The 72,089-nt window shown below is 33.1% G+C and overlaps 1 protein-coding gene across 2 annotated transcripts; it reads left to right on the top strand.

Moving 5' to 3' along the window:
* Positions 1 to 22,754: 22,754 nt before the first annotated feature.
* Positions 22,755 to 68,988, top strand: ZC2HC1A (zinc finger C2HC-type containing 1A). Of its 2 annotated transcripts, XM_045560994.1 has the most exons (10): positions 22,755 to 22,866; positions 30,741 to 30,817; positions 32,944 to 33,060; positions 37,905 to 38,046; positions 40,135 to 40,283; positions 49,917 to 50,016; positions 50,611 to 50,710; positions 56,880 to 56,996; positions 60,483 to 60,593; positions 68,616 to 68,988. In XM_045560994.1, exons 1-10 carry the CDS (start codon positions 22,851 to 22,853, stop codon positions 68,779 to 68,781), a joined length of 1,095 nt encoding a protein of 364 aa, XP_045416950.1. In that variant the 5' UTR covers positions 22,755 to 22,850; the 3' UTR covers positions 68,782 to 68,988. The 2 variants fall into 2 exon arrangements, with proteins under 2 accessions (XP_045416950.1, XP_045416949.1); XM_045560993.1 differs by lacking the exon at positions 56,880 to 56,996.
* The last annotated feature ends 3,101 nt before the right edge of the window (positions 68,989 to 72,089 follow it).

Genomic DNA, 72,089 nt, shown 5'->3' with positions numbered 1-72,089 from the left:
CTACAGTTTTTACTTAATTTCCAAATTATTTTAGCCATGTCTTATACCTTGATCAGAATCAAGAAAAATTTAAGAAATGTGAAATTTAAATATACATGTATAATATGGCATTGAAAATTATTTATTTGTCAAAGACACCATGCATTTACTTCTACAGTGGTTTACTTATATCCTAGAATATAATGCTAATTTAAATGTAATCAGCTAGTCCCCCAAACTGTAACTATTTTAATGAAAGAAAATTTGCAGGTAAGTTCTTCTTCTTGTGTGGTTTCCATACTACAGCAGTTTCTCCTCCTAGTTAATTCCTAATAAAAAACCACTAGGGGGTAGCCAAGCATCATTTCTTTTTCTTCTCTTGTTCTGGTTACTAATATTATTTAGATTATATTAACATTGTACATATGCTTTAATGTAAATTAATCCATTGCTATTCTTGAAGATTTTCCATTACTAGAATTATTAGAACTGTTTGAATTCAATACAAATTAATCACAAGAAATTGAAATATTTCTAAATCTCCCATTTTGCTTAGTCTTAAAGCATTTGATTAAGCATTTGCAATCCTCTTAAAATTTAAATGAGGGTCAAATGTGAACTGTGAATTGTTTACTTCACCAGAATTATATTAGTGAGAGTTCTACAAAGAAACAGAACCAAAGGATATATATTTTGGAAGAGATTTATTATAAATAATTGGCTCATGCCAGTTCTTACATTAATGGAGGAGATTATGGAGGCCATGTGTATGATGCATTATGCAGCATGCCTGGCACAGAATTCCTACCCATAAATGTAGAATTACTACAGGATGAGCTCTGGATGTTGATGAGTGGGTTAGACAAAACACATCATCTTTATGGTACTTCTACCATTGTTTCACTGACAGATTCATTACTGCTTTGTACTGTTCCCTCTTCTCTTAGCTTTCAAATTCTCACTCACACTCACACGTTCTTTATATTACCCCATTTCAAGGATTTTGGATGTTTAATTTAATTTAACAAATATTTATGGAATTATAAATAATAATTGCAATGATTATAAACCCAAGTTTAGGGTGTGGCACTATGCTGGATTCCATGAGAAATTGAAATAAAATATAAAATATGGTTTCTATCCTCAAAGGTGAGAGGAGAGTGAGCTAGAGTAGTTGAGGGGAGGAAAAGGAGGGAAAGAAGGGGAGGAGGACAGAGGAGAGGAGGAGAGAGGAGGAGAAAGGAGAGGAGAAGGACAGAGGTAAAGAGGGGAGGAGAGGGAGCTAAGTTTCCCCACTCAGGCAGTTCAAGGAGGTCGTAAGATTATAGGCATGTGCAATACACAATAGCACTACCTATCATAGCACTCTCTATATTATACTTTAGTCACCTGCTTAATGCCTGTATTCACTAATGATCTTGAGGCCAAGAGACCTAACTATTCTTTACTCCTGAATCTTTGGTCTCTAGCATTGTTCCTGGCAATAGAAAGGATACAAAAGTATTTGTTAGAGTAATAAGTGAGAACCATGTTCTCTCCTTCAGGTGACGTTATTTGATAAATTTTATTTTTAGCACAATTCAAATTTACAAAACAATTGGGTAGATAGTACAAAGAGTTTCCATATGCCCCACATCAAATTTCCCCTATTATTAACATTGTGCATTAGTATGGAACATTTGTTACAATTAATGAATCAATATTGATATACTATTATTAACTGAAGTCTATGCTTTTTCCAGATTTTTTTAGTTTTTACCTAATCTCTTTTGTGTGTTCTAGAATATCATCTAGGAAACTACGTACCGCTTAGTCATCATGTCTCCTTAGGTGCTCTTCTCTGTGATAGTTTCTCAGACTTTCCTTGCTTTTGATAACCTTGAAAGTTTTGAGGAGTACAGGTCAGGTATTTTATAGAATTTCCCTCAGTTGGGATCTGTCTGATGTTTTTCTTATGATTAGTCTTGGGTTATGGGTTATGGGTTTGGGTGAGAAAGACCACGGAGGTAAAGTGCCATTTTCATCACATCAAGGTACATACTGTTGACAAGACTCATCACTGTTGATGTTGACCTTAACATTAACCTTGGCTGAGGAGTGCTTAGCAAGTTTCTCCACTATAAAGTTGCTCCTTTTTAAGGTGATATTTTATATTTCTATTTTATATATATGGTCAGATCCACTTTGTGTTGATGTTTCATTTCACCTCTCAAGAAAAATATTAGTTTTCTCACTTGTGTGTATTTTGAAGCACCCTAATATAGACATCTTCATAGTTGTAAGATGATTAAAATCAATAAAGGGCTAGTGACGCTGGTCTTTACCATTATTTTTTTTAGACTATATTTACCCACCCTAGCTTTTGGTGATCTGATAATTCCTCCCAGGTCATTCACTGAAATTTAGTATCAGGTGGGAGAATTGACGGTAGTGGAGAAAAGAGAAAGTAGGAGAAGAACATGAGAAGCAAAAGAATGCAGCCTAAAGGAGAGACCCTGCAGCTGAAAGGCAACCATTGATTGATAAAATGTAATTTTCAGGGCATTAGAGCTGAATCATGACACCCCCAAAATATGACCATGTCCTAATCCTTGGAACCTGTGAACATTACCTTATCTGGAAAAAGAATCTATGCAGATGGAATTAATGTAAGAGTCTTGATATGAGAAGATCATCCTGGATTATCTATCTGGGCCCTAAATCCAATGACAAATGTCATTATAAGAGACCCACAGAGGATAAGGCCATGTTAAGACAGAGGCAGAGATTGGAGCAATGGGAGAAATAGAATCTCCCATAGGGGCCCCAGAGAGAGTGTGACCCTGAAGAATTTCTGACTTCTGTCCTCCAGGATGGTGAGAAAATGAATTTCTGCTGTTTTAAGACAACTAGTTCATGGTAATTTTTTTATGACAATCCAAGTAAATTAAAACAGTAGGACTTCTTTTCAAATCATCAGTAACCAAGAAAGAATAAATAAGTGATTATTGAAAGAAAACTGAAAGATTCATGTACGAAATGAGTGTACTGAGTAATGTAGTTATACATAGGATAGAGATGGTCTTATTGAAGTGTCAGTGACATTTTAGCTTTCAAAAGTGCTCCTAGATTTTCTTTGGTTTTATTTTTATGTTCATTGTTGGTGCTACAGAACAGATGAAACTGACTTAAGTTTCACAGTTTAAGGAATTGGTTTCTTCACCATTTTTTTTCACAATTGCAGCACATTTCTGACAAATATGCTTTTCCTAGCCCTGTCCTCCCACATACCTAGGGGTGGCAGTACATTTGCTTCCAGATGAACCCCAGATGCTACGCTTTTCACTCCGTGTACTGAAAATTCATACCATTCAGTGCCCCACTATTTTATTTCACAAAAAAGCAGAAATTGGAGTTTATAAGACTCTAACAGTAGTAAATTATTATGTGTGAGACATTTTGTTAGGTATGTTCATGTACTGTGGGATTTATTCCTCACAACAACCTTTTGAAGTGCTATTGCTATCCCCTTCTTGCAGACGGAAAAACTGAAGCCAATGAACTTGTTAAAAGCCATGCAGCTGACAGAGTATAGGATTATAATTTTAACAGGGATCTGTCATTGTTCAGAGACACGGCATTTAATCAAAATAGGCCTTTTAAGCAGGTAATCCACCCTATCTTCACAGTTTGGCACAGAGTCAATGCATAACTAATAGTATTCGAGATTAGCTTTATGCTACCTGACGTAGCAATAAATCAGGTGATTAATAGGTAGGCCTTCAAGAATATGTCTTTCATTGGGGAAAAAACTACCCAAAGCTATTCCTTCTGAAAATAGCCACAGAAAGCTACTAGAATCACAAAATGTTGATATTTTCAGATAGAATGGGTCCTGGAGTTAATGTAAAGTCTGCGTTTTATGAAAGAAGAAACTGCAAGCAGATTTGCTCTAGCATTACATGGCTAGTGATAGAATTTGGACTAGAAGTACTGGAATTCAAAAAGAGCAAGGTCATTAATGTTGAACCTCTTGGAACGCATATTTAAGAAGCCAAGTCCAAGCTACTATGGAAGAAACCTTTCATTTATAAAAAAACATTTTACCAAAAATTTTTAAAAGAATATTTGAATTACAGTGGAAAAGCATATGCACCAAGGATTCCAAATGTGACCATTAGAGAGATAAATTTTATCAAATAGAAGTTATTTACATGTTTTTACCTTATCTTTAGTTCTATTACAACCATTTAAAAATGCACTCCTACTTCCAACATTTTGTCCAATGGTCAACCAACGAGGTCTATTACACTGTCTGAAGGAGCAATAAGTTCATCTTTGGCCTATTCTCTGCCTGCTTCCAGTTATTGCCTATTATAATTAATAAAGAATATAAACCAAATTAAGAGATCACAAATTGCTATTTTGTTTTTGCCATCATAGTTTTTAAAAGTGTACGTGCAGTAAAGCAGATTTTTTTTTTCGGTATTTAGTTCTTTGGGTTTTAAAACATGTATAAAATCATATTATCATCATAACAATCAGGATCCAGAACATTTCTATCACCACAAGATACTTCCTTGTGCTATCTCTTCATAGTCACTCTCTCCCCTCCTACTCTTACTTCATAGCAACCATTGGTCTGTTCTCTATCCCTGCAGGCCTGCCTTTTCTGTCATATAAATGAAATAATACAAAATGTAGGCTTTGCAGAATGGCTTCTTTCACTCAGCGTAATGCCTTTGAGATTTGTTCATGTTGTTGACTATATCAATAATTCTGTTATATTGCTGAGTAGTATTCCATTGTATGGCTATGCCAAGGTTTATATATTCAACTGCTGAAAAATGTTAGCATTGTTTCCCGGTTTGGCAATTATGATAAAACTGCTATAAACATTCATGTACAGCTGTGGTCCCCAAGCCCTGGATTGCAGACTGGTACTGGTCCGTGTCCTGTTAGGAACCAGGCCCAAGTGAGTGAAGCTTCATCTGTATTTACAGCTGCTCCCCATCACTTGCCATCCCTGCCTTCCACTGGCTGGTCAATAGAACAATTGTCTTTCATGAAACCAGTCCCTGGTGCCAAAAAGGTTGGGGACTGCTGATGCACAGGATTTTGTGTAAACATAAGTTTTCATTTATCTAGGATAAATAGGAGTATAATTGCTAGATTAATTAATTCGCTCTATATTCAACAGCTAAAGAGACCTCCAAACTATCTTGGAGTGGCTGTCACATTTTGCATTCACAGTAGCAACATACTAAGCTTCCAGTTGCTCTCCAGCCCTTCGTATTGTCACCTTGTTTGTTTTCATTTTAGCCATTCTAAGATGCGTATAACGGTGTGTAGTGGTATCTTGTTGTGGTTTTATTTTGCATTTGCCCCATGAGCTATTCAGAACTCTGTTTGATTTACAACTATGGCCAGATGTGGGGGTGGAATTTCCATATACCTTTTTTTATTGATTTCTAGTTTAATCCCATTATGTGTAGATAACTCATTGATGTTTTTTAATTCTTTTAAATTTGTTAATGTTATCATTTATTTTGGCGATTGTTCCATGTGCCTTTGAAGTAATTTGCATTTCTGCTGTTGTTTAATGGAGTGTTCATAAACGTCAATTAGTTCTAGCTGATCAATGGTGTTGTTTAATTTTTTAACATTTTTGATGATTGTTTTGTCTGCTCATTCTATTATTGCTTAGAGAAAACAGTTGAATTCTGCAACTCTAATTTTGAGTTTCTCTATATTTCCTTTCAATTCCATCAGCATTTGAATCATGAATTTTGAAGCTCTATTGTTAGTTACATAATCTAATTGTTATATCTTCTTGGTGAATTGATGCTTTTAATTATTATGTAAGGTCACTCTTAATCTCTTTTAGTTTTCCTTGCTGTGAAGTCTACTTTGTCTATTGTTGATATAGCACTCAAGCTTTCTTGTGATTAGTCTTTGCATGGTTTATGTTTCTCTACCCTTTTACTTTTAAACTACCAATCATTATATTTAAAGTGGGTTTCTTGTGCATAGCATATAGTTGGTTCTTTTTTTAATTGATTTTACAGTCTGTCTTTTAAGTGGTGTATGGAAACTGTTTATATTTAAGGTAATTATTGATATGTTTGAAATTATGTCTAACATTTTATTATTTGTTTTATGTTGGTCTCTTCTGTTTTTTGTTTCTCTGTTTCCCATTTCTTACTTTCCTTTGGATTATTTGACTATATTTTTAGTAATTCATTTTAATTTATTATTGAGTTTTACCTATAACTATTTGAATAGTTACCTTAGTTGTTGTTCTAGGGATGCCAATGTACATACTTAGCTTTTGACATTATACTTAAAATTAGTATTTTACCACTGCAAGTGGAATGTAATAATAATACCACTATAGAATTACCCTCCCCCTTATGTTGTGATCATCCTCTACTACACCTACAAACTGAAGACTCTGTCATAATTGTTATTTATTTGCTTATTTATTCACTTTAAACAAATTATTTTTTTTAGAGATGAGGGTCTTGCTATATTACCTCAGCTGTCCTTGAACTAGACTTAAGCAATCCTGACACCTCAAGCCTCCCAAGTAGCTGGGACTATAGGTGCGCTTCACCATGCCCAGCTTAATTTTTGTTCTTAACTATCATATGATATTAACATAGCATATTTTTTAAAAATTAAGAGATGAAAGTTGCTCTATTATATATACCCAGATATTTATTATATCTGTTATTTTTCTTGCATTCCTGATCTTCCAACTTTTCCTCTGGCATCATTTTCCTTTCACTTAAAAAACTTCTTTTAATATTTTAAAGTATGTCTGTTGGCAACAAATTCTCTTAGTTTTCCTTTATGTATGAATGTTTTTTATTTTCGTTTTATTCCTGAATAAGAATATTTTCACTGAATGTGGAATTTTAGGTTGACAATTTACTTCTTTCAACACTTTAAAATTGTTTTCCTACCGCCTTATGTCTTCTATTGTTTCCGATGGAAACCCAGTCATTCAAATAATTTTCCCCCCTTATGTATTTCATCTTTTTCTCTGGCTGCTTTCAAGATTCATACTTGGCCTGGTTTTTTAGCAGTTTAATTATGATTTATTTTGGTTTTCTGTTCTAAAATGTCCATTTGATTCTTTTCTATAGCTTCTGTTTCTCTACTGAGAATTTCTATTTGACAGTACTTTTCCTTGTTTTTTCAAGCATAGTTAATAACAGCTGCTTTAAAGTCTTTGATATTTTCAACATATGGGGCATCTTAGCTTAATGCCTTCTAAGTGAATTTTCTCTTCAATTTCTTGAGATTTTCCCATGTGTTTTATGTTACATAACTTTGGCTTTAGTCTTCCCACTACCACGCACTCCCTGTGACTGGGTCAGCCTCCAGGGTCACGTGGCAAGAAGATAGGAAAAAACAAAAGCAATGGAGATTTCCCCCATACTCTTCCAAACACAGATCCTCTGGTCAGAGAGAAAGATTCCCCTGCTTCAGAGATACAGGTGCTTTCCTGGCCTGTGCTACTGCTCCACCATCGTGGGATATATCTTAAGAACTGGAGCTTGAGGAATCTCCATACTGTTTTCCATAGAGATTGTACTAATTTACAGTCCCACCAACATTGTATAAGCATTCCTTTCTCTCTGCATCCATGCCAGCATCTATTGTTTTTTAAATTTTTAATAATGCCCATTCTGATAGGGGTAAGGTGATATCTCATTGTAGTTTTCATTTGCATTTCCCTGATGATTATGAGGTTGAGCATTTTTTAATGTTTATTCTATCATTTCTCTATCTTCTTTTGAAAAATGTCTGTTTATATCTTTTGCCCATTTTTTGATGGAGTTGTTTGTTTTTTTCTTGCCAATTTGTTTGAGTTCCTTGTATACTCTGATTATTAGCCCTTTGTTGTATGTATAGTTTACAAATATATCCGTTCTGTAGGTTGTCTATTCACTCTATTGATTATTTCCTTTGCTGTGCAGAAGCTTTTTATTAATAATTTAATAAAGTCCCATTTATTTATTTTCATTGTTATTACAAATCTACTATACATACAGGTTATATGGGAGCGGCATTTAGGGAATCAAAGAAGAGAGTTTGACTCCCAAATTGGTATCACCGTGGAGCATGGGAAAGGGACCAAGGACCAGTGTAAAGCTGATAATTCAGCAGGGCTGTGTCTTTGGAGTCAGATATGATGAAGAGAATATAAGTCTGTAAACTGGCAAAAATATCTAACTTCCCACAGAAGAGACCGTTCAATTTAAAGAAACTCTCAAAGGACAGATTGACCTCAGGTGGTCAATTCTGTTCTGAAATTGTATAAAAGCTATGATGATACTGCAATTTTCAGCCAGACTTCACAGAATTACTGGGCAATTTTCTCATCATTTAGTTGGAGTGCAGAAGTAATTATGTAAGTTCTTTGGTGTTGTCTCTGAGGAAGAACTATAAAGTGGTTATTATGAAATTGCTTCACTCTGTGTAAAGAAAACAAAGTGAAAATTCTAACAGAAACATAGAAAGTTCCTTTCCATTTTTGTATTTCTAATGTCCATTTATAAAGCATAAATCATTTAAACCTTATTTTTAATCTGAAAAAAATTTAACTTTAAATTTATTGGCTATGCTGAAATTACTAAGATATCTTTGAAAATAAAGATAGTAATAAGAGCATTTGAACCCCATAATATTTAAACTGCAGGTGTGTATTCTATATGCCCAAATCTAGATCCAATTTTGTTTACTTTTTACTACATGGACATAAAAAGTGTAAACCCTATAGTACTTATTTCAGCTCTAGATGAAAAAATATTTCCGAAGCCAGAATCCACATGCCTCAGTTAGGAATTTAATGAAAAATCTTGAAAGAATGAGGGACTATTGTCATTATTTTTGAGCAAAACAGAGCTCACCATTATGTTACGCTAGATAGATAAGAAAAAGTTTATTGCACATCTACATACTCAAACTAGAAAATTTAGGTTATGCCTATTTTAATCTATATCTTTCTATCCTAAAATTTATCTGTTTATTTGCTGAGAAGTCAAAATAATTACGACACTTTATAGTTCTAAGGCGTTTTTACTTGTAACTTTGAGGCAATAACTACTATAGGGACCTACTTTTGTTTCTAAAACCTGTATTTGTTCACTTAAAATGGAATCCTATGTTGTAAAAAGTTATTAAGTTTACCTACCAATGTTGTGATAATTAATTCAGTATCATTATCATTCTTCTGTAATTTCCCATATACAAGTGGTTTGATTTGTTAGAAAACATGAAAACTTAATTTTTCATATCATGCTATGGGAATATCTGTAAAAACATGACTTTCATAATTCATTTCTAAAGAGCAACATAAATCTAAGGTTTTCTTCACGAAATACACCTCATATATTATTGAAATAATAATATTTATTGTTATTCTTCATTTTAAAGATTTCATCATATTAATTAGCACATATATATTTTTGTGTCAGATTAACTTCTTTGCCAATTGTTTAATTTCTCCTAGTAGAATTGCTATTTTTTGATTATATATAGCATAAAATATGGAGTCATCTTGCTTTTCTAATTTGCCTTCAATCCAATCCTCATGTTTCTCCATAAATTGCTTTTTATAAATTAGTTTTAGGAGAAAATTTCCTGAAGAATCAGAAAACTTCCTAATATCTGATCAAGAGATCTTGTGACTCAGTGTATGTCTTCTCAATTGGTACAACTTTAACTGCCAGAAATCATGGAGTTATGATTAACCCTCAATTATTATAAGCTTTTATTCTAAGTTAGGTAAAATTAGAAAATAAGCATTTAGTCAACAAATATCTATTGAGCATGTATTATATGTGGTTGATTAAATCTTGTTTTTATTATGTAATTTTATTTCTATATCTGAAGTTTTTAATGCTAAAATATATTTTAGTGGTGTTATTAGAAGTTTCCTCAAATACTTCTGGAAGTAGGTAATTCATAAAGACATTAAAAATAATACATCTGACCCACTGACAAGTCCTGTGAATTCTTTCTCTTAAAGACTTATTATACCCTTTTGATTTCTGGTTATCTTAGGGAAGGTCACACTCTGTCTCTGTCTTACTCTTGCACACACATACTTTTTGGGTGACATTGAATAGTAAGAGAAGTCATTGTAAATTATAATGACCTATACATTTTATGTCACTTTTAAATTTTCCAATAGTATGTCAAAAATAAATTCTGCTATGGACCAATCTGTGCTCTCACACCAAATTCATATGTCAAAGCCCTAACCCCCAATGTGACTATATTTGGAGACAGGGCTTTTAGGAGGTAATTTGTAGTTAAATGATGTCATAAGGGTGGGATCCTAATCCATAGGATTGGTGGCCATATAGGAAGAGAAAGAGAGAGCCATCTCTCTTTCACTCTTTAGCATATGAAAACACAGCAAGAAGGTGTCCTTCAGCAAGCCAGTAAGAGATCTCTCACCAGAAACTGGCTGTACTAACATGCTGATCTCAGACTTTCAGCCTCCAGAACTGTGATAAAATAAATTACTGTTGTTTAAGTCACCCAGTCTATGGTATTTAGTTACAGCAGTCCAAGCTAATGCAAAGCTTATGCTATGGAGTACAATCAAATCTTATTGCAGTTCTACAATGGTGGTATTGGTAAATCCAATAATAAAGAGGCACTTTCTTTTATATTTTGCTGTTTTTCATGGAAAATCTACTAAAGTTACCTCACTGATGGCTAGAATTATCGTCAAGGGAAGGTTTATATACTTGTCCTGGAGAATGATAATATTATAGCAAATATTACAAACCACATTGTTGGCTCTACCAACTTTGTTACCAGTGATCAGCTAGATCATCCTCATTTTACACTTGAGTCATTTCCATGTCCTTTTAAATAGTCACTCTGCTCACTGTCTCTATCAGATATAGTAATCCTAAATTATACACTTAAAAATATTTCACTCTGTTAAAAAATCATCAAGGCTGAAGGCCTTTCATTTTCTATGATATAAATTTTAATTTGAAGACCTAACTTTCATGATTGCCTGTAGCTTGGGTGTAATTTAAATTTCCCTCACATAATAAGTGCTCAGTAAAAGCTTATATAATTAATTTTCCATTTTCAACATGTTTTCATTATCCTCTGAACTTTCCATTATCCTGCCTGCTTGTTTGCCTTTGTTCATTCTATGATCAATCCTCTGCCCAAAGTGCCTGTCATAATCCTACACATCCTTCAAGAACAAAATACAAAATCCATCTCCCACAAGAAACTATCCTAATTCCAAACCATGTGAACACTTTTTTCCCTGTAACTCTTTTGTCTCTTTTCTTTTGACCTGAACTTTTCATTCTAACATTGTTGTGTATTGGGTGCATGAGCCTCTATTTCTAGCATTTTTATTATCTTATTACCCCAGCTACATTGTAAATCTCTGCAGGACTTCCACCCTCAGTGACCGGTTTTACTCATTAATCCTTCCCTGGTAACTGAGCCCAAAATAATCTCTCTCACTCGAATGTTTAGTATTTATTTTCTGTAGTATTCATTTGGCCCTTAATTGTATCCAATATGCTCTTTGTTATGTCTTATATTATTATTATTATTATATTCTTCACATGTTCTTGCTCAACTAACCATGTTTTAAGTTTCTTGAGGTAACAGGCTTTTATTCTTACAATGCCTAGGACTGAACTATGTAAAAAATTGTGTTAATATATAATAAGACACAAAATGCAGCCTGAAGGCAAAAGTCCAAGAGGTGGAAGACCTGAGTTCTAGTCCTTTGTTTAGCCAACCAACCACTCAAGTTGCACAGTCTTTTAATAAATCTTTCTGAGTCTTTCTAGAGTACAGCTGTTGTGGGAGAAGTTTGTTAAGATCTTTTAAAGATTTTTTTTAACATGAGCCATGAATTTGCCTATTTCTGCAGTGTCCAAATTGATATACTAAGAGATAAAATATCTACCTTTGAAAATAGGATGGGAACAAAGGAGACTTTCAACTAGAAGCAGCCGAGGAAGTATTTGAATAAGTGCATGGAGCAGATAAAGATTGCAAATTCTTTCAGAGAATATTCTTGATTGTACTTTGAGCTTTCTAGGAACTGGTTACATACCTATCTGTGTAAGTTCAGTGCATTATTCAGGGTTCCCCAGAAAAACAGAACCAACAGGATGTGTGTGGTGTATGTGTGTATGTGTGTAAATATATATAGAGAGATAGATTTATTTTAAGGAACTGGCTCACATGATTGCGGAGGCTTTTCAAGTCCAACACGTGCAGGCCTTAGACATTAGGCTGGAGACCCAGGAAAGAGTTGCAGTTTGAGTCCAAAGGACATCTGCTGACAGAATTCCTTCTTGCTAAGGGGAGGTCAGTCTTTATTCTATTAAGGTCTTCAATTGACTGGTTGAAGCTTACCCACATAATGGAGGGTAGTCTGCTTTACTCAAATCTACCAATTGCAATGTTAATATCATCTAAAAACATCTCTACAGAAACATCCTGAATAACTTTTGAACAAACATCTGGACATACGGCCATGCCACATTGACACATAAAAGTAACCATCATTCACAGATTCTGCCAGTGAGAGAAATAAAATGTATTAGGTTGGTGCAAAAGTGCAAAACTAATTATGGTTTTAGCATTGTTGAAATTTTCCGTTTGATATTGGAATACATTCTTAAATAAATGCTGTTATGTTATGTATCATTTTAATGTACATTTCTTGCTTTATTTTTTTTGCTAATGACTTATTACTTGCTGTTCATTTTATGTTTATTTTAAAATATGGAAATGATGTTAGACAAAAAGCAAATTTGAGCAATTTTCTTGTTCGAGTACAAAATGGGTGGTAAAGCAGCAGAGACAACTCACAACATCAACAACGCATTTGGCCCAGGAACTGCTAATGAATGTACAGTGCAGTGGTGGTTCAAGAAGTTTTGCAAAGCAGACAAGAACCTTGAAGATTAGGAGTGCAGTGGCTGGCCATTGGAAGTTGACAACGACCAATTGAGAGCAGTCACTGAAGCTGATCCTGTTACAACTACATGAGAAGTTGCTGAAGAATAGAGGTCTACCATTCTACAGTCATTCTGCATTTGAAGCAAATTGGAAAGGTGAAAAAGCTCGATAAGCGGGTGCCTCATGAGCTGACTGAAAATCAAAAAAATAGTCTTTTTGTAGGGTAGTGTTCTCTTGTACACAACAGTAACGAACCATTTCTTGATCGGATTGTGACGTGCGATGAAAAGTGGATGTTATACGACAACTGGCAACAACTAGCTCAGTAGTTGGACGCAGAAGCAACCCCAAAGCACTTCCCAAAGCCAAACTTGCACCAAAAAAAGGTCATGGTCACTGTTTGGTGGTCTGCTGCTGGTCAGATCCACTACAGCTTTCTGAATCCTGGCGAAACCATTACAACTGAGAAGTGTGCTCAGCAAATTGATAAGATGAACCGAAAACTGCAACATCTGCAGCCTGTATTGGTCAACAGAAAGGGACCAGTTCTTCTCCACGACAACGCCTGACCACATGTCATACAATCAATGCTTCAAAAGTTAAACGAATAGGGCTACAAAGTTTTGCCTTATCCTCCATATTTACCTGACCTCTCACCAACTGACTACCACTTCTTCAAGCATCTCCAGAACTTTTTGCAGGGAAAATGCTTTCACAACCAGCAGGATGCAGAAAATGCTTTCCAAGAGTTTGTCAAATGCCAAAACATGAATTTTTATGCTACAGGAATAAACAAACTTATTTCTTGTTGGCAAAAATGTGTTGATTTTAATGGTTCCTATTTTGATTAATAAAGATGTGTTTGAGCCTAGATATAATGATTTAAAACCACTATTACTTTTGCACCAACCAAATGGCTTGTTTTTACTTCATCCCAGGAAGAGTTTATCAGCGCTTTCTCTCATGATCTGAAACTCAAGAAAGCATGAATCCAGTGTCTTCTCCTTCATCATTCTCAATAGACTTAGTGTTGTCATCTAGAAAAAGCAGTTATGCTATGGTATATGGGATCTCAAGTCAGAGAATCTATTTTCATAATCCAGCTCTGCCACTTGCTAACTATAACTTTGAAACAGTTACTTTGTCTCATTGAACCTCAGCTTTTTTAACATAAAAATGGGAAGAATAATACCTACCTCACAGGTAGGATATAAGGATTACATCAGACTATATAGGAAATGGTATGCATAATAACATATTAACCATAACCTATTTATTATAGGTTAAATAAAACCTTTCTGCTTATCTATGAGAACTGTTTTGAAGACCACACCATTCATTCATATTTATTCATTTAGCAAATATTTATTGAATATCATTGTCTGCAGTATTAAACTAAGCTTTTAGAAACCATCCTGTCCTATGAAAATGTAGAAAAATATTATCAGAAGTATTGAATAAATAGTTGACATTCTGTATAGTTATTATCAACTCTGTGAAAACTCTAGGGGCAAAAGGAAGTCTGTTTACATGCCCCCATCGATATTTTATTAATACATTCTTGGTGGCAAGAATGTAATGCAGAATAGCAGTGAAAGGGTAAAATTTTTCATCTCAGACCAGAAGTGCAGCTGGGCATGGGATGGAATAACATTTAATAATAGCACTAAGTCATTAAATTAGCACTACTATGTATCTATAAAGGGGTCTTAGGTCAGTTTCCTTAGAAGCAGGGCCTGGGGGGAGATTCTTGTGGAAGTTATTTATTGAAAGGTGGCTCCCTTTGAGCAAGGAAAGCAAGTTAGGATGGTAGGGCAGGAGAAGACATGTGAGCAAGGATGTGGTTCTATTTAAAGACTGGCTTTAGTTCACCTTGAGCCTAAGGAGCCAGCCTGTCAGTCAGTCGTAGGCTGTGGGCTTCCCTCGGGAGGGTAAAGGCCACAACCTCTCAGGTATAGTAGTGCCCTGCATGAGGAGGGAAATTCTTTGAAGCAGGAAGTATTTATGGATCATCAGCCAATGTTCTCAAAAGTGGGAGTGGATGTAACTTCCATAAAGGGAGTTTTGGAAAGGCAATTACCACCTCCATTGTGAAGGGGCATTGGTGTTTATGATAATAATTGAGGCACTGCAAAAGTTTAAGGGTTGTCTTACTTCTAAAGATAGTTCAAGGAATTTTTCAAAGAAAGACTGACGGTTATCCACTATAATCTTTTATCATATTCATATTCTTTGCCAATTAGTGTTTCTTAAATTTTATGTAAATTGTTTTTATGGATTAATTTACATATAATTTTAAAAACAGGAATATTTATAGATAATATTATCTAGAATTTCTCTTTTTTAGAAAAAGATAAACCTTTTATGTTTCAAAACAGAGCCAAAGGAGATTCTTATTTCTGTTTTGTTGATTATCCATTAGCTGCTAAGAAACGTAAATGTACATAGGCTTAAGAAACTCTACGTATCTTAGAAACAGCAAGCAAACAATTGTTAGAGTCATGTGATAAACTTAGACAGACAATATATTAACACCAAATGCATACTTTTGGCATCTATTCTATGTAAGAAGTAAAAAGTAAATAGAATGGTATATTTTCAATGTAAAAAATGCAAACAAGTGAATTATCTAGAAAGATAATTTAAAAGATACATTTGCAAATGTGGACATTTGTCTAAGTAGTTAACGGCAGGTAATGCTAATTGCATGTGTATCCACAATAAAACTACAGCTTTAGCTTTTTACTTTTACTTATTTGTTCCTAGGCAAAACCAAGTAAACAATTATAATGGTAATTAGCATATGTTTATAGAGTGAATTCGCATATATTTCTTTCCATTAAAAGGCAGGTGCAGAAACTAGAGTATCTAATATTTGTTTTAAGAAAAAAGCCATAAAGCTTTTAAAACCATGGAGAAGTGCCAAGATATTCATTTAGGTGATTTGTAATAGGAGAATTTTCCTTCTTTGCTTTTAGTATAAATATTCTCCCATCATCAGCAGTGTTATATAATATTTATTTGTAATACTTTACTGCATTTTAAAGTAAGTTTTAAAGGTGTTAGGACTCTGTTATGATTAATAATAAAGGGAAAATGATTCTTGATATTTTTCTTTTTTTTTTTCTGTTTCTCTTTTTCTAGGAAGGTAAAAAGGAACATCTGAAAACACTTGGCTATCCTGGAGAAAATAGGCAAAACTGGATAAAGCTAAAGTTCACAACTTCTCTAAACATTTCTGGGCATTGATACCTATCTAAGCTTTTGCAGTTACCTAGCAACATAAAAGAAACTAGGAAAAAAAAGTTTTTGTTGTCCTCTTCCCTCTGTACCTAAATGATCTCTGTTTTCTTACAATTAGGTTTGGCTACAAATGCAGAACAATCTTTTCTTACCTCTTTCCCCTCTTAAAAAAAATTGCTTAAAACAAAAGTATTTCTGTCTCCCGTATGAGTTTATATATTGATGATCCTGATGCCAGTGATCCTGGCTTCCTCTGTCTTTTAGCTCTCCTATGAATGGACTCTATTCCCAAAGTTACCTTATAGTTCAAGATAGCTATTCCAGCTCCAGCTATCATTTCCAAATGCTGTCCAAACAGAGAGACAAAAAAGAAGGGCACACCCTCTTTTTTTTTTAAGACACTTAAAAATTACCCCCATGGAAGTCACCTAGACTACCTCACTGCAAGAGAAGTTGAGGAGTAGTGTTTATTTAGTCATTATTCTACAGGCATGTGCTCAGCTAAAATATCAGTGATACTATTGTGAGAAAAATAGGATAAAAAATAGAGAGGAAGGATATCACAGAACAGTCAGCAGTCTCTGCACATGCTCCAAATCTGCTGTTTCCCCTATTATTTAGGCCTCCAGTGGACTCATCCTGTGTCCGGGTCATGCAAATCAAAGGCCTTCTTCCACACCAACCTAACCAATTGCACCTCTTCCTCCAGTTCTGATGCCATTTGGTAGACCTACTTCTGCTGCAGTTGTCAGTTGCACCAAAAATCTAGTTAGAAGACAAATGTGTTTCTAACCAAGGTATGAACACCTAAATATGTAAAATCAACCAAGGGAGAATTTTGTCTCTAAAACTAGAAACACATTTTATCTTTTGTCTACCCATTCACCATCCCAGTTGGTTAGCTAAAAGGAATACAATTAATAAAATAGCATTACCACAAATTCTCTAGGCACTACATTCCTCATCAACATTAACCTTCTTCCATCCACCACTCCTATTTCATATCTACCCATCGCTGGTAGATTCAGCAATGCAAAGAACAGTAAAACTTGCCACTGGAATGTATCTTAAATGACTTCAAATACTGAATTAATTGTTCTGATTGATTAAACAGAAAACAGAAGAAAAAAACCTAAAATGTGTACTATCTTTTCAGATGTTAAACGATACTTGCATTCCTAGAATAGACTTTACTTAATAATGATTTGATTGGCTAACATTTTATTTAGAACTTTTGTATATATTGTTAGAAGTAAGACAATTTTATAATTTTTTATATATTGCTCTTATATTGCTTGGAGTCAAAGTTATACTAGTCTTAGAAAATTAATTATGAGCTTTTTCTCTTTTTTAATTTTATGGAACAACCTGGATACAACTGAGATTATCTTTGTCTTGAAATTTTGCCAAAACTCACCTGTAAATTATCCCCCATCTGGGGGATAATTAAAATGATAATTAAAATGAAAAGATGCCTTTACCATTTCCATTTCATTAACAGTTTTCATTCTACTCAAGTTTCTTTTTCTTTGAATTTTTTATTTTATCCAGAAAGATATCCAATTTCTCTGAGTTTTTACAGTTATGAGAATGAAGTGTTCGTAATATTATCTTATTTATAAATCTGTTATGTCTGAATTTACTTCCTCAGTTTCGAGACGGTTTTGGGAAAACTGAATAAGGTTATATTCCTAATATATATCATATAAAAAGGCAATCTCCTGATGGATTAAAAACCTAATTAGAAAAGCTAACATTTATAACACTAACAGAAAAACATACAAGCAAATAGAGGTGAAGTGAACTTTATTATAAACTTGAATGCATAATTTATAATGAAAATATACTGATGGATATGACAGAATTAAAGTTAAGGCCTTCTGTTCAATGAAAGAAGACATAGACAAAATTATCAAGTATTTGACAAACAGAGAAAATATTTTTTAATAATTTGAAATTAGCAAGGGGCTAATATATAGATTATACAAGGTACTTACAAAAGCATAAGAAAAAGAAAAAGGTTAGAATCCCAATATAAAAATGAATAAAACTAGGCAATTTATTGAAAGTCAAATCTGAATTAGCAAGTATATGAAGAGATGACCAACTCTTGACTCTCGATGAATTGGCAAAAATTAGAGGTAAGCCAATTATTAATAAGACATAGGAGGATGGGTAGTCTGTGCACTGCTGATGGGAGTGTACACTGGTAAAGCCATTTAAGAGAGCAAGCTGGGTGTACTTAGCAGAAATCAATATGATCCAGTAACCTATTCCAGGGATGCATCCCAGAGAAACTTGAGCTTGGGTTCATAAGGGGACAGGCACAAAGATGTTCATTGTACCAGCAGGTTAGTGGCAACTGGGTCTGCACATCACTACAGGAGTGGGTAAGCAAAATGTGGATGCATACTAAAATATTAACACTATCATTCAGAAGCAATAAAGTTGTATTACACATAGCAGCATGAATGATTGAATGAACATTAAAAAGTTAACATAAGATTAAAAAATTAAATTTAAAAATTAAAATTAATTAAAAAGTACAAACAGAATACTACTTATATAAATTAAACATAGATATATATAAGAACACAGCATATACATCTCAAAGAATCACTCATATCCAAAAACATCTGTAACAGAATGGTGCCTATCATGGGGAGGCTGGCAAATAGAGTTAAATTGGGGGATGAAGGGCAAAATAATAAAAAGGAAAAAAAAAAGGATACTTTTATGTGAACAGCTGAGGTCTGTGCTATGCACTGGGGAGTATCATTAACACAACAACCTGCACTGAAGATTAAAAATATATAAATTATACAGCCATAATGCCTGTATTCTGTAACATAAACAGGAAAGAATGTTAAACGTGAACCAAAATATACACTCATGCTCTCCTGCTTCTTTACTGACTGTTCCAGAAGATGCCAGGATGGCATCATTTCTTTAGGAAGCTTATCCCATTGTCCCCTGATACACAGTGATCTATCTCTACCTATCCAATGACACTCTTCAAGACACAGTTTAAGTTCTACTTCTTTATAAAACCTTTTAAAATTTTCCATTCATGTAAATGTCTTCCTAAAACCAATTGCGTTTAAAAGCTGTACCACAACATCTAAGACTAAAGAATTTATAGCCCTCTATTGCTCTGTATTATATCTTACCCAGGGCTTCCTTTACTAGATGCTAACTTCCTAGAGCTCACAGGAACTTCTTTGATGTTCTCTGTCGTGCCTAGAGCAGTGTAGCATGCATGGGATCTTAACAAACGTTTGAATTAATAGATTTTCAATTAGGATTTGGAATTGTGGTTCAAAGAGATGGATAGGCAGGATCACAACCGAACGTTGAAAAAAAAATTATCTTTTTCCAGCTGGAAATAAGTTTTAAAAGTGGAGAACAGAAATAGAATAATTGCTATCACACTGTGAATGGAGTAGCTCTCCAATCAATGAGAGAGATGAACTTTGTTTCAGTTTCTTCTCTTTTAAAGATCCCCTTGCCTTTTCTTGGTGTTTTCTTGTGTAGGAAATCTTTCCCTCAACAAATCGTCATATTTGAAAGCCAACCTATTTTTGCTTTCTGATTATCCCAGGCCACGATGAACTATCACAATTTTTTCCCTGAATTCTTAAAGAATTTTGTTTAACTTCAGTCTAAAAAATGAAACTAGTAAGAGTCAACTCAGAATGTGCTTTTTCAATTTAGAACACTTTTAAGAGAAATATGTTTCTTTTTTGATGAAAATGATCATTTTTTATGATTACCAAATGTATAAATTTATTTTTATATGTTGAATTGTGGCAGGTCATTCCTTTGGTAGACATAGAGGGGAAAAATGCCCAACATAGTGGAGTTAATAAACTAAGTTGTATTCTAACTGAGATTCAGAATCTCATTTAGCTGTGCTCTGCAAATGGTCTGAGTGAAAACCAAGGGTTCTCTCTGAAAGAGAACTTGAATTTTGTGCAAGATCCAACAAGAAGTTGGAGCTTTGAAAGAAGACATATGTAGCTTGCTCAGCTTTTAGGGAGGTGCAGATGTGGATTGACTCCAGGGAATGGTGGTTGAAGGGAACATAATGCAAAATGGAAAGAATCATAAATATGATATAAGATGCCATGGGTACCGTATCTATTTAGTTACTAGTTTTGTGATCTCGACCAAGTCAAAAACATCTTTGAAACTTCGTTTTCCTTTTTGTGTGATAAGGAGGTGGGAAGATCTCTAATTCTTTTTGGTTTATGAATGTTTTTATCAGCTAACAAGATCACTTTGCAGAAAAAAAATAATTATGTACAGATAGGTACATAAAAACATGAGAGAAGAAACTGAGGTTCATACATTTTAGTAACTAGTGATGAAATGGACTTGAAGCAGAGAAATACAAAAAAAAATTGTATTTGTATTCAACAAATATTTCTTGAAGGAATGCACCAGAAAAACGGAAAAGTCCAGAGAGGAAGTAAAGTCAGAAGAGAGCACCAAGACCAAGGAAATTCTTAGGCCAGGCATGTAGGAAGCAGAGGAACGAACTTAACAAAAGCAGATTGGAGATGTCCACTTTAGCCAGGGATCAGTACCAGGGAATAGCTATAGGAGCCAGGTTAGCTGTAGCAGAAAAGCGCTCGATATTCATAGAGAAGGCTAGTAAGCATGTTTTAGAGAATTAAGATTCACAGTAGAAATGCCTACCCAAGTATACATTAAACAATATGTCTGAACACTTGAGTGAGGCAAGGAAGGAGAGTGAGGAGCTTAATGAAATCATCATAGCCTTTTAGAATTGGGCAGACAAGAGTTTAAATCTAAGCTCTACCGTTCACTAACAGTATAAATATTGACAAGAAATTATTAATAATTTCTCTGAGACATCTAGAAAATGAAAATTTTAATTCTGAAAAATAAAAATTATAGTATCTACTTTCCAGAATTGTTTTGAAGATTAAACAAGTGAATATATGAGAAGGACCTAAAACATGCCTAACATCATTTATTCTTTATTGCTATTGTTATCATTGTTATTGTTGTTGTTACTACAGATTTTATGCCCAATAGGTGTGGATCAACAAACTCAGTATTTGTCTTGACTTCAGTTCAAGAACCTGTAATTTGTAAGGCAAATGGCTTTTTTATTTTTGTATTTTTTTCTATATGTGCTTTTTTTTCCTCTTTAATGTTCTTTTAAAAGCCTCCTCCCCACCACCAAATTCTAATTTTGTCTTAGCAGAAAGAAGGAAAGAGGACCTTTCCACACTCAGTCCAGGGTAGCTAAGTTGCCTTGCATGGCTGTGATCTGACCGACTGGGCCCAGGAATTCAGATGAGCAGAAGTGTTAGGGCAGAACCAGGAGCAGGGTAGAAGAAGGCCAGTCAGGCATGGTCGAAGTGTTCTTTATGTGATTCCATACAAGAGATGGACTTTACCACATTCAAATGCACTTAGAGCACCTTCCCAGTTAAAGACTATGTCCTTCTCTCAAGTGTTCACTTATTTAAACAATACCTTCATTTGAGTGGAGAGTAAGGATGAATATGGCTTTCTAAAGGTTACTGGTTTGTAAGATGCATACTTTTAACAGTAAAGTTAGATATGATGACAAAACTCTTCAATTAAAAGGAAAGATGAGAAAATTAAGATTTGTGACAGACAATGCATTAATACTGATAACTTTTCAGTAGGTATACTCCTGTCAACAAACCATACGGCTTGTTTATCGCTGCTAAATCAAATTTTCAAAGAAATTTAGGTCTGGTGAAATGTGTTAGACTGTTAAGAAAAACTGTTAAAATAATTTGATTTAGTTTTGAAATTACCCACCCCTAGGAGGTTTTGACTCTGTCAGAAAGGAGCCTCATTCTGTTATGTCTGGGTTAGTTATGCCTCCAGTTTAGCACTCCCTGATCAAACATAGTTTTGACGTTCCCTCATTAGTTACCAGGCCAGCAGACTATTGCAGTTTAAAGATGGTAAAGTACAGGGCCAGGGTAGGCCAAAAGTAGAAAAAGATGGAGGAAGGGCAAGGTTTCACTTCTAATTTTTGATACAAGCTTTCCCAGCAATCTCAGTTCCACAATCCCAGATAGAAAGTACGATTTCTCTAGGAAAAAAGATGTCTTTAACTATGAAGGTGTGTGTGAAGATGAAAATCTAGCGGAAACAGTCAGGTACAGTCGTGGGACCAAACAGAAGAACATGGAGAATGTGCTGCCCACAAGTATGTAGGACGTTTGTTTGTTTTGCTTGTTTGCTTGCAGAATCCGTTGAGAGGGATAGGTGAGAAGACAGACTTGCATTGACTGGATAAGGGACTGGTGATGGGGAACCCGTAAGGTGCTGAGATACTGAGATAGGACAATGAGGTGTGAGGGAAAACAAGGCTGGAGTAGAACAAAGGCGCCGTTAGGTAGCAGACTGCAATCCGAGGCGGCTCAGGGATCCCCGGAGGACCAGCCCGGGAGCCGCGAGCCGGCCGGGACCGGCGGAGACCCCAGGGGGCGCGCCTCCGCCGCGGCCCCGCCCCCGGAGCCCCGCCCCAGCCCGGGCTCGGCCAATGGGAGCCCGGGATGTTAGCGGGTGGGAGGTGCGGCTGGGTAGCTACAGCCGGAGCTGGGCGGTGGCGGGCGCAGCCCGAGCAGTCTCGCCGAGCCCGAGGCGGCGGCGCAATGGAGGGACTGGAAGGTGAGGATTTGAAGGGATGCGGGTCGGGGGTCTAGAGCGGGCCCGGAGCAGCTGGGGAGCCCTGGATTTCAGTACCAGGGAGGCAAGGGCAGGTCCGGAGCGGCGGAGTCCGCCGCGTCTCCGGAGGCCCGGGCGGGCGGGAGCAGAGAGTCCCCGAGGCGGTGGAGAGAACGACTCCCGGGCTGCCCCGCCTTAGACGGTCTTCAGCCGGGCTCGCCCACCCCGGGCCTGAGCCTGCCTCTGGCACGCGTCTGCACGTCCCTTCCTGCCATTTTCTCATCTTGCCTGACTACTGAGCGTCCTTTTGGCAATCTCAGTCTCTGGCCAGATTTTATTCTCCTTGCAAACTGGACTCTCCATTAATGTCCACGGCCTCTCCGGCACCAGGCCAGCCTTTTCTGGGGCCCAGGGGTGTGTCTCCAACCTCGAGCTCCTGACACATTCTTTGGCCAATTTCCCTGGATAACCGTTTTTTACATTTCGAAGGCATCTTTTATGGGAGGAATGCTAGAGCATCTCCTAAGGAAGTGTCGCTGGCTAGCTTTAGAGCCGGTACAATAGGTCGCCAGAAGGATTTAATGGCTTATTCACGACCACTGTGTAAGGAAGAGCCAGCATTGGTTCCTTATCTTTGGGTTTATCCTGTGCTGTAACCATGACTCCAGATTTTGCTTTGTTCCCAGTTCTTTCACTTTTTCTCTATTCTGTTTACTCGTTTTATCCTGTGTAATGACAGCATTCGCCTAAAAACAAAGGAAGAAAAAAAACCAACTAGCGTTGGCAACAACAGTTTCAAGATTTTTTGATGAACAAACAAACCTTCAAAACTGATTATTAGCTCTTTTTTTTCCCCTTTCTTAATTTACGTGGATTCAGGTGGAGTTAAGAATGAACAGAGGCATTTAACCCTGTGTAATGTTGCATATTAGAGAGTAAAATATTGTAGGTTGTGTTGTGAAGTGAAAAGTGGTAGCGGTAACATTTTCAGTGACCCAAGGTCACCAAAAAGCAAATGTAATAACGTGAGGTGAGTTTATTTCATATTTTTGCTCCGTGTTAAAGCTCTCATAGTAAACACCTGAAGGATGATAGATGAAGAATTCTGATAATTGTGGACAGCTGCAGTATGATGTGACCTGTGAAGTTCTTGTTCTTTGCTTACTTTATTAGGAATATAATTCAAGTTTCCAGGAAATAAGAGATTCTAATGATAGTTCAGTTCCTTACTTTCAAGATACTTTTGTTTAGGGGACTCCTCAGGAGGCAACTTATTTTTTATTTTAATTATTTTAAAAACATGGTGGTATTATGGCATAGTGGGTAGGCACATTGGTTCTGAAATTCTCATAAGGTTATCATTATATATAATATGAGATATATAAAGTGCTTTGTGCAGTTTGAAGATTATTTTATTCAACATTTGTTATTAAGGCAAAGATTTTCATCTGATTTTTCACGTTGTATCCTAAGCAACTAACACAGTGTCTAACACAAAGTACTCAATAAATATTTGTTGTTAAATAAATGACTTTGTCTATGATGGGCATCATTCTAAGCCCTGAGGATGCAGTAAAGGATCATAACAGTCAAAGCCCCACGCTCATTGAACCGATATTTTAGTGGACTTTACGTTTTAGCAGTGCTATGACATTACTATTGAAACCTTACTAAGGATGCTTTTAAAATATAGTGGAAACCTATTATAATACTCAGTTACATAGGTGGAGAAATACATGGATTCCATATGTATGGTCTTGTTTTATGCATGGGCCCAGCTTTTGTTATATCATGTTAAACAGTACTTGCACTTTACTCTTTGATTTTTTTCCCTTACAAAATGAAATGCTATCATTAAGTATAATGTGTTTAATTGTAATTAATTAGGTTGAATATATGAAGCTCCCCTTTTTGTAGGGGATGAATATTGGTAATTTCAAGTGGTTCATCCTAATAAAGTAAAAGCTCTGAGAGTCTGCTATTAAAGACCGTGTCTTTCTCCACCCTCCTCCCTCTTCCCCTAATAGATCACACTTTGTAAAGACCAAAACTTCGAATCTTAAGGTTACCATTCATTGATTTATTTATTCATGCCTTCATTTAATAAACATTGATACAGTGACAAAATTTCTTACCTGTTAGAAGTTTAAGTCTAGTACTTTGAAAGAGTCTAGTAAACATTATTTTTCTATATTTAGTAAAAAAACTCTTCAAAAGTTTGCTTAATGTGTTAGAGTAATTGAGTAAATATTGTGCTCTTTGACATTAGATTGGTGGTTCTAGTTGTAACCACTTACCAGACTTACTTTGGTTGTAAAACCAGAAAATATATGGATTCTTAAACAATTCTATTGAAGATATGTTACTCTTTCTTATAGCTTTTACATTATTTGCATATATAGATCATATACGACATATGTTATTTTTGGTCTTCTGGATCTTTTTTGCTTCTTGGATTCTCAAAGGATGAGCTGTTAGGCCGAACACTATATTTTGAAACCAAATATAAGTTATTGCTCATGATTTTGTACTATCAATATCTGAGCACTTCTGAATTGTGTGGGTAATTACAGCAAAGCCTTCAATTCCTTTTCACCTAAGGTTTATGCTCTATAGATCTATGTACAGGCAATAGAAGTATTTCTAGATTTGGGAAAGTTCCAATCTCTTATAATCTTTTTCTGTGAAATGAAGAGATGATAAAGTCTAAGCAGATTTTATCCTTACATATAGTATTGTCATTCCCTTCATAACACCCTGATAAATAGTTATAACAATTGTGGCAGAGATCAGCTGTCCATTCCTTTTACACTGCTGAAATTATCAGACCTTAGTACTGCTCTCTAAAGCTTGTCTAGAAGTCTGATTGCTCTTGTGTTATTGTCCTTCATTTAGTTGAAGACAGCCATCATGTCCCATCAAGGTTTCTGTTTTATTTTTCCCTAATATAAACATGTACTAGTTTATGAATAATACTTCATCTTTTTTAACTTATCTAGTATTTGTTGCTTTTTGGTACTGAGTTGGATGCCAGATATTTTAATAGCCAATATATTGGAGAGACCTGTGTTCAAATCCTTGTTTTGTTTTGTTTCCTTTTAGCTCTATGATTTAGGCAGTTTGTTTAATCTGAACCTCAGTTTTCTCAGCTATAAAAAAATGGAGCTGTTAAATACTAAACTAACTGAACTGTATTAAGTGATGTAACATATATAAAGCATCTAGCTAAGTGCCTAATACATAGGAAGCCCCCTCAGTACATGCTTATTGGATGGATAAGAGAGCTTAAGAGTGGGCCAATAGAGGTAAAATATAGCATGCTTGGGAGGAGAGAAAGGACTTTAAAGGTTGAAGAGATTTATCAGTAGTGTCTCATACTGTTGAAAGGTCCAGCAGGATGAGGGTTTAAGAGAGGGCTTCTAATTGGACTAATAGTAGATTAATGGTGATCAGTTACTTCCTTTTCTTGAGGTCTTTATTCAATATCTCCTTAATGAAGCTTTCCCTGATTCCACCCACTTTTCAAAGACTGTCTTCTCTCCTTACTATGTTCTTTTTTCATTGTACTTATCACCACCAGACATTTTATATGTTTGTTTTTATTCATTTTTTCCCTATTAAAACAGTAAAAGCTCCATAAGATCAGGGTCTCTGGTTTTTTTCATCCCTGTATCCCTACTTCCCAGAACAGTTTCTGTCTGGTGCTAGGTACTCAACAAATACTTAACAAATCAATGAATGGATCTGTTTTAACACAGTGATTGGCCTGATAAAGTTTGTGTGCAGTTCAAATAGCAACTGAGGAAGTTCTGCTTTATGAAAACCCATTTAACTCAGTTTTGTATCACATTTTCCACACATTTGACCATAGAGCAAGGGATTTGAGAGTCATTAGTAGTAGAAATGACTGGTCATGTTCAGACTGGGTAGGAAGAAAAGTGCAGCCAGGAATGGAAATGCAAGTCATTCTGAGATCAAGATAGTGACTTAAAGGTAGAAGGTAGAAGTCTGTGGTTAGAGAAGGAACTTAAGTCCAGAGGTGGACTCTAAGTTGTTTTGGCAGTAGTTTTGCTAAAGTAGAGTTCAGGTAACTAAAGTGCAGTGGTGGGTGAATGTTGTGTGTTGAGTAGGTTAAGTGTGCATGGTGAAGTCCCCTGGGATGAGCTAAGAAAGAAAAATCTTTTGAGATAGTGGATATTGTTGGTCTGAAAGTAATTAGATTTTGGAAAGGATCTTGGGAAGAAAATGGTATAACAGATGTTGTGCTTCAAAAGAGAGGTTTCTTGAGTGTTAAAGCTTAGATTCAGATTAGCTGTGATAGAATATAAGACTAACAGCAGTGAGGAGATAGACATTCTACAATGGAGGCCAGAAGTGCTAATTTACAAGATTTCTTTTGAAAATATTCTCTCCTATTTCTTAAATATATACATTTTAGAATGTCATAACTGTTTTATATATTGTTTCACCTCACCTATATAATAGTATTATATAAGGATATCATTTCAAGTCTTACTATTGTGCCGGCTTTGAAGTTATGAAATATAGCAACTCAGTACAGAATCATTTGTGCTGGTTAAATTTTGTAAGGAGAGATTGGCTTCTTGAGAGTTCTAGAATATTTAAGTACTTTATTGATTTGGTTCCGTCCATCAATGTGAATGCTTCTTTCAACAATGTTTGCTCTCTGCTATAATCTTCACTCATTTGAATATCATAGTATTAATAACATTTGATTTATCCAGGTACATGATGGTTATATTGGTTTTAATCAAGTGAAAGTTATAGCTGCCTCATCATTATTTTATTAATTGTGCCTGGGAGATCAGAATATCTCAATTTACTGGTCCAGTGACTCTTAATATAAGTATATTATATGTTTAAAATAATGAACAATTCACATAATACATGTACTTTGTATAACTAGGTGATCTTATCCATAAAGCATTATACCTTCTATTATCTGGTGATAAACAAAACAAGACTCTTTTTATTCCATACGCCTCAGATCATCTCAAGAAGTTGCTTAACCCATCATCAATGATAGTTCTTCATGCCTTGGAGATTAGTAAGGTTAATTTGGTTTTTAAAGTTTAGTAATTTACAATAGAGATAGTGCATAAGTTAAGAGGATATGACAAATTGATTTGATTAAAATAATTACAAGAAAACTAGGTATTTCCAACAATGTCAACTTGGTTATCCTTAAATCCTGACTTGTCTATATTTATCCTGGTCTTTTTGAATTTGGTAACACTAAGTCTTGTTCCCATTTTAATTGATAATTTTGCTTATTTCAAAATGAAATGAGACATTTTCATAAGAACTGACAATATACCTATGAAACTGAGAGAAAACATTAAAATTTTAAGTTTTACAATTGATTTATTGAAATTGTCTTTAAATTCTTTTTTTGTTTTAGAAAATGGAGTGTTATTCAAGTTGGAGAATTGTTACCTTGCTACTGAGTAGAAGTTCCCTCAATAGGTCATGCCATCAGCATACATGCCCATGCCATATTTTGTGAATTATAGGACTGTGTTCTATGACCAGCTCATATAAGAGGAAATTATAAATTTATATATATATCTCATATTCTTTATTTACTTTGGGTGAATTCTATTTTAAAAAGATTTTTATTGAGATAATTACTTTTAAATGCATTCTCTTTAATGGTAATTTATCTTTTTTTATGCCTTCTAGTGATGATAATTTTCCTTTAAAGACATTTTAAACATGTTTGATAACTTGTGGGAATTAATTCTAAGAATTGAATTTTATTGTAATATTCTGGTTGCTGTTAAGTTTTAATATTTTGTATAAAAATAGGAGATGATTTGGTTCTTGGATACAGTGAATGAGTAAATCATATAGATTATATTAGTTTTATGAGAGTAATGATGATTGTGTTATTCCATCCTTGTGTTACTATTACTTGGTACATACTTGGCAAGTAGTAGGTGTTCGAATAGGCACTCAGATTATTTCCATGTGTTAAATTGATTTTTCTCAATAGTTAATTTTTGTAAGATTTTGCCCTGTCATCTATTTAATATGTAGATAACAAAATATACTTTTAATTAATAAAATATGGTGCTTTTTAATATTTTGTGTTCCTGAATTTTTAAATCATTGCTTGGTAGTTAAAGGAATAAGTGGAAACTGTAAGCAAGCTTAGTAGGCTATTTAGCATGAGGTCTCATTCTATCATGTTGAAGACATTCTTAATGAACCTAATGGATTCCATATAGCAACTGTGTCAACTTTCTGGATCGTTAGCAGAGTTAAATGATCCTGATAAATTACGTTGCCCTCTCTAAATAATTTAGCTCCTGGACAAACCAGGCAAATCTTTGCTTTTGTAGTGTCCATTACTTAAGCCACTGTGGAACATTACCTCCATCTGAGATGACAAGTAGTCACCATCTACCAGTAAAATAGGGCAGTGGAGTACTAGGAGAATGAGAGAACAAAAACAGTTCTTCTCTTACTGTATTTGAATGTATTCTCACCAGTGTCTATTTTGGTTCACCTGATTAGTTTACTTTGAACTCACTAAAAGCCTTGAAATAGATTATATACAGTCATAATGTACTTCGTTATGAGTTTGTTTATGTTACTTCTGAAGGAAAATTCTTTTCTACTTGTCTTCATATGATAAAATAATTTTAATCTGTAAAATAATTCAGAAACTATGGAAAAGATAATTTTTTAGAACATAGGTATGAAAATAAATTTAGGTTTGGTATTTAGCTACAAAATAAAATGACAAATTGACTCAGTTATATAATCCCAAAGAATTTAGTTATTTGTTTTTTTAAAAAATTATTTTATTACTAACATTTGTTATGTCCAAGTACATACATGATGGTTATATTAATTTTAATCTAGTGAACGTTGTAGCCATCTCTTCATTATTTAATTAATTGTGTTTGTAAGGTCAGACTATTTCAATTTACTGGACCAGTGACTCTTAATGTAAGTTTTATGTGTATAAAATAATGAACAGTTCACATAATACATGCAGTTTGCATTACTAGGTGATCTTATCCATAGAGCATTACGCTTTCTATTGTGTGGTGATAAACAGACTGCTATTGTTTTTATTCTAGACTCCTCAGATCATCTCAGGATGTCACTTAAGCCATTAACAATAGTATATCTTCATGCCTTAGAGATTAATAAGATAAATTTGGTTTTTAAAGTTTAGTAATTTACAGTAGCGATAGCCTGTAAATTGATTTGGTTAAAATAGTTACAAGAAAACTAAGTATTTCCAACAGTATCAACTTGATTATCTTGTGAGTTTTCTTAGTTTTTTTTTCTTATTTTGGCTTTTTTTTTTTTTTTGGAGACTGGGTCTTTGTTGCTCAGACTAAAGTACAGTGGCCCAATCATAGTTTACTGTAACCCCGAATTCCTGGGTTCAAGTGGTCCTCCTGCTTCAGCCTCCCAAGTAACTGGGACTACAGATATGTGCCACCATGACTGGCTAATTTTTAAAAAATTTTTGATGGGGGCTGGGTCTTGCTATATTTCTCAGGCTGGTCTGGAACTTCTGGCCTCAAGTGATCGTCTGGCCTTGCCTTCCAATGTGCTGGGATTACAAGTTTGAACCCTCATGCCCAGCCCAACTTGGTTTTCCTTAAATCATGACTCTTCTGTATTTATCCTGGTTTTTTTTTTTTTTTTTACACCACTTTTTGACTTTGATAACTCCAAGTTTTTTACCCATTTTAATGATAATTTCACTTCAAAAAGAAATGACATTTTTCACAAAAATTGACAATTTACCTATGAAACTAAGAGAAAACATTAACATTTGAAGTTTCAGGATTTGAACTATAGAAATTATTTTAAATTCTTTTCTGTTTTAGAAAATGGAAGTGTTGTCCAAGTTGGAGAGTTGTTACCTTGCAAGATTTGTGGAAGAACCTTCTTTCCGGTAGCATTAGTGAGTAGACTGATTTTGTTCCTTTTCTCTTTGCGGTTTAATGGATCTGTAATTGTTCAATACTTCATGACAACTCTCATGGGAAGATCTTATTTGGAAATTTTTGAAGAGTTATTGGGTGGTGGTCTTTGTTCTAGAGTCTTGGTTCTAACTATGTCATTCTTCCAGAGCACTCTCTTTCCTTTAAGGTTTGGTCTTCAGAACTCCTCTATTAAATTGTTAAATTGTTCCTAGTTTTGTGGGATTATTACCAACCACAAATAAAAACACAAAAACAAAACAAAATACCTCTAGAAATAAGTAATAATGTATTTACAAATACAAAATTATATAATGTTTGGGGTTTGTTTTACAGTATTTTAGAACAAAAGCAGGAATAGATGAAACAAAATTGCTAAAATGTTGGTAATTTAATTGTTGAAGCTGAGTGATGACTAAATGGGAGTTAATTATACTAATCTCTCAATTCTTATGTATTTTTGAAGTATCCCAGAGAAAAAGTTTTTTTCAGTATAAAAGTGTACCTAAAATTTATTATGCCCCCCTCAGATACTTTTGGTTACTTAGTATGTACAAATATTGAAGCCCTTTTAACTGATCTTAATAAAAATTAGCCAACTATAAAAATAGGGAACAATAAAAATCATGCCTATGTACCTTAAAGATGGTAACTTCAAACAAAAATATACATTTAGTGCTTGCTTCGGCAGTACATACATTAAAAATATACATTTATTAATAATTTGGAGGATAAGGAATTTTTTCTTTGAATATGGATCTGCTGATTAGAGTTCTGCCACCATCCACTGTGCATCCTCTTACTAATTTCAGTTTGTTTGTTTAGAGCAAAATGAAGAATTAATGATACAAAGTGGCCTTCTGAGTGTAAGCATCTTTTAAATGACTTTTCTGTAATCCTTTAAAAACATCTTTCCTATACATTCATTCAGTGACTTTTTTTCTTATTAATTATTTTTGAAAGCATTCAGCTGAGTTTCACAGGCAAAAAATGCATTTTTTTTTTTGCCCTCATTTGTCTAGTATTTGATTTAATGAAGTTACCACTATAACAGCTACAACTTGAATAATCAGGTTTGGAAACAAGCAGCACTTACGCTTGACATATGCCAGAACATTTGTACAGGGGTCTACTGCCTGCTAACCTCATTTTTTTCTTAAATGCTTAAAGATTTTATTCTCATATTTATAGTTACAGTGCTTGTTTGTTGAAATGAAAACTGAAAACAAGTATATAAAACAGTTGATTACTGATTATTTACTGAAGGCAAAAGAGGCCCTATGACATCAAATAAATCAGTTTTGGGGTTTCTTTTTTCCTAAAGTTTAATAGTTCATTTCTTCAGTGTTTACCAAAATACAAAAGAAAGTATGTTTAACGCACTGATGTTATCAGTCAACATGCTTTATGTAGTAGAGGGAGAATGTTTGTTTATGTAATTGGTTAACTGGAGGTCACTTAAAAGAGCTTCTCTTGGAATGCCCTTAAAATGAATGAATGAATGATTGAGTTGGCAACTCTACTAAAAGACAAACAAACAAAAACCAGAGGAGTGGAACACTAGGTAACTCAAGAAATATCCTAGGTGAAGAAAGGTAGAAAATTTGACTTCCAGAATGGAGGAAAGGGATCATTATGGGGGAAGAACACAAATCTGACCACTTTGCCCTATTATTTTATGTAAACTTTATATTAGCATATTACTGTTATGTTAGCTTTAGTAATCCAAACTACTATTAACTTTTGTAAATTTAACCATAATGCATTCTTCTCAATTTACATTGTTTTTCTAGTATCTATGTTCAGGTGTTTAGTAAAGACTCCCCCCCCCCCACTGGATTAGCTTTAACTTGGTTACATTATTTTTCTTATTCTTAGCAATGTGAAAACTAGAAGATATTGAATAAGTGTTAATAAAATTTTAGAAGACTGTTTTGTGAGAAAGGTAACTTACAGCATGTATTACAGATGTGTTTTAAAAGTTAATTTTAATTAAGGCAAGGTATATCTTTTCAGATTTTTTAATTGATCTCAATTTAAATAAAGTTTTATAATTTTCTCTTCTGTAGAAAGAGAAAATGATATATTACATTTTTTCACTTAACAGAAAAAACATGGACCCATTTGCCAGAAAACCGCCACTAAAAAACGGAAGACTTTTGATTCAAGCAGACAAAGAGCTGAAGGAACTGATATTCCAACAGTAAAACCTCTTAAACCAAGGGTAACTATATAACCTCTTGAACAATATGAACCTTGCTATTATATATAGAAAAAATTATAATTACCTGTTTTACTAAGATTAAAGAATAAACACAATTCTGTGTTATGTGTTCAGTTTAGGAATTATCAGAAGGTTATAAAATAAATTTTATTCTAAATAAAATTTCAAACTTCTGCAAAGTAGGAGTAGACCAAGGTGCCATCTCAAATTCCATCAATTACAGTGAGGTTTTTATACCATTGGAGAGCCAAGTGCTGTCACATGTTCTTTCTAAGTCATTGTTAAAAACTTTAGGTATAACTTAAGTTTTGAACTACTACTATCTCTTACCAGTAGTATAATTCCTGTATACAGAAAGTAAAGCTATTATTTGTAGATATTTTAGCATAATAGATATTGATTATCTCGACTTATTGATTGTCAGTATTTGTAATCTATATTATGTCTTCTGGGGAAAAGTTTTGTCAGTTGTTCAGTTGTCCATGTACAGCTATTGTTAGCTTGTTTTCTTTCTTGGAACCAAAGCAATAATAATCTCTCCTTAATACCTGTCATATAGTCATCCCTTGATATCTGTAGGGGATTGGTTTCAGGACCCCACCTTGGATTATCAAAATCTGTGGATTCGCAGATTCCTTATATAAAATGGTATAGTATTTGGATATAACGAAATTTGAATAAGGTACATAAACCAATATTTCAATTTGTTTTTTAGTAACCTGGCAAATACATGATTATATTAACTTAAATTAGCTTAGGAAGATAAACTAGCCAAATCATAATAGGCAGTATGATATAGTGGGTATGAAAGCTGGCTTAAGAGTCAGAATGCCTGGATTTAACCCTGAGTCTGCTACATTCTATGTTATTTTGGAAAGTTACTTAATCTAATTATGCTTCTGTTTATGAAGTAAAATGATGATAGTGGTAGTATTTATCTTGTGGGGTTATTGTGGGAATTACATAAGATCTCATAATTGGTGATCTCAATAAATGTTAATTATTCTATTTCTTTTATAATGAAGGGGGTTTGAATACTTAAAAATTAATTTCCAGAAAAAAAAGTAAAAACCATTGCTTTACATTAAGTGATTTATTGCCTTGCTGCTTTAAGTGTAGTCCATATAGCAGTCATATCCATGTTATTGGGGAACTTTTTAGAAATACAGAATCTCAGGTCCTTCCTAGACATACTGAATCTGCATTACAACAAAATTCCTGGTGAGTCATATTCACATTAAAGTTTGAGAAGCAATGTCTTAGAAAATTTGAACATTGTAGTGTATTTCTCAATATATTTACATTTATCAAAAAAAATCCTTCAAAAATCACAAGCAGAGTGGGGGCAAAGCAACTACAAACTCCGTTGTTGGAAAGGCAAAAGGCAGGCATAATCCACAAATTACCAAAAGGTATGTAAGGACTGCCCAAAGCAGTTGAGATCCAGGAGCAATTACCCATAAGAGGAAGTACAGGAAGTTGCTGGGGAGGGCCAGGGCCATGGCACAGATTCTGGAAATCTGCTGCTTTAAAAGTGATTCCTTAAAGGTGAGAGGTCTCATCGGAGAATATATTTCTCTTGTTTACTCGAGTCAAGGTGGGAACTGGGATGAGCTGCAGGAATTTGGGTAGCCAGAAACTGGAATGAGCAAGGATGAAATTGGATAAAAGCTAGAAGGGAGTAATGGGGAGAAAAGGAAGAGTCGAGGAGGCCTAGTGGTAGAGGCCCTTGGAAAGCACTATAAAAATGCCCTACCTGAAGATGAAGGGCATAACCTAAAAGGCTGTGTCATTTTTTTGAAGTGGTTCTTGAGGGATTTGAGGGAAGCAGGATTGGCAGCAGTAGCCTTCCTGGATCAGTATTGTTTCAGAGAACCAGAAGAGGCAGGTGTACGTAATCACACAAAGGCACTTTATTTGCAGGAAATAGTCTATATCTCGTGCAACAGAGAAGAGAGCTGCTGGTTTGTGTAGCCTAGAAGGCTATACTGGGCCTCTCCTCCCCCAAATCTGTTGCAAATAGCTGTACCAAGAAAACTTAAATTATTCAGTGATGAATAATAAAACCATTATTAGCCCAGCATTGATAAAAGATACTATGGGAAAAAGAAAAGAGCAGGAAAACTTACCAGTAGATGAGTAATACCATTGTGGAGCAGATTAATATTGTGATCAGATATTTTGCTATGGAATAAGAAACTTTAAAGAGTCAGTCACTTCAAACATCTAAATTTGCTATTTACTGTTTCTACATCCATATTCATTATAGAGGTGGATCAGTAATCTTTCTTTTCATCAAAGTTTTGCTGCTCTCAGAAAACTAGTTAGAAAGTTGTTTTCCTGTTTTCTAGTCTCTGAATGAGTTTGTGTAAGAGTAATGCTATTTTTTCCTTAAATGTTTCCAAGAATGAAAAAATAAAGGCAGCTGAGCCAAGAGGTTTCTTTGTGGGAAGGAATAGATTTATTTTTTAAAATAAATATAACACTTGTGATTTTCTATTTCTTTTGGTATCTGTTTTGTTGTGTTTTCCAAGTAAATTGTGTGTTTCATCTTAATTATAAAATTGATTGGCATAAAGTTTCTTTATAATATCTTCTTTTCTTTATCATGTTTGTATGAACTGTATGGTATATTCTCATTCCTTAATAATTTGTGTTCTCTTTTTTCTTGATTAGTCTTGCCTTATTAGCATTTTTAAAGAGCCATCTTTTGACTTTGTTGATTCAACACATATTCTTGATTTAAAAAATAAAGATATAATAGAAATAGTTGGATGTTTTAATAATATGATAAAATAACTCTTTGTAGCATGTGAGCCAGCATGAAAGAGTGGAAAGACAATAGAGGTAGTCCCATTAAAGTCAGGAACAAGATTAAGCTGCAACCAACACAGTACACGCCAGCTGATCCAGTTCAATAAGAACAAGAAATTACATGTATAGAGATTGGGGAAAAGACTGGGTAAAACTGTTATTATTAGAAGATGTGATATACCTGGAAAACCCAAGAGAATCAACTGAGAAATTACTGCAAACAATAAGGGAAAGGTGAAATAATGTGGTATAATGTTACTATACGGAAAGTACTAGTCATCATATATTCAACAAACAACCTCTTAACACATAAAAATAAGAAAAGACCTTATATAAAAGGACAAGACAAAATCTAAAATACTTACGAATAAACCTTATGATAAAGATACTTCAACAAACAATACTCAGAAAACCTACCAAAAGATACAAATGACCACTTCCTCAAATGAAAATATAGCCTAGATGCTTGTATAGGTAGACTCAACATCATAAAACTTTTAAGTTTCCTAAGTTGTTTATGAATGAAATGTTTAATTTTTCCAGTTAAAATATAATTTTTTAAAATTAAACAAGCTGATTCTAATGTTCATATGGAAAATATATGTATGAGAATAACCAGGAAAAGATTGAAAAAGAAGCAGAATAAAATAGGATTACTCTATCAGATATTAAAATATAAAGTTTCAATATTTAAAACACTGATACTGACCCAGGATAGTCAGAACAATGGAACAGAAGACTAAGTTCAGAAATAGGCCCAAATCCATGAAGGAGTTTGGTATGTGATAAAGGTGTTATAACAGTTCTGGGGGGGAAGGAGTCAATAAAGGATGGTGGGACAACTGTATAGCTATGTTAAAAAATAAAGTTAAATCATTTGTCACATCATACACCAGAGTAAATTCCATATGAATAAAAATTTAAAATTTTTAAAACAATATTGTGGAAATTCTAGAAGGAAACATGGGAGAATTTCATTTTTCCATCATGTGAGTTTGAGCATGGCTAACTATGACTGCAAATCTAGAGACCGTAAAAGAAAAGACCAGTAAATTAAACCATATTTTAAAAATAATGCTGCCTATCAAAAGACAAATTGTTGGTAGGAGGAAGGGGATAGTTCCTATAAAGAGTTACTATCAATAGAAACTGTGACAAAAAAGACCAGTAACCCAATAAATGTTAATCAGGAATATAAACAGTTCACAAAAAAGGCAGTACAAATGGTTCTTAACAATATGAAAAGATGCTCAATCTCACTAATCAGAGAAGAAAATCCGATTAAATCCACAGAGAGAGGACTATTTTTCACCTCTTTAGTGAGTTAATAACCCAAAAGTTGGATAACGTACTCTATTGGAGAGTGTATAGGAAAATAGGAAAATATACTTGTCTTAATCTGTTTTCTGCTGCTATAACAATACTGCAAACTGGGTAATTTTAAAGAAAAGAAATTTATTCCTCACAGTTCTGGAGGCTAGGAAGTCCAAGAACATGCGCTGGCATCTAGTGAGGGCTTTCTTGCTGCATCATGCCATGGTGGAGGAGCAAGCATGCATATGAGACAGAGAAAATAGGGGCCAAAAGTATCTTTTTATCAGGAGCCCACTTCTGTAATAACTAACCCACTCCCCACTCCCGGCATAAAGGCATTAATCCATTTGTGACGGCAGAGCCCTCATGACCTAATCACCTCTTAAATGTCCCTACATCTTAATATTGTATTAATGGTAATTAAATTTCAACATGAGTTTTGGAGGGGACATTCAAACAGTAGCAGCACTCTTAGTGGCAACCTAAGTAGATCTAACACAGAAAGCAACTTAGCAGTGTCTGTCATGATGAGAATTGCATAAAAGATTGCATATGATATAATTCAGTCACATAAAGTTTCTCTTTAAAATTATAAATTTGGGAAGGAAATCATTTAAGGACTACTAATAAGAGAATATTTAAAATTATATGGCATTACCTCAAGTTTTATTTCAATTTACTAAAGAAATTGTGATACTTTATTTATTTATTTGTAGCCAGAACCACCAAAGAAACCATCTAATTGGAGAAGAAAACATGAAGAATTCATTGCCACCATAAGAGCAGCTAAAGGCCTTGATCAAGCACTTAAAGAGGGTGGCAAACTTCCTCCTCCTCCTCCACCGTCTTATGATCCTGGTATATGGAATATTGTTGACAGAAATGTTTATGTTGTGAGAAAATAATGATAGAGTTTTTGTATTTTAACATATTATTAAACATAATTTATAACAGTGAAACCTGATGAAGTATAATCTTTAAATACTTTGGTGTAAAATAATGTTGATAATCCAGGCATCTAGGTTTGTAAAGACACATTAAAATAGAACATAGGAGTGTATTATCTTTTTATTTCAATATTTTTTTTAGATATAAAGCATTGCATATCATTTAAAAATTATTTTAGTAACTACTAAGTGTTAATAAACTAGGAAATATTTTAACTGTGCTCATTGTAGATTGAATGTAGTCGTTCAGTAGGATTCATATAGTTATGTTAACCTGGTTCTTTGCTATCTTTTCATCTGGGAAGGAAAAAAAATCATAATATTATTTCTGAAATTTATGTGAGGAGATTACAATATAGACTGATATACCTAAATTATGCCTTAAATTCCTGCGTTATTACATTTTCTTCAATCGGCAGATAAAAACAGTGAACCAAGCTGTTCATTGTTACCAAAAGCAAAGCAAGACTCTGGTAACCCAGTATAAGATACAATACTAAGATACTGAAAGACTTAAAGTAGCACTGATGGCACTTTGACATTGGTTATTAGGGTAGCTTATGAAGAGGTTGTTAATGTAATAAGATAGCCAAATTAAAATTATGTTAGTTTTCTAGATTGAGGTTTATTTCCTAGAAAAGAGGAAGTTCTTTAGCAAATCTAGATATAATCATTTTTAACATTTTATTATAGATGAGAGGTTGGCAAAATATTTCTATAAAGGGCCAGATAATAAAACTACTCAGCTCTATCATTATTCTATCATATAGGCCATAGACAATACGTAAATGAATAGGCATGACTTTGTTTCCATAGAACTTTATTTATAAAAACAGGCAGCAGGCAGGTAGGATTTGGCCCAGGGTCCATAGTTTGCCCACCCTTGTTCTAGAATATTAGTAATTAAGTTTAATTTATGAATGTTTCTGGGATGCTCCAACTGGTCTTGGTATCCTCTAATACTACCTTTATTTTCCCCATGGACTTGAGTTCTCTCTCTCTCTGCTTTGGAGGTATTCAGATATTGCATCTTACTTTACATAATATTTCTTATGCCTAATATAAATCAGAGGAAGTACCAGTTCTTCGGTATAATTTGGACTTAAGAAATTTTTTAATCTCGTGGGCCTGAAAGAAACAACTTGCTTCTTTGCTAGAGGTTGTAGACCTACTCCACTAGTAAGTAGGACAAATTTCTGAGCTTCTGATGAGTAAATTCAAAAGGGCAAACTTCTTATCAAAAAATAAACCTGTCAAAATAAATTAAGATTTTTTTTTTGTACACTACTAAATTTTCACATCTATTCCCAGTGTCTCATTTAGTTCAGATCTCTTACAGTGCTACAAAATTTGGTTCTAGGATAATTTTAAAAGAAGTTTAATTTACAGTATACTTTGTATTTTGGGAGGATATTTTATCTAGGAAACATTTGCTGTTTCTTAAAGTTGAATTAATTATGTTAGTGAGGTATATTTTTATCACTTCTTCCATCTGTTAGGAAGTTTAAGAGAAAAATAACACTGTTTAAAGATGAGTAAACTATTTCTTGACAGTTTTCAATTAGATAAAAGATTTTAATAGATGAGCCCACATTTTAAAATGTATTTTAATATTATGTGTTATTACTGCTCAACTAGTCTACCATATAAAATGTGTATTTATTATGAAAACATATAGATGCTAAAAAGAACATTTTTCCTCTACTTATTTTTTTTACTGATGATTTATTTTTTGTTCTCTTTTTTTTTCCTTCCTCAAATTTAATTCAAAGCCAGGAGAAAATTGAAATTTATCATGTACTAGCAGACCTTTTTCTTAAAATTCTTTACTAAATTCAGACATGTCGGTCTAGGTGGTTATAAGGAAACAGGAGTTTTTGCTTTTCAGATGTTATTACTTAATGTTATACATCTCAAATGACTTCATAAAAACTTCTGATTTTTAGTGTACATTTCAAGTATTATGTTATCAATCTGTTTCTGTTTTTATCTATTTTAGATTATATCCAATGTCCATATTGCCAGAGGAGATTCAATGAAAATGCAGCTGATAGACATATAAATTTCTGTAAGGAACAGGCAGCACGTATTAGTAATAAAGGCAAATTTTCTACTGATACCAAAGGAAAACCAACTTCTCGGACACAGGTGATGTGCTCAATTTTGGTTGTTTGTATCTACAAATAAATGAGAAAATGGCTCTTTCAAGTGTATAGTTTTGTGCTTTTGCTTTATAGGACATTAAACTACAGTTGTCTCACCTGCTTCATATATATATACACATATATAAAATAAAACCTTATTATAGGTTATCTTGTTGAGTGGAAGAGCTTGGTACATAGTTTTTGTATTTTTCTTATGTATATTAGGAATACTTTCTCCCATTCTGTGACTTGGCTTTTCATTTTCTTTAAAGGTGTCTTTTGTAGAGGATAAGTTTTAAAATTCAATCAAGTCTAATTAATTATTTCTTTTATAATACATGCTTTTTGTATTAAGAATTTTGTATTTTGTATCAAAGAAATCTTTGCCTATATCAAGGTTGCAAAGATTTTTTCTCTTACGTTTTCTAGAAGTTTATAGTTTTAGTTCTTATATCCATGAATCATTTCAAGCTGATATTTGTGTATAGTGTGATACTATATAAGGAGCAATGGTTAATTTTTTTATATGTGAATATTCTATTGTTTCAGCACCATTTGTTGAAAAGATTTTAAATTGCAAATAAATTCTCTAGGCATCTTGGTTGAAAACCAGTTAAATATATATGCATGGGTTTATTTCAGGACATACTGTTCTGTTCCATTGATTTATATGTCTGTCCTTTAATCAATACCAAACTATTGCTATACTGAATATTGTACCTTAAGTCTTAAAATCAGGTAATCAAAATTTTCCAACTTGAATTCCTTTTAATAATTGCTTTGGCTATTCTAGGTTTATATTTATAGATAAATTTTGCAATTGATTTGTAAAATTCTACAAAAAATGACTGCTGGTATTTGATTGAGATTATATTACATCCATAAATCAATTTGAGGAGAATTGTCATTTTAACAATATTGAATGGTCCACATCATGAACTTGTTATATTTTCTACTTATTTGGGTGTTCTTTAATTTATTTTAACAATGTTTTATAGTTTTTAGTATATAGGTCATATACTTACTGTGTTAAATCTTTCCCTGAGTATATTATGTATTTGGATGCTCTTGTGAGTGGAATTACATTTTATTTCATTTCAATTGTTTATGGCTTGTTTAGACTGACATTTATAAAACTGGTTTTTTTTTTTTTTTTTTATATATATATTTTTTTTTATTTCAGCTCATCATGGGGGTACATAAATTTAGGTTATATACATTTTCCATGTCCCACCCATCCCCCCGAGTCAGAGTCCCAAGCGCGTCCGTTCTCATTCTCCAGACAGTGCACCTGGCACTCATCATGTAGTCATACCTCCATCCCCTCCCCCCCCCCACCTCCCCGGGTCTGCACCTTCAAGCATGACCATTCCCCAGAGGGTGTGCAACGCACTCATCTTGTAGGCATAGGGTTTTTATATATCGATCTTGCACCATGCTGTTTTGCTAAGTTCACTTATTAATTACAATATCCTTTTTAATAGATTTCTTAGGAATTTTCTGTGTATACAATCATGTCACCTGTAAATAAGGACAGTTCTATTTTCTCCTCTCCAGCCTTTTTTGTTTCTTTTTGTGCTTTATTGTGTTATCTAGAACTTTCAGTACAGTGTTGAGTAGAAGTGATGAGAGTATACATCCTTGCGTTGTTTCTATGCTTAGGTGAAAAGCATTCTATATTTCACCATTGAGTATGATGTTAGCAGTGGGTTTTCGTCTATGTTCTTTGTCGAGTTAAGAAAGTTTTCTCTTCTCTGGGACTTTTTTTTTCCTTCTAAACTACTGATGAGTTTTGAATTTGTTGAATGCTCATTCTTTATGTGTTAAAATGATGTAGGTTTATTCTCCCTTATTCCATTAATACAATGTATTGCACTGATTGATTTTGCAAAATTTGCAAAATTTTGGCAAATAGGCCAAATTTGCATGCCATTAATATATTTCATTTCATTATGAATTGTTATCGTTTTTATATATGTTGATATCTTGTTGGATTTGATATGCTAAAATTTCATTAAGAAAGGAGGAATACTGGTCTAGTTTGGCTAGTTTTGGTGTCAGGGTAATACTGGCCTCATAATGGGTTTGTACTTATTTCTTCCTGTATTTTTTCAAAGAGTGCTTGCAGTATTGGTTTTATTCCTTTTTTGTATGTTTGCTAGAATTCATTATTGAAGCCATCTAAGCGTGGAATTTTCTTTTTTCTAAGGTTTTTGACTATTATATCAATTTCTTTGTAGATAAAAGGTGGTACAGATCTTCTGTTTCTTCTTGGTGTCAGTTTTGGCAATTGGCATCATTCAAGTAATTTGTCTCTTTCATCTATGTAGTTGCATTTATTGACCTGAAAGTATTATCCTTTAATGCCTATAGAATTTTTAGTGATATCCTTTTTCATTCTTGCTACTGGTATTTTGTTTTTTCTTTTGTTCTCACTGATCAGTTTTTTTCCCTTGATCAGTTTAGCTAGAGGTTTATCAATTTTATTACATATTTTCAAAGGAACAGCTTTTGGCTTCATTGCTCTGTATAGCTGTGTCTCACAGATCTTAATATTTATTTTTATTATCAGTCAATTCAAAATATTTTCCAATTTGTGATTTTTTCTTTTACTAATAGTTTACTTCAAAATGAGTCATTTACTTCCAGATATTTGAGGCTTTTCTAGATGTTTTATTGTTTATTTTTAATTTACTTTTGTTGTGATCTGGAAACATACATGGTAAGATTTCTGTCTTACTGAGATTTGTTTTATTGCCTAGCATATGGTCCTTTTTGGTGAATGTTACCTGGCATTTGGGAAAAAAAAGTCTCTTATGCAGTTCTTGGGTTTTGAGTTTTGTAATGTCAGTTAGGTTAAAGTGGCTGATCTTTTATGTCCTTACTGACTTTTTGTCTAGATGTTCCATCAATTGCTGGCGGATATATGTTAAAATCTTCAAGTATGATTGTGTTTTTTTTCTATGTTTCTCATTATATTTGCCAGTTTTGGCTTCAAATATTTTGAATTTCTCTTCTTATTTGTATTTACATTTTTAATTTGTTGTCTTCCTTTATTGACCATTTTATCATTGCGAAATGTCCCTTTTTGTCTGCAGCAATATTTCTTCTGTTAAAGTGAATATCATCTGATAATATAGCCATTCCAGCTTAATTATGCTCATGTATTTTCTGTCTGTTCTTTAACTTAAGTTAATTTGTGTTTTTGTGTCGCTTGTAGACAGTCTATAATTGGTTCTTGATTTTCTTTGTGTGTTTTTTCTTTTTGAAATCAAATCTGATACCCTCATTCTATTGGTGGAAGTACTTAGTCATTTACATTGGATGCAGTTATTGATTTGGTTATGCTTAGGTCCACCACATTGCTGTCTGTTTTTTATTTTGTCACTATTTTTTTTATTCTTCCGTTACTTCTTTCTTATCCCTTTTGTCTTCATAAAAGAAATTGTATTTTCTTTATTGGCTTTCTAGCTATAACTTTTTGTATTTTTTAAAAATGTTCACTCTAGTAATAACAATTCATCTTTAACTTATCCCTATCTATGGGTGTTTTTATTTACTTCTCATCATCCTTAGTACTATTGTTACATGTATGTAACTCTATAGTCATTACAAACCCATCAGTATTTTTGATGTGTATTGTTATACTTACTGCTTTATTTTTATTTATGTATTTATTTTAAATTGTAAATTGACAGATTATAGCTATATATATTCATCGGGTACAAAGTGATGTTATGATTTATCAGTACAATGTGGAATAATTAAATCAAGTTAATTAACATATCCATCACCTCAGATCCTTATCCTTTTTGTGGTAAGAACATTTGAAATTAATTTTCTTAGCTATTTTGAAGTGTACAGTACATTGTTATTTACTGCATTCACTATGCTGTACAATTTATTTCAAAGTAAAAAAAAATAATAAAACTATTCCTCCTGTCTAATTGAGGATTGTACCATTTAACCATCATTTCCCCCACACTCCCAGCCTCTGGTAACTAAGATTCTGTTCCCTGGTTCTTTTGAGTTACAGTGTTTTAGATTCCACATATAAGTGAGAACATGTGGTATTTGTATTTCTGTGCCTGGCTTATTTCACTTAGCACAATCTTCTCCAATTCTATCCATATAGTTGGGTCTTGTTTTTTTTGAAGACCTCAGCTACTAAATCTAACACCTATGACTCCTTTGGAGTTATTTTCTGTTGACTGTAATTTTTGCTGAATGTGGATTATACATTCCACTTTTTTTGATGGTTGAAAACTGGTCATGGTACATAATATATTACATCAATTCTTGTTTCCATTTTGTTCTTCTGCAAAATGTTATTTGTTTTTTATTTCTTTCTTTTTTTTTTGGAAGGGGGATTTTAGTAGGCAGTTAAACCCAGCTGTGAGTTTTTCATGGTTTCCAGTAGTCTCTTAAAATCATATTTTAAAAAGTCCTCTTGTTGTAATTGTTATCTGTAGGAGGGCTTTATAGCCACTTCACTTTTCTACCATTGAGTTTGTAATTTGTTATTTTGTTTTTAAATTCTTAAAGTTGGCTGTTTTCTAACTTACTATTTCTTATAGTTTCCAATTTTCTGTTAATATTTTCATAGTTGTCTTTTATTTTTTTAAGTGTAGTAAATATAATTGTTTTTTAATATGTGTCTAATAATTATGGTGTCAGGTGACTTTTATGGATGTGTCCCTGCTGTCTTTGTTTTCCCCTGGATTCATGGTTCTTTATATCCTTCCATCCATGATTATGATTGACTTTTGCTGCTTGTTACCCTTAAAAAATTACTCACTTTGATTATTCATGTGACATGCCTTCTTCCAGAGATTTGCACTTGTTCCTTTTAGGTATCTAAGAGTGCTATCAGTCTGGAAATGTTTGAAATTAAATTATTGGCTTTAGTTTGCTTGACCAGCCTAATAACAAATTTATATAGCAAACCCATGTGATAGCCAGGTTTTTATTCTAATCTCACATGGTTTGGCTTGGCAATTCCTTTTCCTCTCATCTGACAGTCAATGCTTTTACAATGATTTTTTATACTTTCCTGAGCATTTTTAGTTTTTAGTTGAAAGGTTGGTCTAAATAGTCCATTCTACCATTTAATCAAATGGATGCTGTAAACTTAGTTCTTTAAATTTTTTATAATTTCAGTAAATAGTCTTTGTAAGTATAAATATTTTCAATGCTTTTACAATGATTTTTTATACTTTCCTGAGCATTTTTAGTTTTTAGTTGAAAGGTTGGTCTAAATAGTCCATTCTACCATTTAATCAAATGGATGCGGTAAACTTAGTTCTTTAAATTTTTTATAATTTCAGTAAATAGTCTTTGTAAGTATAAATATTTTACTAAGGAAATTTGTTAGATTTGTGATTAGTGTAAAAATACACAAAAAAACCCTAACGAATATTATAATATGTGTATGAATTTAATTGTATAAAAACAAGGCAGTTTAGGTCTTCTGATTATTAAAATGGATTTATATAGAATTGTTGATTGATAGAGTCACCCTGAAAGGATCTTTATAATACCAATAGACTTTCAACTAGATGTTGTGGAATGGATAGAATGCTGCTCAGAAAGAAAGACATAAGATTATCTCAGTCAGCAGAGCAGCAAGATACTGAGAGGCAGATGATTATGTTTTAAACAAGAGGCATTCAGTAAGAAAACTTACATGACTAGTTCTTGTTGAAAGTAATGGGAAATATTATAGGATATAAAGATAAGATTTGTCTAAGTTCTGAATATCTCAGAGAACCCAACAATAAAATTATTTTTAGTGAAACAGTGGAAAGACTTCATGTATAGAGGGTAAAAGCAAAGCACCTTTTGAAAGAAATATTCTGCCTTTTTCTAAGTATTTGTAGGCCATTAAATGAATAATAATTTCTACTGTGTGGATAAAAATCTTTAGTCTCCAGTGTGTGATGTTACTAGAGCCCTTTTTGCCCATGCCCTGCCTAAAGACTTGACCTCTCCATGTGTAATAGGCCACACCAGCACCCTTTGTTTATACTAATCATATTGTTCCTTTTTGGTTGTTGGCAGCACAGTTGGAGCATGTCACTAGTCCTGGATCCTAATATAATTTTATTAACTATTTTTAGTAGATATACCCTCTGGTAGTTTGACAAGTCTTTGTTAGGTCTTTTTTCCCTATTGCTGTTAATTATAAAGTCTTTCCTAATGTCTTCATTGGTTTTTTAGTGGGAGAGAATGATATTAATTAGATGCCCTTTTAAAGCAGAAACATGTCTAAGGTTTTAAAGAAACTGTATCTTTATACAGTTTATACTTCTCCCAAAGACTTCTAGTCATTGTTCATTTGAAAGACATTTACTGAAAGGTTTGGTTTTCTATTTGTCAAATGCTTAAGAGATTTCAGTTTCTGGCATAATAATGCAAAATGTGTATGCCATTTTTTTTGTGACCCTTTATCCAGATTTAATTTTTTAAAAGTTCACATATTGAATTTGAGTGCTTAAAATTGGTTTTAGCCAGCTGTGCTTGGTAGTAGTGCATCTTTAACTTTTATACTGATTATTGGTTTTAAAATATAATTTGATTTTGAAAATTGGGTTTAAGATCTGTTTTTCACATAACATTCTAAGCAGACTGTATTGGGCTAAATCACAAGCACACATGCAAGTATAGTTGTCACGTTATAGTTGAAGCATTGGGTTGGCACTAAGGTGGCATGAGTTTTAAATTCCTTTATTAAGTTGGGGCAAATTCATTTTTTTCTATTGGAGCAAGTAATCGATAAGATATTTTTGTATTCAGGAAACTGAGCAAAATTGAGTTCAAAAAGAGGTAGTAAAATTAAATTAATGGTAATATCCATCTAGAGAGTAGAGAAAAAAGAGAAGCCGAAATATCCAATCTTTTTTTTTTTTTTTAATTTCAGCTCATCATGGGGGTACATAAGTTTAGGTCATATACATTGTCCATGTCCCACCCATCCCCCCGAGTCAGAGTCCCAAGCGCGTCCATTCTCATTCTCCAGACAGTGCGCCTGGCACTCATCATGTAGTCATACCTCCATCCCCTCCCCCCCCCCACCTCCCCGGGTCTGCACCTTCAAGCATGACCATTCCCCAGAGGGTGTGCAATGCACTCGTCATGTAGGCATACACTCATCCCCTCCCCCCACCCCCCATCCCAGTCTGATATCCAATTGGTATCCTTCCCTGATGTACATTTAGGTGATGATCAGGGAAACCAGTTTTCTGGTGAGTACATGTGATGCTTGTTTTTCCATTCTTTGGATACTTCACTTAGTATAATGGGTTCCAGCTCTCTCCAGGAGAACCAAAGAGATGTCGTATCATCGTTATTTCTTATAGCTGAGTAGTACTCCATGGTATACATATACCACAGTTTACTACTCCATTCGTGGATTGATGGGCACTTGGGTTGTTTCCACATCTTTGCGATTGTAAATTGTGCTGCTATAAACATTCAGGTACAGGTGTCTTTGTTAAAGAATGACTTTTGTTCTTCTGGGTATATGCCCAATAATGGGATTGCTGGATCAAATGGTAGGTCTACTTGAATCTGTTTAAGGTATCTCCATATTGCTTTCCATAGGGGTTGCACTAGTTTGCATTCCCACCAGCAGTGTATGAGTGTTCCTGTCTCTCCGCATCCACGCCAACATGTGTTGTTTTGGGATTTTTTGATAAAGGCCATTCTCACCGGAGTTAAGTGGTATCTCATTGTGGTTTTGATTTGCATTTCCCTGATGATTAGGGATGTTGAGCATTTTTTGATACGTTTTTTGGCCATTCTTATGTCTTCTTTTGAAAAATTTCTATTCATGTCCTTTGCCCATTTTTTGATAGGATTGTTTGATTTTTTCTTGCTGATTTTCCTGACTTCTAAATAGATTCTTGTTATCAGTCTTTTATCTGATGTGTAGTATGCGAAAATTTTTTCCCATTCTGTAGGCTGTCTGTTTATTTTCATGACTGTTTCTTTGGCTGTGCAGAAGCTTTTTAATTTAATCAGGTCCCAGTCGTTTATTTTTGTTGTTGCTGCGATTGCCTTAGGGGTTTTCTTCATAAATTCTTTGCCTAGACCAATGTCTGTAAGAGTCTTTCCTACATTTTCTTCTAGAATTCTAATCGTTTCCCATTTAAGGTTTAAATCTGTTATCCACTGTGATTTGATTTTTGTGAGAGGTGAAATCTGTGGGTCCTGTTTCAGTCTTCTACATGTGGCTATCCAGTTTTCCCAGCACCATTTATTGAATAGGGACTCTTGTCCCCAGAGTATGTTTTTGTCTATTTTGTCAAAGATTAACTGAAACTTTACAAGCAAGTAGAAGTTGGGGCCCCATTCTCACTCTTCTGAAACAGAATAATGCCCAGCCTAGAATCTTGTACCCAGCTAAGCTAAGCTTTCTATATGAAGGAGAAATTAAGACATTCTCAGATAAACAAGGACTGAGGGAATTCACCAAGACAAGACCACCCCTCCAAGAAGTACTCAAAAGAGAGTTTTTTTTTTTTTGAGACAGAGTCTCACTCTGTTGCCCGGGGTAGAGTGAGTGCCATGGCATCAGCCTAGCTCACAGCAACCTCAAACTCTCGGGCTTAAGCGATCCTCCTGCCTCAGCCTCCCCAGTAGCTGGGACTACAGGCATGCGCCACCATGCCCGGCTAATTTTTTCTATATATATATATTTTTTTAGTTGGCCAGATAATTTCTTTCTATTTTTAGTAGAGGCAGGGTCTCGCTCTTGCTCAGGCTGGTCTCAAACTCCTGAGCTCGAGTGATCTGCCCACCTCAGCCTCCCAGGGTGCTAGGATTACGGGCATGAGCCACTCACTGTGCCCGGCCGAAATATCCAATCTTATGTCAGCCCATACTCCATTCAACTGACATTCTCTGGTGAGAATAGTGAAGTCAGAATTAGCTTGCTCTTTTCACATTGGACAAATGCATAGGCAGCTATAGTAAAGCTTGTCCAGACTAGTATGTAATTTTATGAATTTTTATCAGTAGGAAATTTTTCTATATATGACCACACTCAGGAACAGGTAAAAATCTTGACCTTCAAAGGTGTACCACCAAGTGAGCATCATTAGGTGTTTCTAAGTTTTTCTAATGTTTGTTTGGTGTTTAAAATCTTATCATTGAGGAAAATTTTTCCATTAGACTGTTTCTTTTTTATTTGTGTATGTATGTGTCAATTGGGAAAAGTAGCTCTGAGTTTAACTGTTAGTACACCAGTTTTGAGAGGGAGCATATTTTGGGTAACCTCTCTCTGAGGTGACATATTTTAATCAATACTTTCTCAATTTAGGTAATTGGGTAGCTAATAAAAAGACTGTTCATTTAAGGGGACGTGAGCTTGTTTTTTTTTTTTTTTCAGTTTTTTTATTGTGGTATAATACACGTAACATAAAATTTGCCATCTTAACCATTTTTGATTGTTCAATTCAGTGGTATTAAATACATTAATAATGTTGTGCAGCCATCACCACCATCCATTTCCGTAACTCTTTTCATCTTGTAAAACTGAAATTCTATACTAAGCGAATGTTAGCTTTTGAACTATTAGTTTATAATCCATAATTAAAAATGATGTTGATAAAATATCTTATTTTCATTATTTTAGTATAAGCCGCCTGCACTTAAAAAGTCAAATTCTCCTGGAACCACATCTTCAGGATCTTCACGGTTACCACAACCGAGTGTCACTAGCAAGACTGTTGTAGGTAATGAAATCCATAAAATAACTTGATTTGTTTTTAAAATGAAGATGGTGGTCTGTTTGGACTATTAAAATAGATTTATAATTAAGAAGGGATGTGAAGGATAATAATTATTTCTAGGTAAAAATAAAGTAACTTTCAATAGCTTCTAATGTTGATATTTTATTTTTTAGCTTTAATGTCTTTCTCTGATATTATTGATGTATCATCTGTTCAGAGTAGTTGACCAAGTTCTTTTCTTGATTCTTTGACCATAGCATTTTCCCTTCCTTTTTGCCTTAGGTTTTTATACCTTTCTGAACTTGATAGTTGCTCTTAATAGACAAATATTTAGCAGTTTGAAGAAGATATTGGCCAATGAAGTATACCTTTGTCTGTATGTAAATTATAAGAGAGAAATTTAGAAATTACAAATGAAGGATGGCATATATTCCCAGCAAATGTCATTTTTTTAAAAAAAATTTTCTTCATTGATAACTTTTGACTTATATGCATAAAGAATATTACTAAAGCATTGTTTTCTTTGTCAGATGATCTGTCTTATGTGATTTTTCTTTTTCATAGTATTGTTAAAACTAATACCTTTTTTATTATAAGGTGTGCCTTCAGGTAAAGTGTCCTCAGTTAGCAGCTCTTTGGGAAACAAACTTCAGACTTTATCTCCCTCTCATAAAGGGATAGCAGCCCCTCAGGCAGGGTAAGTCTATATTGAATTTAATTTATTAGTGATATGTATTTAAATTATATTAGGGTTTTATTTTGTTTAGGTAATTGGGTTTTTCATTGAACTTAATTTTCTAAGTTAGCATATTAGTGGTCAGGAACATACTCATTGCTGCTGAGGATCTAAATTATTATAAACATTTTGGAAAATAATTTGGTGGTATTTATCAGGAGCCTTAAAATATTTATATTTTTGAATGAATAATTTTACTTCTGGGAATCTAGTCTAAGGAAATAATTTGAAATATGAAAGAGTTTTAGAGTAACTATGATTTGCTAAGCACTATGTATCAGGCACTGTGTTAGACATTTTGCATATATTTTTATTAAAACCACCCATGACCATAGAATAATAGGATCAGAGAAACAAAATAATTTGCTTTAAACCACATAGCTATTAAAAGTTAGAAACAGAATATAAATTGGGATCTTTTTGGCTCTGAATATTCTACTTTCACACTTTTATTATAACCTAAAAAAGAAAAAGTAAAATCACCTAAATGTCTAGCTTTGTTTGAAGAATAAATTATGAAAATCTACACAGGACTATTTTGCAACCATAAAATGTATGTAAATTTTAATAAGATGATTCTGTAACAAGAGAAAGATATAGATACAAAACTCCATGTATAGGATGATGGAAGCTATAAAAATATGTCTAGACAGAAAAGATAAAATATCCTGAAATATGAATAGTGGTGTGATTCTTTTCTCTTCATTTAATACCTTTTTATACTTTCTATCTTACTACAGTTTTATACACAAGACTTTTAATGAAGTAGCATAATTAAACTTTTAATAATATATTTTAATATGGGAAAAGTTAGTAACACTAGAGATTTTAATATAAAGCTACCAATTTTTAGAAATTCACTTTCTCTTCCATTTTGAAAAATCAGAAAATGAAGAGATTGCCACAGGACCATTAGAATGAAGAATTACGTCTATATCTTTACATATACTGATATAGTTGATAAAGCAACTATAGCTCATATTATTTTCAAGTATAGGTTTTCTGTGACTCACATTCACTTTGGTTTTTATGTGGGAAATATATACAAGGGTATCTGTGATATGAGAGTAACTACCAAAGTTTCTCAATTCAGACTACATAGAAAAAGCAAGACCTAAAAGGAGTTTAAAGTAATTATTCAAAGGAAAAAATGAACTATCAAGATCTGATGAGTTAAATGTTTTTTCTTATTATTGTGCCTCCAGAAAGAAGAGATAGTTTATCTGTAAGAAAGAGACAAGTTATCAATAGATCAAGTAGTTGAAAAGTGAAAGATTCACATATTCCAGTGGTAACAAACTGATTTGATTTTTTTTCTTCTCTAGAGTTGACTGATTGGATAGTTAAGTGAACTATAGATACAGCCATACATGCTTTAATTTTACAAAGCCTTTTAAACCATTTACCAGGAAGAATTGCCTTCCATGCTAGGTTATAGTGTGTGTTGTTAGTGTTGTTTATAGTTTTATTTACAGTTGATTATGAATTAAAAGCTGCTATTTTTCATACCTCTCCTATCATACTGGTGATTTTATCAGTTGGTAATATTAAGTTTTACTGACACACTTTATTCTTAGATAGGGCATATGAAGGTGACTGGTATAATGAAAAGGAGTGCTGACCTGGGAGTTAGAAGACCAGGCTTTTGTATCCTATGGTGCTACTAAATATGTATATGACTTACATTATTTTGGGCATATCTCTCTCTGTCTCATGTTGAAAACATTCTTTCCCTCTGCTTAGATGTTGAAAACTGATCTAAGAAAATCTGACCATGATATATATGATCCCTGTGGGAAAATATGCTTTTACTAAGTCAGAGATTTTGAGTACAATGATTTTGTGAGGTGTGCACTGCTTATAATACCATTAAGATTAAAAATTTTTGGTTGTACTACATCATGTAAAACTGTCAATCATATTTATTCAAATTCTGATTGTCCATTCTACATAAGATCCTTACGTGTTAAAAGAGGTTTTCCAACTATTTGTGTTTGCTTCTGGCCAAAATATTACTATACTAACTGGAACATTACTATATTACTATATTAAATTGGAACCATTCTCTGTCTCTCTGGTTATCAGTTAAAATAAATAAAAAAAAATAAATAAGAAAGAGAGAAGGAAGGAAAGAAGAACCATCCGTGGTTGTTTAGTGTCTGAGTTTGTTCCTTTTGTTTTTTTTAGAATGATTGAAGTGATGATTTGTTTCCCTTGGTAGATTGTAAGCTTCATGATGGCAGAGACCATGTCTGCCTTGCTTCCAGATGTAACTATAAAATCTAGCAGAATGCCTCGTATATAGGCCCACAATTAAATTTTGGTTAATAAGTGAAAAAAAAGTAAATCTTCTTCATCTATAAACCTGTTGGGAGGTCATAAATTTATGGTCCTGGTACAAGTGAAAGAATTACTTGAAGTTTGTATGGCAACCATTATTTCAGTTTATACAGATGATTCAGGATTGAGTAAAGGTGTAGTTAATACATCTGGTTAGCTGTAACATTCAAGAAATTTCTCAGCTTGTGCTGAGATTAGTAAATGACATGTCAGTGACTTGCGATTATTTAAAGCCTAGTGTATTAAAATATAATCTTTATTGTGGTCCACATTAATATATTACAGTGATCTGTAATATATTAGAGTCATGTCACAGAAAAATTTCTTTTTACACTTGGAAAAATTCTTATGTTTGGTAGTTAACTTCTAGACAACCTGTGGGTTAACTTTAACAGATTTTTTTAAAGCAAAATATATCCCAGTGGAAAAATTTTCCCTTCTTCTAAAAGATGATTGTCTTTATTTCTAGGAAATTTTAGAAGTATAATGAAACACAGAGCTTTTAAATAAATATTGCCCCATTTCAATTGTGTCATAGAGTTTACACAATTGTACCCTGAGAACTGTGTTTTCTTAACAGTTTATTACCAGTTAAATGGATATTTTGCTAATAATTTTAAGTAGCTAAAATATTAGATTTCAGGGATTTACTTATGTTCAGTAACTATGAAAAACGTAAGTTCAATTTGGAGATCAACTGTAATAGATATGATAAAATTAGAAGAACATAATGTATGTGCAGAGCATTTTTTTTAGCTAAGTGAATTTGATCTTTCATAAGTTCTTACATTCAAAATGTTAAGAAGTAAACATCTTTAGTTTTTAAGTTCATTTTTATATGAGTGGGAACATGTTTTTCTCATAAGCCGATATATTGATTTGTGGGAATTGAGTGTGTGTGGAGCATTATTTAAATTTTTATGAACATTTTTATCTTTTATTATCAATCTAGAAATGCCTAAAACAACCTAGAATTGCAGAGCTTAGCTTATATGGATAACAATGATAGAAGCCATTGGATTAGGGAGCTAACTTTGCCATGGAATTGAGATACTAAATTACCTGTGCAGGACTGATGAATTTAGGATCAAAAGTAGAGGCATGACCCATTTCAAAACTTGAATGCCTCAGAGCATCATTACTACAGAGATCTACCAAGATACGAAATATCATCTGATAAATTTTTTTCCCACTATTATTTCAGCAATCATCTTTTTAGTATATCTCAATCTACTATGCTTGCTATAGTCTTACAAAATACTTCATAAGCCAGACTTATTTCCTAAGTGAATTCACTCTCTTGATATCAACAGTAAACAACGACCTGTCCTAGGTTGAAGTTTATTTCAAGTCAGGAATAGGTTGATATCATTGCCAAATATTTCTTAAAATGCTCATTCAGCTGTGAGTATTTTGAAAGCTTGCAAAAGTGTTATATATATAAAATTTTGATCATTATTGAGATTTACAGATTTTGGTTTTGATACACAGCCTAACAGTAGCAAACTTTGGCAGAACATAGATTTAAGTGATTTTAGCCTAAGAAGAGCATTACTAATTCTTAGCCTAAGGAACATTTGAATTTTATTGAGTTGAATTTTATAATATAAATTGAGTTGAATTTTATAATATAAGTATATGGTATAAGTCATCATTGGAACAGTTCCTTTAATTAGGTTTCTAAAGTGTGAAAATATTGGCAATTCTGTCGTGTGTAACATATGTAATATTTCCATTAGGTAATTACCTGTAGATTTTTATTAGATTTTACATATCTCCTTTATCAAATTGAAGTTTTTTATATCACATGTAGGATTTAAGCACTTACTGTATTAGAGGAATCGGTTTTTAAAATGTAGTTTAAAATTTTCTAAATTTTAATTTCAGTAACTTTTTTTTCTGAGAAAGAAAATAAGATCTTTCTTTTAGTTCTTATTCCCCAAACCATGGATGCGTTTTGTAAGGTAACCACTGTTTAGAACAAACATGCTCTGATAAATTGTTTAAGGGTTTAAAGAAAAATCTGATTAAAATTCCAAATAATTGAATTTTTAGTCTTTTACAAATTAAAAACAAATTTTCAAATGCTTTAGAAATTATGTTTAATATATTTATTTAAGGAAGGCAGTTTATTTATTTTTTATTTCAGCATATTATGGGGGTACAAAAGTTTGGTTAGTACTTGGATGGGAGAAGGCAGTTTTTAAACATTTTAAAACCTAATTTTTTTTTTATTTGTTTGTTTGTTTTGTTTTTTTGAGAGAGAGTCTCGCTCTGTTGCCTGGGCTAGAGTGAGTGCCATGGCTTCAGCCTAGCTCATAGCAACCCCAAACTCCTGGGCTTAAGCAATCCTTCTGCCTCAGCCTCCCAAGTAGCTGGGACTACAGGCATGTGCCACCATGCCTGGCTAATTTTTTCTGTATATATTTTTTCAGTTGGCCAGATAATTTCTTTCTATTTTTAGTAGAGACAGGGTCTCTCTCTTGCTCAGTCTGGTCTTGAACTCCTGACCTCGAGCAATCCACCGGCCTTGTCTTCCCAGAGTGCTAGGATTACAGGTGTGAGCCACCACGCCGAGCCAAAACCTAATGTTAACACTACCATCTGCAAAGTATTAATATCAACTTTTATAACAAAATGCCTGCTATGTGTAGGCTATTGAAAGGACATAAAAATGAATAAGATGTGTCCTTGTAGACCCTTATAATCCAGAGATCAACAAATTCTTTTAGACACTAAACTCCATAAGAGCAAGCATCAAGTATTTTATAATATGAGCATATCACATAGTATATCGCAGAAGGTAGCACAGTGCCTGACACATAGTAGGTGCTCAGGGTTTATAGAAAAAGTGAATGAGTGAAGAAATGAGAGAGCAAGCAAATATCTCTTTAAATAGACTTTTAAAATTAACAAACAGGGATGTGTTATTCCATAGTCATTTAAAATATTAGTAGTTTCCTTGTTTCCTAATTTTCCCTACTCCCTACTATGAATGGATGTTGGTTGGTGATAGTCTATATGATTCAATTATTTGTTGATTTATTAATAAAACAGTGAACTATCCTACAAACCTGCAGTTTGACCTCTTGTCCTCTAGGTGGAGATCCTTTATAATTTTGGTTTAAAAAAATAAATGTATGTATCTAGAGAGAGAGAGAGAGGAAGAAAGAACTTCAGATGGCATAGTCCATGAACATTTTACATGTGAATTTTATAATTTCCGTTCATGTTTTTTCACATAGGGTCAAGTTTTACTTTTCTCTAGATAAATTTCAGAAATTAAATGATTCTTTATTAGAAAACCAGATGGGGTTATAAAGTCAGATGGGATAAACATTGTTCAATTCCTTATTTCATATTTGGGATTTTAAAATGCAGGAAAATCATAAAAATAATAATGAAAAAAGAAAATTTTTGTGAATTCAGGGAAGGGGCAGAGTTACATTATTTGTGAATAACAGCTTTCAGTTCACTTGCGGCTTCACGAATTTTCTTTGAAACAGTTGTGCTTCCTAAGTTTCTTTATTGATTCCATTGCTCCACTGTGTATAAATGTGGTATTGTTTCAGTGTTGGACTACATAGTCAGAATTTTCCAATCTAGTAATGGACATTGGATGAACTCTCTGAGGATTCTTGTGGACATTAGTTCTTACCCTGCCAGTCAGATAATTAAGGACTTGGGGAGTAGATTTCTGATGACCAGAATAATGTCTTAAAAAAATTCTTTATATAGAGAAACAAACAGTAGCAATCTCCTTGTGGGTACACCTTATATATTTTAATAGTAAGATGGACAAGTTAGGCCCTCCACTTCGAACTGGAAGACATGTGCAAAAGTTGTATGACAGTGATACACAATCAGACAGTGCCATCAAAAGACATGAGTTATTACCCATTTACAAGTAAGTATTTGTAACTCGGTTGCTATTTTTTGAGATATTTCCTTAAAGGCTTTATATAATGGAATACGATAACTATTACTTTCCTATACTTAAAAAAAAAATCTTCGTTTAATCATTTTTAAGCCAAAGTGAGCTAAATAATCTTCTAGGTTTTAAATCATTTTGATTTAAACATTTTATTGTGAACATTTTATTGTCCTAAATAAAACTCTTTATATCATACATTTTATTCCATTAAATATTAAAATTTTTAGGGGGGTTACTTTTTTTTTTTGAGACAGAGTCTTACTCTGTTGCCCAGGCCAGAGTGCCGTGGCGTCAGCCTAGCTCACTCACGGCAACCTCAAACTCCTGGGCTCAAGCAATCCTCCTGCCTCAGCCTCCCGAGTAGCTGGGACTATAGGCATGTGCCACCATGCCCGGCTAATTTTAGGGGGTTTAAATTGTAGTCACATTTATTAGTTGTTTTTTATGTTTTTAGGAGTAATTAGTTTTTTAGTAGTTCAAAAGAAGAGTTTGAGCAAAACTGCCTATACATCATATAGTATTGTTAGATTATCTTTTAGTTAAGCAGGTTATTAATTTATTATAAAAAGCCAGAAAAAAAATATCTTAGAAAACATTCAACTTGGGATCCTTAGGCTTTTTGTTAGATGGTTGTAAATTCCACATAAAACAGGTAAAGGATATGACACTGCCAGATTCTCCTTTCTGGATTCTGGCCTTCCCGACTGAGAAGAGAGTGTGTCTGTGGAAGTCATTTTGAAACTCTACTGCATGAGTCTTCAAGGTTTACTAATTTGTGCCTTATAGTCTAAACCTCATTTTAAGTGATGAAATTAGGGCCCCAGATTAATTTACTTATTAAAAAGTTGAAAACTATATTATTAAACAGAGTTAACTTATTAATTTTAAAACTAATGCCTATTACAACAGTGTGCTTACTATACATGTATGAAAAGAAATAATAAATTTAACTAGATGAATAATAATATGGGAGAAAATCTTTAAGAAGGGAGAAAGATGAGAGAAGTCTTTTAAGATACTAGCAGCAGTCATGTTTTAAGTAATTAGTGATAAATCCTAGAAGGAAAGACTTTGTGCCCTGAGCCATTTTTCTTTGTACTACTACTGCTAAAGCAGATCTCTGTACCTTCTGAAGCAGATCTCAAAGAAAGAGTGACTAGCAGTAAGATAAAGTCTAATTCCAAAGTTAAATTTCCTTTTACTATTTGTTTGAGCCATAGCAGGCAGATTCTACAGATAGGCTAAGAGTAAGTCTTTTTAGATTCTGGCCAGGAAGAAAAATGTACTGATTATGTGAGACTGAGGCAACTTATTTTAAGTACCAATCAAGACAGACAGCTCTTTACAATCTCTTGAATGGTTCTTGACATTTAGTTTCCACCTCTTAGAAGATACTGCTAAAAATAAATGAATGATAGACATTTAAATAATGATAGTTATTAATGTTGATAACATCTTATATTTTGCTCTAAATGTAAACATTTTGAACAATTTAAAATTCTTGATATGATGCAATTGTGTGTGTGTATTCATGGTTATATTTGTGTCATCTGTACAGCTCAGGTACTTTTTATATGAAGGTGATGGGATTTCTTAAAGACTGTTGTAGAGCTCCCCACCCCAAATGTCCTTCCTATTCAAATGCCATTCTTTGACAATGATTTTTTAGTGATTGAATTCCTAGAAAGGCACTATAGTAGTTTTACAACACCCCCAGAAGGGCTACACAAAAGTAGAGTAGCGTAAACCTCATGGATAGACTTGGAATGACCATTTGAAGAGGTCCAGGGCATTCCATTCATGTACCATGGTGATTCTTTGCTTGTTGAAGTTTAGAAATAATTTAAAGAAGTAACTACTCAAAACAACCTTTCTTTGAATGACAGCATTGCATATTGAATGTGAGATTTGTAATACAAATCAATTGAGTTCAAGTTCAAGTACTACTCTGGCCACATAATAGCTTTGGAATTTACTTAATCTCTCTGAACATATATTTCTTCAACTTTAAAATGGGAATAATATCTTCTGAAAGATTTGGGGGAAGTTATATAAAATGAAGTATGTCTAGTGCCTGGCTTCATATTTGGCATGTAGTGGGTGTTTGAAAAATAGTAGATGTTGTTATTATCTGCATATATTTTGAAAGCAGCTATTTAAAATTTAACATACTCTCTCCTACTTTGCCATATAAGGAGAGTAAGAAGAATTTCAGCCAAAAGTTTAAGAACTTCTAATCTGAAGGTATTTTTAAAAATATTCTACTTGTTCATATAACACAACATTGCTTACCTGTGAAATGAAAAGATTTAACTAAATCTCTAAAGTAGGGTGGGGAACTAATGCTTTGCTGAACATCTAAACCCTAGCTCTACACCATATGAGCAGCATCACCTTGAGTAAGTTACTTAAGGGCTCTTTACCTTAGTTGCCTCATCTGTAAAATGGAATTATTAATCCTGTCTATTTTTAAGGATTAATTATATTTATGAATGCAAAATAATAAGAAATGTATTTGACATGTAAGCTCTATCATATAGAAGTGTTAACTTCTAGTAGCCACAGCAGTAGTAATAATATTGTTATCATCAACTACACTAAATGTTTATATAAATTGTCATTTATATATCATAACCTTTCTGTAAGATAAAGATCATTTTGTAAATGAGGGAACTCAGACTCACTTATCACAAAGCTGGTCAGTAGCTGTTGGCATTTGAATCTAGATTCATCTGAATCCTAAGAACTATATTTTTAGTGTTAAATCATCATTTAGCTTTCTAAGCTTTCTTTGATTCCTGAAGTTTCAAAATGGGGATTCAGGAATAATCCAACCAAAAGTCCCCTTAATACCAGATAGCCCAAGCTGTGTAGTTGGTCAAATTAAATCTTTAAAGGGAAAATTATATTAACCCATTATTTTAGTTGCTGTATCTAAGAACTTTCACAAATTGAATATCATCCTTTAAAGTAACTATTTAATGATTCATTGTTTTGACCACAACCCGTATGCTTAGAATAATAAAACTTGTGTTTTATTATTACTTGTGTAATATTAAAATATTATTTAACAATTTATTCATAAGCATTTAACAGAATACATCTGTGTTTTGAGGGAGCTATAAATTCAGACTTTAAAAAAAAACTTGAAGCCTTTAGAAGGATTAACTTATAAATTTCATGTAAAGTATATATATATATATATATATATATATATATATATATTTTCCTTGATTTTACATACTATCAGGATAGTGGTAGTACATGCAAAAATCCTTTGGTTTATCCTTAGCATTAACTACTGTTTGTTTTCTGATTTAAAATAATTATTTGGACTTTAATCTTTTGAACTTCTCTGCAGCTTCTAATTATTTCTCTAAACATGCAAATAGGCAATTTGAGAAGTAAATTGTTACTATTCAATGCTTTTTAATTATTCCATCTCTTTCTCTCTTCTAGAACTAACATCAAATCTCGAAATTCCACACCACCCAGTTTGGCAAGGAATCCTAGTACATCAAGTGTGCTTACAAGCAAAAGAAAAACATATAGTGAGAGCTACATAGCCAGGTATGTTTAGCTCTGCTATCCTAATAATTAAAATAAAATATGAATGTGTATGGTTTTCCAAGGATCATGTACAAAGGTAGGTAACAAGCTATTCATAGAATACCTGATTTTTCCTTTCCTATATATATGATTTAATCTGGCTTTTAAGTTGTACACTAGAGAAATAGTTTGGGCTTAAATAGTATTTTCCTATCCCTTGTTATCATTATTGTAGTAAATGTTCAAAGATAATTTGTTGAGTTCTGCTGGATTCATTTGGGCTTTTGGCGTATTAATTTTAACTGCAACATGGTTATTTTTACCTGTACAAATAGAATAATAGACCCGTTGAACCACTGCTATTATAATTTTCAGCAACATTTTAATATTTAAATCTATCCTCTGAAGTGATTATTTAGATACTTCCCTTTCTAATCTGTCATTATATTTACTCAACTTTGGCATTTACTGTTCTTAGACATACAGTGAACTCATCTCAATTATAAATATTTGTTTTTTGTATGTATATCTCAGCTTATTCCAGAAAGTTTTAAGGCATGGTACATAAATCCATGAAGTATAACTTGAGAAGCAAAGACAATACAATCTTACAAATAGCCAGAGAAAAAAATAGCATTACTTAGATAATGTGAAGATTACCTATACAATACAGAGCTCACTTGTGACACTAGGAGCCAAAAGACAATAGAATAAACATGCTGAGAGTATGGAGGGAGAATAACTGCAGATCTTGGATTGTATACCAGCTATACCAGCAGATCTCAAACTGTAATGTGCATCAGAGTCACCTGGAGGGACAATGAAAACAAACCCCACCTCAAGATTTCTAATTTACTAGGTGAGGAGTAGGTCACAATATTTTGTACTTCTAGCAAATGCTCAGATGATGCTGATCCTACCAGATAGAAGATAGCATTTTGTGAATCACTGACTTAAATTATTCCAAAAATGAGAGTGAAATAAAAATATTTTCAGAGAAAAATATTGAGAAAATTAATGATTAATTAATTAATGATTAATGATCTGTAGACCCCATTAAAGGAACATTCAAAGGCTGAATCTTAGGAAAGAGAAAAGTGACCAGAGGAGGAGGAAGAATTTTAAAAGGAGGAATATGAGCAAAGAAATTGGTAATTTCTAAACTAATACTGAGTATATGAAATGATAAAGATAGAACTAATGAAATAAAAAGATAATAAAAAGCACAAATTCCTAGAAAAATGTAACTTAATAAAAGTGATTTCAAATGAACTAGAAAACTAAACAAACTTATCATAGTTAAAGACATTGAATCCATAAATAACTACTCTTGTCTCTGTACAGTACCTGTGTGCACATGCATATAAAGTAATGTAACGATGGTTTTTCATGATCAGCTATACCAAAATTTTTCAGGGGAAAGCAGTAAAAAATAACAGTCATCAACTTCCTTCAAAAGATTAGTAAAATCCTGATACTCAGACTAATAAGAGGGAGTAAAATTTTAATGAATCATATGTATGAACTTGTAAAATATATGAGAAAAACCTCTAATAAGACTTATAGCAAACCCAATCCATAAGCTTATGAACTTCATGAAACTTTAGCTTTATCCCAGAAAATAAGATTGATATAACATTAGGAAATCTATTAATATAATTCATCACTGATTAAAGAATTAAAAAATGTTGGTCATTTCAATAGGGTATAGAAAAGGTATTCAGTAAGATTCATCATCTCTTCTTAAGAATAAAAGCTTTTAAAAAATTAATGGAAGGGAATGTCATTAAACTGACAAAATATATTAGCTGCAACATATTAATACATCAGTGTTCTTATTTAATGGTGACATATAACAAATGTTTTCTATAAAAGCAGAAATAATACAAAAATATCAGCTATAATCACTGATTGCTATTTTATGAGGATCTAGCAAATGTAGTAGGACAGTAAAAAATTAAAATTACAAGATTTGGAAATAAAGGCACAAAACTATTTTTACAGATAATATGCCTATATGTATGTACATAAAGCGTCTCAAAAAAGACAAATTGTTGAGTAAATAATAATGAAGTCTTAGTAAATTTTCTGGATATTAAGTCAATATAATGAAAGTTATTACAGTCTGTTTCTCAGCAACAAACAGGAAATGCAGTTTTTGGAAAGATCTACATACAAACACATAAACATGAAAATTTAAGGTACATAGGAATCAGTTTAAAAGCCAAGCAAGAATATTTATTTTGATGGAAGAAATTACAAAACGCTCAAGACATTGAAGAAAATCTAAATAAGGATAACAGAAATACCTCATTTTATTGTGCTGTGCTTCACATATATTGTATTTTTTACAAATCAAAGATTTGTGGCAAGCCTGTCTCGAGTAACTCTATAATACCATTTTTCCGACAGCATATGCTTACTTTGTGTCTTTGTGTCACATTTTGGTAATTGTTGCAATACTACAAACTTTTTATTATTATTATACCTGTTAAGGTGATTTGTGATCAGTGACCTTTGATGTTACTCTTGTCATTGTTTTGGGTTACCACAAACCCATGCCTATACAAGACATCAAACTTAATTGATAGATGTTGTGTGTGTGCTGACTGTTCCACTGACCAGCCGTTACACCATCTCCCCCACTTTCCTCTGGCCTCCCTATTTCCTGAGATACAATAATATTGAAATTGGGACAGTTAATAACCCTGCAATGGCCTCTATGTGTTCAAGTGAAAGGAGGAGTCACACCTCTCTCACTTTCAATCGAAAACTAGAAGTGACTAAGCTTAGTGAGGAAGGCATGTCAAAACCTGAGATAGGCTGAAAGCTAGGTCTCTTGCACTAAACAGATTTTCATATCTCATTATTTAAGAAATATATTTTGTGCCCCTATACCTGTCTAACATTGTGATTCTTCTGATCCATCTGGGCAAAGGAAATTAAAAACCTTTTGGAAGGGATTCACCATTCTTGATGCCATTTAGAATATTTGTGATTTATGAGAGAAGGTCAAAATATCAACATTGAAACAGGAGGTTAGAAGAAGTTGATTCCATCCCTCATTGATGACTTTGAGAGATTCAAGCCTTTATTGGACCAAATAACTGCAGATGTGATGAAAATAGCAAGAGCACTAGAATTAGAAGTGGAGCCTGAAGATGTGACTGAATTGCTGCAATCTCAGGAAAAAATTTGAATGGATGACGAGTTCCTTCTTATGTGTGAGCAAAAAAAGTGGTTTCTTGAAATGGATTCTACTCCTGGTGAAGATGCTGTGAACATAGTTGAAATGACAACTAAGGATTTAGAATATTACGTAAAGTTAGTTGATAAAGCAGTGGCAGGTTGTGAGAGGATTGACTCCAATTTTGGAAGAAGTTCTACTGAGGGTAAAATGCTAGCAAGCAGCATTGTATGCTACAGAAAAATATTTTGTGAAAGAAAGAGTAAATTTGTGCAGCAAACTTCACTGTTATCTTATTTGAAGAAATTGCCATAACTACCCCAGCCTTTAACAGCCACCACTCTGATCAGTCAGCAGCCAACATCGTAATTAATTAGTTGTGGTAATTAAGACAGTATGATATTGATTTAAGGATAGACAAATACCTGATATAACAATCTATTGTTGAATAACAGTAGAGCTGAAGGAAGCAGTTAAAAGAAGACCCTAGCCCCACAAATAACTGGAAATATGCCACATTTCAGAGGTAGTGATGCAGGATTTGGGAAGTAGGGAGTGCTGGGACTATTGGACATGTGTATATGGAGAAAAACTTTATATTTACCTCATATCAAATATAGAAAAATCAGTTACATGTAAATTAAAGTCCTAAATACAGAAAGGAAAGCTATTTTCACATTTTAGATTAAAATATAAGGAAGTCTCATTATCATCTAAGTTAGGAAAGGATTTCTTGAATAACTTAGCAAACACAAATAATATAACAAAATATTGATATATTCGATCCTATTACACTGAGAAATTAGTGCTGCCAAAGACTCCAGGGATAAAATGATAGAGCATAACAGATTGAGAGTATACTTACTACATACATAAACCAACAAATTATTTTCTGGGATTTGTGGGGAATTTCTGTAATAAAATTTTTTAAATGAACTCATACCTAGGTATTTTATTTCTAGCTATTATAAATGGGATTACTTTCTTGGTTTCTTTTTCAGATTGCTAGCTGTTGGCATATAGAAATGCTACTGATTTTGTATGTTGATTTTGTATCCTGCAACTTTACTGAATTTGTTTATCAGTTCTAATAGTGTTTTTGGAGTCTTTAGATTTCTCTAAGATAATATTGTCTGCAAACAAAGATAATTTAACTACTTCCTTTCCAACTTAGATGCCCTTTATTTTTTTTTCTTATCTGATTGCTCCAGCTAGAACTTCCAGTACTGTGTTGAATAATAGTGGTGAAAGTAGGTATCTTTGTCTTGTTCCAGATCTTAGAGGAAAGGCTTTCAGTTTTTCTCTATTCAGTATGGTACTAGCTGTGGGTCTGTCATATATGGCTTTATTGTATTGAGGTAAGTTTTTTCTAAAAGTAATGAGAGAAGTGAAAGATCTCTATAATGAAAACTATAAAACATTGATGAAAGAAATTAAGGAGGACACAAACAAATGGAAAAGTATTCCATGCTCATGGATTGGAAGAATCAATATTGTTGAAATGTCCATACTACCCAAAGCAGTCTACAAGATTCAGTGAAATCCCTATCAATATAACAATGACATTCTTCACAGAAATAAAAAAAAAAATACCTAAAATTTATGTGGAACCATAAAAGACCCTGAATAGTGAAAGCCGTCCTGAGCAAAAAGAACAAAACTGGAGGAAACACATTACCCAACTTTAAATTATACTACAGAACTATAGCAACCAAAACAACAGGTACTGGTGTAAAAACAGACACATAGACCAGTGGAACGGAATAGAGAACCCAGAAATAAGTTCACACATCTATAGTGAATTTATCCTAGATAAAATTTCCAAGAACATACATTGGGGAAAGGACAGTCTCTTCAACAAATGGTGCTGGGAAAACTGGATTTCCATATGCAGAAGAATGAAACTAGACTCGTATCTTTCACCATATACAAAAATCAAATGAAGGTGGACCAAAGACTTAAATCTAAGACCTAGAACTATGAAACTAGTAAAAGAAAATATTGGGATAACACTGCAGGACATTTATCTGGGCAAGGACTCCTTCAGTAATATCCCCAAAGCATAGGCAACCTAAGCAAAATCAGACAAATGGGATCATATCAAGCCAAAAAGCTTCTGCACAGTAAAGGAAACAATCAACAAAGTGAAGAGACAACCCACAGAATGGGAGAAAATATTTACAAACTACCCATTTGACAAGGAATTAACTAGAATATATAAGGAGCTCTAACAACTCCATAGGAAAAATTCAAATAATCTGAATAAAAAATGTGCAAAGGGTCTGAATAGATATTTCTCAAAACAAGACATACAAATGGCCAATAGGTATATAAAAAATGCTTGATACATTAGTCATCAGCGAAATGCAAATCAAAACTACAATGAGACATCCTCTCACCACAGTTAAAATGTCTTTTATCAAAAACACAGGTAGTAATGGATGCTGGGGAGGATGTGGAGAATGGGAAAACCTTGTACACTGTTGGTGGGAATGTAAATTATTGCAACTACTATGGAGAAGAGTATGGAGGTTCATCAAGAAACTAAAAATAGATCTACCATATGACCCAGCAATCCCACTGCTGGATATACATCCAAAAGAAAGGAAATCAGTATATTGAAAATTTATCTGCACTCCCATAATTATTGTAGCACTATTCACAATGACCAAGATTTGGAATCATCCTAAGTGTCCATCAATAGATAAAGAAATTGTGGTATGTATACACAATGGTATATTATGTATCCACAAAAAAGAATGAAATCTTGTTGTTTGCAACAACATATGGAACTTGATAATATTATGTTAAGTGAAAAAAGTCAAGCACAGAAAGACAAATCTCACATGTTCTCACACATACGTGGGAGCTATATATTAAAAACAGTTGATCTCAGGGAGACAGAGAATAGAATGATGGTTACCAGAGGCTGGGAGGGATAGCGGGGAGGGGAGATGAAGTGGGATGGTTAATGGGTTCAAAAATATAGTTAGGTAGAATGAACAATATTTGATAACATGACAAAGTGATTATAATCAACAATAAATTAGGGTATACTTTAAAATAACTAAAACAGTAGAATTGGAATGTTCTTAACACAAAGAAATGATAAATGCCTGAGGTGACAGATACCCCAATTTCCCTGATTTTATTAATTCAAATTGTATACCTGTATCAAAATATCACATGTACCCATAATAATTAAAAATTTAAAAAATGAACCCATACAGTAGAAAATAGCTTTGGATTTTGGTGGGGGTGAGGGACAGGGAAAAACCAACATATGAAAAGATGTAGATGTTCAGCTTCACAAACAATGAGAAAAATGTATATTAAATCCGTGGTAGACTCCCATTTCACTCAGATTAGGAAAAATGAAAAGAACTCTTGACAATACATATAATATTGAGAAACCCCATATGCTACCAGTAAGATTAATTTACAAATTTGCCAATCACTGTAGAGACATTTGGCAATATCTAGTTAAGTTGAAGTTTTGATATTTTGTTAAATATTTGTTAATGTTTGTATGAGGGTTGATTTCCTTAAATGTGCATACTGCAGTGTTGAAGTGATCTTTTAATCTTTTGAAGTAGTTCTTATATATTTCATTGTCAATAAAACTGGTTTATTTTCCCCTGGCACTGTCTCTTGATTGGGGTTATGTCATCTAATTCATTAGTATTTTCTTTGTGGTTTAAAGGAATTATGCTGATGCTATAAATTTGCTCTCAATATCTAAGAGTATGTTTCTTCTTCTTTTATTTTTTTCAGCCACCATAACAGAAGGGAGTATGTTTCTTAATGCAGGAGATTGTAGTAGTTCTACAACTTCTCTCTAGTGGGGCAGATAATAAAGAAGTAATATAAAATACTGACATTTTGTCTTATTTTTATCTCTATGACTTTTAGATTCCGCAGTGGCTTTTACTAGAAAGTCTAGCGATTTTTTTTTATCACCCCTAAACTCCTTGTGTGAAAGAAACACCCAAATTGGGGAATACCTAGAATTCTTCAAGAACTACCTCTGTGGAAAAAATAACTTTTTTCCTGATAATATCATTCTTAAAATCCCTCCTGCAATTAAGAGTTCCCTTTATGGTGACTTTAAAGTGAATATCATGTTCTCAGAAGAATACATGCCAGGAGGGAATGTAAAGATGTTCTTACTGGAATCAAATAGTAGTCCCTCTAATTAATGTTTCATCAGTAGAATATGAATTTTTTTCAATGTCTGGCTTCTATGATGAAACCAGTTATAATAATCTCAAGCTCTAAATTTTGCTCTAAACTTTTGTTATAGTGTATACTTCTTCTAGCGTATAATTTACCTTTATTACTCTGTTTTGTTAATAAATCCCACCCTGCCAGGGTATGCAAAGGAGCTTGTTAAGTATTCATTGCATTACAGTAATTTAATATAGTTGGATAATAATATTAAAATTAATAAATACAGAAGTATCACCCCATAATCCTATGACCAAGGAGAGAGAACTGGAACCAGAAGATCTCCATCTTTCCTCAGGGCTGGGTTCCAATTTTGTCTTTATAGATAGTTTTGCAGAAAGGACATTATAAATTTTCACTCTATTGCCAGGATAGTAAATACCACAAAGATCAGATGGGAAGCATGGCTGCTTCTGGTCATGATAAATTCTGCTAATGGGGTCAAATATAATGGTAAGACATCTGGAATTATAGCGACAGGGATTCCTTTTTTATTTGAACTAGAAGAATATTAAAAATGAGATTAAGCAAGCTTTTAGTTATACTTTTTATGTCCCATTTCTCAAGGGTTATTGCATTGAAACTACTGATGTGAACTTTGTTTTTCCATTCTTTCCGTACTTCTTCAGACCAGATGGAGACTATGCATCTTCACTTAATGGTGGAAATATTAAAAACACTGAAGGAAATTCATCTGGACACTTACCAAAGTTCTGCCATGAGTGTGGGACTAAATACCCTGTAGAATGGGCCAAGTTCTGCTGTGAATGTGGCATTCGAAGAATGATTCTGTGAACAGAATCCCAAAAGAAAAAGAGCCGAGTTCAGAGTTTTATGGTTATTGCTGCTTGGACAGCTAGAGCACTTCCTCTAGTTATTTTCTGCTAAAAATATTCAGAATACCTTTTTCAGTAATTTTTGGAGCATAATTTTTTGGCTATGTAATGTGTGTGTGTATATATATGTGTACATATACTGTATATAATAAATACCCGATACCCCTCCCTGACTGTGCCCTTCAAGGAAATATTCATTTATCTGTCAGAAATAAATGGAATGATAAATGGAATCATTAATTTAGGTATTATTAATACTTTTCTGTTGTTTTAAAGCACATTAAGTATACTCCCACAAACTCTCATACTCTAGTGCTTAGTCCTTTTCAAGCTTTAGGATAATCATAACTTTGAACAAAAATTTGAGTAAATATTTCTATTATTGTGCCTGCCTCCAGGTACTATCATAGTAGATGGATGCTGGGAAATTTGTAAATGAAAATGTTTTTAGTTACAATTGGGTATGAGAGGTCATTTTCCTGTTGAGCTCTTCAAAACTTGTTTTATAAATCCTAAAAAATAAGAGAGAAAAAGACCCCTATTATACAATTTAAAGATCTTTGCTCATTCTGTGAAAATGTAATTATGCCATTTCCTTTTGAGAAACATACGCATAAGACTAAAAACACAAATATATCCTATTTATAATGAAATGATTTCTTTTTACCTCTGTATATTAGTTGAACATGTATTCTTTCTACTTCCAATGTTTTCAGATTTCACTTTCTTTCCTCATAACTTATCTGAAGAGTAGTTTTAATCAGTTCATTTTTTGTGGTATTTGAAAATGTAAATTATTTAACATAAGATGCCCAAAATCCCTTGCAAAATCTTATGTGTTTTAAAAATTTAACTTTTTGTATCTGAATTTAGCAGAAATTATTTTAATGCATTTTAAAACAAACCACCTCACCTAATAAATAGTAGTTGTGGTAATTATTAGTGCAGAGCATGCAGGTAAAAAATATTTGAATTTTAGTTTGTTGAAGTAGTTAAATGTAGTTATGAGTAGGTTAAGAGAATATCTAACTTTCCTACTCAATTTCTTCTTTAGTGTTTAATGTTGAAACACCATTCACGTCACAATAAAAAACCACTGATAATGTATTGTTTTAATGCATAGCTGACTTATGTAATTAAACATACATAAAAATTTAATTATTTTTTCTCTTTAACATGACCAAAATACATCTTTTAATCATTGTCACCTTCAGTGTAACAGTAGTTAGTAGTAGATCTCCTTGATGGCTTGTGCAGCCATATTTAGTAATTCTGTAGTGTTTTCTTTCAGTTGCACCTGAGAGAGCTTTGATCTTATTATAAAAGTAGAAGCAAATCTTTTAGATTCTGTGTAATTTTTAGCTTTTTGTTTTTGATTATGATCAAGTATAAGGATCAATGTAAAGATTTTTGGCTTAGAATTCCTCTGACATGTATTTATTTAGCTTTTTATCGTTCTTTTTTGTTTGGTCTGGGGATATAAATTTAGCGGTAATAGGAATTGTCATTGTACTTATAGTTTCTTTACAGATTTTTTATTAGTTTTTTCCCCAGTTATCTTTATTCAGTCATATTGATGAAAAAAAAATAGTTCAACTAGAATAAACTGTAGCAAATTTAGAAGACTAATGTACATATTAAATATCCATTTTAATAACTTCTGTCCTAATTGTTATAAATCAGAAGAAGAACTTTAAACTCTTGTTTTATCTAGGACTGAGCACTGTTTTCTTTCAAATATTTTCTAAGACTGCATAATTTTTTGTCTGCTCAAGGAAGGGGTAGATAAATGAGTTTAAATTAAATAATTGGCACATACTTGTTTCTCACTGAATTTTACAATAGCAAATAAATGTTGTATACCGCATGGAAATGAGATGGTAAGAAATCATCCAATTCCAGAGCTCGGAGATTATTGCAAACAATAGGTAAAATATATTTATGACTTATGAAACATGTGACAATGTATTTAAATATATTGCATATTTTGTTTTCACGTTGATTTTTTGTGCAATAGTTCAGTTTTTAAATCTTCCTATGCATCATTATTTTATTTTTATTTATTTTCACAAGTATTCAACAGTGTTGGTAGAATAAAAAATGATTGTAACCTTAAATTAAAAATGTAAAAATTGCTTAAATATTCTGAAAGTTATTAGCTTGAAAAAGTAAGATTACTGTGGCTACTTATTTTTTTTTGTCCATTATATGTTTTTTTTTATTGCAAATGACATCTTCACTTTTGAAGCTATTCAATAAAGACATGAAGCATAAAAGTACTAGTTGGTATTCACTGATGTCTTGTCTTTTAGCCAGACATAGATAGAAAGAAACCCACTGAAATATAAAGAAAGTATGCGACATCAAAAAATACAGATTTTTTAAAATGAGAAAGTTATATTTTTATTATACCATCAACTTTTAAAAAAGTGTATTATCTTTTTGGATTGAAGTGTTTCATGACTTCAAAGTATTATAAATATGTTTTCATTAGAGTTTTTTAAGGCATTGAAACATGTTCTTCATGGCCAATAAAATTTAGCAATTGAAAACATTAGTGATGTCAAATTTAATAGGAAACATGGATATTTCTAGTTAAGTACTATATGGTTTAATGGCTATTTGTGATGAATATTTAATGATTTAGATCATCTCCATACTTAGAACTTTAAAAAGGAGTTATCTAGTGAAAATATGATCAGATTAGACATGTTTAATTTGTATTCAATTTTCCTTTGTCTAGAGGTGAACATTTACAAGTTGAAGTTCAGGAAATGAAAAAATAACAGACGTACACTGATATAAAGAGTCAACAGAGCTTTTGGGTATTTATTTTCATTCCATGTATATATGTATGTATTTTATACGGTAAGTATATTTTTAGTACAAACGTAGGTTTTTTTTTTTTCCAACTGACTATATTGTTGAATAGAGCAATGGAGAATTATTAAAACAAAATTAATGATAGCCAAACTCATTCTCATTTAGAAAATTTGTAGTTAAATATTCAGTATGCTCCTTATATAACACATTGACTGTCACACCAGAAAAAAATTTTCTTCCTTGGGGCCAGAGTGTTTTATTACGAAAATAGAATAAAAACTTTGAAAACAAAATTATCCTTTCTAATTTAATGAAAAATTTTTTACTTTTTATTGTTTTCTGTGTTTGAGTTAAATGCAACTTGAAAAATAGTTCTCGAGGCTCCCAAGGTGAAGAGAAATGTGCATTACATACACTTCACAAGGCCCTGGACTCCTAGCTTGA

This window comes from Lemur catta, chromosome 9, assembly GCF_020740605.2.
Source record: "Lemur catta isolate mLemCat1 chromosome 9, mLemCat1.pri, whole genome shotgun sequence".
Classification (NCBI taxonomy): Eukaryota; Metazoa; Chordata; class Mammalia; order Primates; family Lemuridae; genus Lemur; species Lemur catta.
The sequence above is the reverse complement of the archived record's forward strand: the minus strand, read 5'-3'. Positions and strand labels throughout refer to the sequence as shown.

What these genes read in the sequence shown, in the direction of transcription:
- ZC2HC1A (XM_045560994.1), top strand. An exon ending in TAAAACCTCTTAAACCAAGG is followed by an intron (nt 33,061 to 37,904) that starts GTAACTATATAA and finishes ATTTATTTGTAG; the next exon opens with CCAGAACCACCAAAGAAACC. An exon ending in CACTAGCAAGACTGTTGTAG is followed by an intron (nt 50,017 to 50,610) that starts GTAATGAAATCC and finishes TTTTATTATAAG; the next exon opens with GTGTGCCTTCAGGTAAAGTG.